Source organism: Taurulus bubalis (genome assembly GCF_910589615.1).
Source record: "Taurulus bubalis genome assembly, chromosome: 7".
Lineage (NCBI taxonomy): Eukaryota > Metazoa > Chordata > Actinopteri > Perciformes > Cottidae > Taurulus > Taurulus bubalis.
Genome location: NC_136595.1, coordinates 17,637,917 through 17,710,005, shown reverse-complemented (window position 1 = coordinate 17,710,005; position 72,089 = coordinate 17,637,917). Strand labels below are relative to the sequence as shown.

The 72,089-nt window shown below is 40.8% G+C and overlaps 2 protein-coding genes across 2 annotated transcripts in view; both read left to right on the top strand.

The window, feature by feature from the left end:
• atp13a3 (ATPase 13A3) overlaps positions 1–11,914 on the top strand; it is a gene marked incomplete at both ends in the record, with an annotated part of 16,605 nt that extends 4,691 nt beyond the window's left edge. The window contains 24 exons of the mRNA XM_079221258.1: positions 1–64; positions 222–404; positions 941–1,098; positions 1,806–1,994; positions 2,210–2,271; positions 2,866–3,016; positions 3,239–3,358; positions 3,673–3,690; positions 4,221–4,374; positions 4,618–4,738; positions 5,850–5,974; positions 6,458–6,618; positions 6,982–7,110; positions 7,252–7,331; positions 7,538–7,580; positions 7,682–7,791; positions 8,104–8,200; positions 8,300–8,372; positions 8,508–8,685; positions 9,301–9,479; positions 9,582–9,670; positions 9,874–9,954; positions 10,609–10,701; positions 11,717–11,914. The exon at positions 1–64 is cut by the window's left edge and continues 68 nt beyond it. Of these exons, the coding sequence (XP_079077384.1) occupies positions 1–64; positions 222–404; positions 941–1,098; positions 1,806–1,994; positions 2,210–2,271; positions 2,866–3,016; positions 3,239–3,358; positions 3,673–3,690; positions 4,221–4,374; positions 4,618–4,738; positions 5,850–5,974; positions 6,458–6,618; positions 6,982–7,110; positions 7,252–7,331; positions 7,538–7,580; positions 7,682–7,791; positions 8,104–8,200; positions 8,300–8,372; positions 8,508–8,685; positions 9,301–9,479; positions 9,582–9,670; positions 9,874–9,954; positions 10,609–10,701; positions 11,717–11,914 (2,856 nt within the window). The remainder of the gene's footprint in view (positions 65–221; positions 405–940; positions 1,099–1,805; positions 1,995–2,209; positions 2,272–2,865; positions 3,017–3,238; positions 3,359–3,672; positions 3,691–4,220; positions 4,375–4,617; positions 4,739–5,849; positions 5,975–6,457; positions 6,619–6,981; positions 7,111–7,251; positions 7,332–7,537; positions 7,581–7,681; positions 7,792–8,103; positions 8,201–8,299; positions 8,373–8,507; positions 8,686–9,300; positions 9,480–9,581; positions 9,671–9,873; positions 9,955–10,608; positions 10,702–11,716) is intronic.
• An 8,792-nt stretch (positions 11,915–20,706) lies between these two features.
• On the top strand, positions 20,707–56,745 carry opa1 (OPA1 mitochondrial dynamin like GTPase). Its single transcript, XM_079221179.1, has 29 exons — positions 20,707–20,797; positions 20,987–21,094; positions 22,097–22,150; positions 23,739–23,821; positions 25,566–25,727; positions 27,423–27,476; positions 27,799–27,903; positions 28,072–28,158; positions 28,493–28,606; positions 28,823–28,903; positions 29,013–29,087; positions 29,191–29,262; positions 29,460–29,559; positions 29,769–29,899; positions 31,225–31,297; positions 31,461–31,533; positions 31,611–31,726; positions 32,709–32,773; positions 33,005–33,081; positions 34,284–34,449; positions 34,850–35,002; positions 35,262–35,370; positions 35,790–35,869; positions 36,093–36,233; positions 36,400–36,516; positions 36,630–36,723; positions 37,267–37,377; positions 54,274–54,347; positions 54,513–56,745. Exons 1-28 carry the CDS (start codon positions 20,722–20,724, stop codon positions 54,336–54,338), a joined length of 2,742 nt encoding a protein of 913 aa, XP_079077305.1. The 5' UTR covers positions 20,707–20,721; the 3' UTR covers positions 54,339–54,347; positions 54,513–56,745.
• Positions 56,746–72,089: the final 15,344 nt, after the last annotated feature.

Below are 72,089 nucleotides of genomic sequence, written 5' to 3'. Positions count from 1 at the left end.
ATCATGCCATGTGACGCCGTGCTGGTCAGCGGCACCTGCATTGTCAATGAAAGCATGCTCACAGGTTAGAGGCGACATCTGGAAATTTAAGTAACTCAAGAGTTAGAATGAATATTTGTACATAAACCTAACAAACGACCACAAGAGACTCTAAAGCGGCAAAATGCTTTACTTGTTAATTCCACAGCAGCCATTCCTAATATCAATTTAACCCCCATCAGGTGAGAGCGTTCCTGTGACGAAGACCAATCTCCCCAACCCATTGCCTGGGGAGATGGGGGATGAGGCTGACGATGCCTACAACACGGAAGAACATAAGAGACACACACTCTTCTGTGGCACTAACGTCATTCAGACCCGCTTCTATACAGGAGAGCTGGTCAAGGCTGTGGTGGTCAGCACAGGTGTGTGTGTCTGTGTCTTGGGATACATATTCAGAACTGTTATTGTTGGATGATTTGTAAATTGGTGGACGTTTCCTTGATGTCTGCTGTAGAAATGTGGGAACTAAAACCTAAAATGTTGTGAACTGACATATTCAAGATTATGTGACTATATTTGAGAGATGCGACTCTCTTTATGAGAATTGCATCTCATTATTTCCTACATACATGCTGACCCATGTGTAAGGACCTCAGTCTCTTGCTCAAGATGCTACTTCCATATAGTGTGCTGCAATTCACTAAGATGATGGAAATAGTCAAGAGGGTTTGTTTCAGACTAACTATTGACCAACAGTTGTCTAAAATCTCAGTTTGTATTGCTGCACATTATGAGAGCAATGCTGCCTTTCAGAGGTCAGAAATATTACTTTTATTCAGGAAGCTTTCCTATTATGTGCTCCCCAGTTTAATTCCTTGTTTATTACAGTTCAGAGACCTTGGACTCTGTCTGAAAAATTTTCATCCAAAACTTCTCATAACAAACCCTTTTCACGCAGGTTTTAGCACAGCCAAAGGCCAGCTGGTGCGCTCCATCCTTTACCCAAAACCCACCGACTTCAAGCTGTACCGTGATGCCTACCTCTTCCTGTTGTGTCTGGTGGCTGTGGCTGGAATTGGCTTTGTCTACTCCATTGTCCTCAGCGTCATGAACAAGGTAATTTTGCAAGTGACGAGCAGATTAAATAAATGCCAATGTTCTGAGTTTTGTGTTACATGGGTTCAGAGTTTCAGAAGTAAAAGGGGCGGAAATAAGAGTGCAAGAAAGTCAAATATTGTACTGACCCTGTAGAACATTGACTGGCTCGGTCTGTTGATTTGCTTACTTGTCAGCGGCCCAATACAACCGCCGCTTACTGTGGCTGAAGCTTGAAACTGAAATCCTTCCAAAACAAACTCTTAGTTACTAGAGTCCTTTTTCTTGTCATCTGATACTAACTGACTGGTGTTTTAGCCTTTCCCTCTCTTGGTGCAACTTTGTGCAAAGGTTTTCCCAACAAAAAACTGCAAGGAAATACATTTTTACTGTTTTTTTCCCTTCTCTGTAACCCCCGTTGTATGATTGTAGGGATGTTGTAGGATTATAGGGTTGTTGTAGGATAAGCATCAGGCTTGGAGGATCAGTTCGTTTGAGTCCTTGCTTTAGATTTGCTGTGGAAATGAGCAGTCAGAGGAAAGACTTTGCTGTACGACATTTATCAGTTATAAACTGACTGTCACATATTTTACTCTCAAGGCATGATTTTAGTAGCCTCTTCAATTCAGTGTGAACTAAGAAATCCCTACCAGTTTTAGGAGTGCTGAAAAGAAGTGGTTTTCAAATATGCAAACATTACCTGACCTTTTCCTTTCTATCTGCTCTAGGTGCCAGCTAAGACCATCATCATTGAGTCCCTGGACATCATCACCATCACTGTGCCACCGGCGCTGCCAGCGGCCATGACAGCTGGCATTGTGTACGCCCAACGACGCCTCAAACGCCTTGGCATTTTCTGCATCAGTCCACAGAGAATCAATATCTGCGGTCAAATCAATCTGGTCTGCTTTGACAAGGCAAGTACTAGTGGTTTTATTACTGCTGTTTTTGCTCTTCAAGTAGTCAGACATAACTTAAGATATTGCTAAGATTGTCCAAAAAAGTAGACACCTAAAATTATACAAAATGTGAAGACGTATACAACACTGTTATGAACAGTAGTAGCAGTAGAACATTTTGAGTAATTGAGAAATTCGATTCTATTTGTTTAAATCAAAATTGACTTTTACAGACTGGTACTCTGACAGAAGATGGATTAGACCTATGGGGAGTCCAGAGGGTTGAGAATGGCAGGTAAGCTTGTCTATACTCTCTCTATTTCGGCTGCATCCCTAAGAAATCTCAAGTCATTGTCTTAGTTAAGCTAGTACTGAGCTGGTATTGCTTTGCTGGTTACCTGGTGGAAAGGATTTGGAATGTCTCATTTCAAATTCTTGTAAATGCTGAAATCTGGGATGGTTGTGTCAAATGGCTTATGTGAAATAATTTAGATATCAGAAGAGATCAACAAAACCTTCAACCAGCCAGTATCCACTTGTGAAATGTGTTATTCAGCTGCACAGGAATGCAGTTGTTTGTCACATATTATAATATGCATAAATAAGTGATGATTATTGATGTATCTTCATTTCAAATAGTAGTTTAAATAGTTTCAAATAGTATGTGGTTATGATGTTTAGAAATAAATGGTGGCAAGAATCAGCGATATTAATAATCATGCACTGTTACTATACTATTCTTTTATACATGTAATTCAAATCCATTGTTTCTGGAAGTATTTTATTTTCCATGAAATATGTTTTCACATCGTACAAATACAAGCCAGTTCTTACTTGAGCCTCTCCCAATCATTAAACTTCTTTCCCCATTCACCTGCTGTTTCTTCAGTTTCCATCTGTCAGAGGAAAACGCATATAAGGAAAATCTTGTCAAGTCCCAGTTTGTGGCTTGTATGGCCACCTGCCACTCTCTTACCAAAATAGAAGGCCAGCTGTCTGGAGATCCGCTGGACCTCAAAATGTTTGAGGCTATTGGCTGGGTGAGTTGTTCTGTGTCTATCCAAACGCATAATGTTGGTCAAAGCAGCATAGTGGAAATTATGTGCAGGCAAGCCTTGAGAGACAGGAAGAGAGGGAGGGGGTATCTAAAATATATTTACTGTCTTATAATGTCTAATGTGTTCACACATTCTTTATCACTTACTGTATTTGCATCAAAACAATTTCAGAACCTTATTTTCTCTAAACCTTTGTCTGCCCAGATCCTAGAGGAGGCTACTGAGGAGGAAACATCTCTCCACAACCGTATCATGCCCACTGTAGTTCGACCCCCAAAACAGCTGCTGCCCCCACAGCCTGCTGCATCACCAGAGCAGGACATGGTATGAAGAGCAACCCAGTCGTTCCTCAAAATCACTGCAGGTCCTCAAAGTCTGGGAAATGTCCCAAACCCTGTCTTTTCTGTATAAACATTAGATTTATAGATCTGGATATATTTCAATGTTATTAATACAATATTAGATTTGATAGATTGTTAGATTATTGTGCAATAGTTGTGCAGTAGTTTATTGGCTATATTACAAACAAAGTAATACTCTTGTACCAGCAACATTATTAATGGTGTGAATGATTATTTTTTTGTTTGGACATTTTGTTTTCTCAGACTCATCCCACTCTGCTCTTTTTCTCATTCTAGGAACTCTATGAGCTCTCGGTAAGTAGGCCGCTTTTTTTTACTAAATAACTAAATAAATAAATTAATAGTAATAATGCTATCAATCCAATAATCTTTGTTTTGTCTCTTTTTGTCAAATAAATCATACTTATAATACCAGTGTAGGGAGGTGGTGAGGGACTCTGTAATCACTAAAAACAATGTGATTTACTACAAGAGAAAAGTTTTGATTTTAAATGGTGGTAAAATAGTAGCCTTCTATTTACTAATCTTGGCCAGTTAATAGAAGTCGGTTTAAGATGAGAAATTTTGATATTATTTTTAAGTTGACAAACCGTTGTCTTCGTTTTGTTTATTATACAGTATTAAAAAAGAGCATCTAATCTATATAGGTTAACTATTTTGCTAACCAACATTAAAGTAAGCCAATATGCCAGAATTCTGTAGTTGGTCATTTACGAGCATTGTCGGTGATGGAATTTATTTACAATTTTTCATCTTTTCTATGACAAAAACAAATTACAGAATTCATTATTTATATGTGTCTCTGCGTGGGTGTGCATATATAGGCAGCGCATGAGGTAGGAATCGTGCGCCAGTTTCCCTTTTCTTCAGCACTCCAGAGGATGTGTGTGGTGGCCCGTCTGCTGGGGGAGAAACGTATGGATGCCTACATGAAGGGAGCGCCAGAAGTGGTGGCTAGTCTCTGCAAGAAAGACACTGGTGAGCAGTCTAATTACTGTCACTGCTATGGTGCTGTTTAGCACTAAAAATATTATTATTAGGAATTTCACCCAGTAATTGTTTCCAGCAGCATTCTAGAAAAGGATTAAAAACCCAGTAACCCTGAATAGGGATTTCTGTCTCTGTTCCACTGCTTCCACAGACGTTTGATCATCTTTATTTGCTCGCTTTCCCTAAATGTACTTGTACTAATTTCTTCAATGTCTCGCTGTCTCTTTGCAGTGCCAGAAAACTTTCCAGAGGTTTTGGAGGGCTACACCAAACAGGGTTTTAGGGTCATCGCTCTGGCTCATCGTCGACTTGAATCCAAACTCACCTGGCACAAAGTGCAGAATATCAGCAGGTAGTGTTCTATATATTATTGGTATTGTTGCAGTTGCCCATCATTTTAAACCTATTCCTCTAATCCAGACCTGGGCATTTTACGGCCCGCAGGCTCTCCCAGTCTGGCCCGCGTTAGGTCAATCAAAAATGAAAAATATATAAATAAGATGCACGCAATGAATGCAATACAAACGACACTGCTTTTACTTTGAAGGCGATTTATTTATGTGTGCGCTCCCGCTTACGCAGCCTCAGCGACAGGCAGTGTTGCTAACTTGACGACTTGCAGACTGAAGTGAAAGCATATTGTTATGTAGTTTCTGTCCTAACGAGCAGCGGGTGCTGCCGCGAGCCCTTCCGCCTCCCAATATCTCACAGATGGTCAGTCTCACAGGAGCCTTGCGCCGCAGTCTCTGCCTCCAGATTGAACATTAATCGCGCAAAGCCGCCGCTGCTCTACCTGCGGTCTGATACACTATGGCAGAGCACTTTAAGTCAGTATCTCTTCTGGATTTGTATTCTTCTCTCAAAGAGGAGAACTTTCCACACATGAGGAGGCATGCTCAGAAGAAGTTAGTTCTCTTTGGATCTACCTACACATGAGAACAAATATTCTCAGTGATGAAATTCAACAAATCCAGATCCTCTCTCTGATACCAGTCAGCTGTCCTTCACATCTCCACCTCATTCAACTAGACTTCCATGCACTTGTTCAAGCCAACACAGACTGGACTTTTCTCACTGAGTAAGGAAAAACTGAACTGAACTGGAAAACATCAAAAGCACTGATTGCTTTTGTATAAAGTTAATACATTGCTGGTCTTTAACATACATATTTAAGGTAAGGATTAAAAAAATCTTAAAAAATTCAATTACATTTTTTACATAGTTTCATAGCCTTATTGTAACATGTATTCTTACCAGTAGCAGCTCAAAACCATATAATTTACAGTTTTTTAATAAAGTAATAACATTAATATTGAGTTTATTGAATTAAGTTCAGCCTATGGGTTCGGCCCTCCACAACGGTCCAAATTTCTCATGTGGCCCCTTAGGAAAATGAATTGCCCACCCCTGATCTAATTTATGAAATTTGGTTACAAACGTGTTCGTATTTTCTCTTAAATTAGGGATCACATTGAGGCAAACATGGAGTTCCTTGGTCTGATCATCATGCAGAACAAGCTGAAGGCAGAAACCCCAGCAGTGCTGCAGGACCTCCACCAAGCCAGCATCCGCACAGTCATGGTTACTGGTGAGAGCATGCACCCTTAAATATACCACTAATGCCATGAACACTAAAGAGGACACACAAACACAGATATGTAAATTAATGCATACAGAGTGAACATTACTCACAATCTTTCATGTCTTTCTGTCTTTATTTGCTTATTAAAAATCTTGTACTGACACAGGCAGCATAATTAGTTTGGTAATCTGTGTATTGGCACTTTCTGTGTATTTAATCTCTCTGGAATTTACTCAACTGTACCTGTAATCTCAACTAAAAACCTTTCTAGGCTGCTCATTGTAACAGGCACAAACTAACTCAGAAGATTTTATTTTACCTCCTTGCATATCTTTGATTTTATAATCTGTATTTTTAAGGTTGCTTCACAGGTTTTAAAAGGAAAACTATATTTAGTATAAAGCTCACATTGAGACTAGAAATTAATTTGGTCATTCATGGAAAAAAAGAAAAGCAAAATACTAAATGTGTGCTGTATTCACAATCCAGGTGACAACATGTTGACAGCCATCTCTGTGGCCCGGGACTGTGGAATGATCCCTCCCCAAGACACTGTCATTATTGCTGATGCCTTCCCTCCCCATGATGGACAAGCTGCGAAGATCACCTGGAGATACGCTGACAAGCCGAGCAAGAAATCTTGCATGGAGGTGAGGCGATGGGGCTAATGCTAACATGAATGCTCGCACAAAACACACACGGAGAGAAAAAGCCAATGATAGATAGGCTTGCACGATCAGACATACAATAAAAGGCTACATGTGGGCATATATTCTTGTGTCTCAACTGTCTCTGAAACTCACAAAGTGATTGTTTGTCAGTTGGCTGCTCTTCATGACAAGGATGTAGGGAATCCTATTTCGCTGCCATTTCCTCTCATTGTCTGTCAAAGAAAACTAAATAACAACTAAATACATTTGTTTTCATAAAATCAATGAGTTGTTAATGACACAGTCTGAGTAAGTATCTTATAATGGATTGGCTCTAATCCACTCTTATCATTACTTTCACAGGCCATAAACATCAGTCTGGAGGATGTGTGTCACGTAGATGAGCCCAAAACACAAGAGCTGTACCACTTTGCTATGAACGGAAAATCATTTGCCATCATCTCGGAGCATTTCCCTGACATGCTTCAAAAGGTATGAGGTCATCTTGTGTGGAACATCCCTCCAACCTTTTCTGTAACTGAAGAGGAAATGTTAAAGTTGCTCCTCCTGTTCTTTGGGTACAACTATCGCCATGATGCCTAAAGTTTCTGTTGTTATTGTATGTATGTTCAGCTGGTGCTGCAAGGCACAGTGTTTGCCAGAATGGCCCCGGACCAGAAAACTCAACTCATTGAGGCGTTGCAAGGCGTAGAGTGAGTATTAATGTCGAAACCACCATGTAGTCCAAAGTCCGAAGTGTTAAATCCACAGTATTTGCTGCTTGTCACGAAGTCTGTTGAAAAATCATCATCATCAGCAGCAGAATCAGCCTTCAGTCAGAACTGAGAAAAATACATACAGTATATATTTCATGGTAACATTGAGCACAGAGTCACTGATCTTTTTCATTTGCTCACAGTTACTTTGTGGGAATGTGCGGAGACGGAGCAAACGACTGTGGGGTATGTACAGGCACTTCAAAAGTAACTACCAATATGAGAATATCATATGGACATTGATTGTAAATGAGACTTACTTTATATTTCTTACTTTCCTCACCCAGGCTCTGAAGAGGGCACATGGTGGCATCTCTCTGTCGGAGCTCGAGGCCTCTGTCGCCTCTCCCTTCACCTCCAAGACCCCCAACATCTCCTGTGTCCCCAGCCTCATCAGGTAAGTCTTAATTTATTTTTATTTGTGTACCACACAGTTAATAAATAAATGGCAGAGAAAATATGAATGGTGAAAGTGATCAACTCTAAAAGAAGCATCTCACCTCAAAAGCACCAGGATAGAAAACTTGTTGTTTTAATATTTTTAGTGACGTTATTGACTTTTGAGCTTTAAAATTGGTAAATTTTCACACTTAAATATAATTAAATCATCATGCTTTTTAAATTCACCTACAAACTCATAGTGCTTAAATGTCAAGTTGTGTTTGTATCGCTACATGACATAATGTTACTTTATGTGTTGCTTTTACAGGGAGGGGCGTGCTGCTCTCATCACCTCCTTCTGTGTGTTCAAGTTCATGGCGCTCTACAGCATCATCCAGTACATCAGTGTCACTCTCCTCTATTCTGTATGTAACGCTGCTTCCAAAAACAATGGGAGCTGAGCAATTAATGAGAAATCCAGATTGTAATCTGTGCTGTTTGTTGTCTGTGTTTTTTTTTTTTAGATCCTCAGTAACCTCGGAGACTTCCAGTTCCTCTTCATCGATATTGCCATCATTCTCCTTATTGTCTTTACTAGTAAGTAGGCATGGATAAAGGGATGTGGTTTGGTTTTTTTAATCATGGTGATTTGTCAAGCTTTTATGTTAATTTCAGGTCTCTTCTCCTCACCCATAATGTCTATTTTCTCCCTTTCCCACTGCTCCTCCTCAGTGAGTCTGAATCCAGCTTGGAAAGAACTGGTGTCACGTCGTCCCCCATCAGGTCTGATCTCAGGGCCTCTATTGTTCTCTGTGCTGACCCAGATCCTCATCTGCTTAAGCTTCCAGACCATTACGTTCCTTTGGGTCCGACAGCAGTCCTGGTACACAGTCTGGACACCACTTTCAGAGTGGGTACCTGCTATCATTGTCAATGTACCTCAACTAAACAAAAATAACATCACAACATAATTGTGCAAAATACAGTTATGAAATTATTCTCAAATAATTTCTACCACAGCTTATTAGGGCATTATAGTTTTTGTCAAGGAAGCACAACACTTTACTTTGCAAGGTTGAATCAACCTCATGATTTATTAATACAATTATTTAAGTTAAAACAGAACCCCCAAAAAACATTAAAGAAAACTGGGTTACGAATCTTTCAGGCCCTGCCTCGCTCAGAAGCATTAGAATTGGCTATCTTTAGGATTTATCTGATAATCCACTGGCATAATAAAACAGGTCTAACATGAGGAAAATGTACATGCATACCGATGTCAGCAATATGTTCATGAAAGAAAACGGAAAATCTTCTAATTTCAGATTTAATTGTTATTTTTTTATCTCAAGTTTGTGGCTTTTATCTCAAAGAATAGTTGGGTTTATTTCTCGTGAATGTTGTGTCTTTTAATCTGAGACAAAATAAAGTTTGCAATGGCCCCAATACGCTGTTATAGATATCTGTATTTTGACCACAGACTGAAATTTGTTATTTGATTGTTCTTGAAACTCCTCTCACCTAGTGTCTGCAACCATTCATCACATATTAATGTGTCTGACCACAATGACACAGAAGTGGACGACCACAACATCCAAAACTACGAGAACACCAGCCTCTTCTATGTCTCCTCCTTCCAGTATCTTGTTGTTGCTATTGTTTTCTCAAAGGGAAAACCTTTCAGGCAGCCCAGCTACAAGAATTGTAAGACACTTTCTTCCTAATAAATCTGTCCTAAAATAGTTATAAAGTTACTTTTAAATGTTAATAATTTTGTGTTTTTGTGCTTGCTTGTTTTCTCTCCAGGGCCTTTTGTGCTGTCTGCCTTGAGTTTGTATGTTTTCCTGCTGTTCATCATGTTCCACCCTGTTAAAAGCATTGATGAGTTTCTTGAGGTAAGGAGACGTCAACACTAGTCTGGTGTAGACTGTAGCTTGTGCTCATGCCGAGGTATATTTTGATATAATATAAAGTCTGAGTCTGTAATTTAAATGGGCATAACTCAAGTGTTGCAGGCAGATAAAGCCTTACAACAAGGCTGTCTTTCAAATAATCTCTAAAGGTCAGCATTGGAGTATCTCTTTCTCTCTCTGTACAGATTGTTTGTGTGCCGTTTGAATGGAGGATAAAACTCTTCATCATCATCTTAGTCAATGCTGCTGTGTCTGTTTTCGCGGAGGTAAGACACACACTTGACCACATGGTAACAGTATATGTTTTTTTCATGTGCAGTTTTTTGTTTTTTCATGCAGTGTGCTCATTTTGTCTCATTTAGCTGGACAGCAGGATCAATCTTGGGTTGTGAGACAAATGTATTTTATGAAGTGACATTTTTTTCTTTTAATTAAACAAGACAAACTTCAGTATTTGTAATAGTTAACACTTTAAGCTGTGTTTTTTTCAGGAATGTTAACATTTGTTGGGCTTTGGAAAATCATCAAAACAACATACGTTTGTCTTGTTCTAATTCATAGAGGGAAAGGAGTTGTTTTTTTATTGCAGTACGCCACTCTCAGTGGAGCAGTATGATAATGCCTCGGCACTGCGTGGCAACCTATATGTGGATATTTACAAAACTCAAAGATTTCAGCATTTTGTTCAATATTTTGAAACACGAGGGTCCATGCACTTTCTTTTGATTGATTGGTTCACTTTAACATTAATCTCACATGTAATGATTAATGCAACTTGATGGTAGAAAGTCACCACACATGATTACTAAAAGCTTTGATACATTGTGGCTCTGCTAAAAAGTATATGCAATGCAGACGCTATGATAAATCAAATTAGACACTCTGTAATTCTTTCCCATGCCCACTGCACTATTCCCTAGACCTTCATCCTTGACATCATCTTATGGAAGCTTGTGTTCAGCCGAGACAAACAGAGCAGCCTCGGCAGCACTCCTGTTGCCCCGACACCACAGGTTGGAAAAATCTGCAAGGTTCTTCTTTCGCCCGTTCATTTTCCTCTTGTGGTGTTCCCTCTTTCTGTCCCCACTTCTTTCTCTAACGTTTCAGAGCCATTTTTCTATTGTAATTTCTAACCAAGAAATGGATGAGTCATTCTTAGTCGTCCTCTCCTTCTTGTGTCCATCTGATGGGCCTTCTGTTCAGGGCTTGATAACGGTCTCAGTTTAACTTCAAACCATTCTGTTCTGCGGCTCTGTTTTGAGAACTGCTCCAGTATTTTACTTAATAACATTCTTATAACTGAAATCTATTTCCAAATTTAGAGTTACTGGTGGTCACTGTTAAACATTTAAATTGAGATGAACATGTTTATGACTGGAAAGTAATTGGTTTACTTTGAAGATTAAGTGAATGAGTACTGTTTCCACTGCCTTTTAGAAACCACCATAGACCCACCTTGCTGTAGGCCCTACTAATCTCTTATTTGCTGCACTTAGTTTCCCTATTAGCTATTCCCTATCGTAGATAACTGTCAGCCAATGCTATCATGGTTCCAATCAAGCACAGTATATCTATTATCACAGCATGGCTAAGGAGAGAATTTGACTCGTTTTTACATTTTTAAAGATCTGCTGTGGAATCCTTTGTTTGTTTGATCTTTGACTCCATGGGCTTGTCTTTAGGGAGTGGATTTAGTCTTTAAGCTTTCTATTGCCAACTCCCTGAAACTATTGTTGTGCTGAATTTTGTTTTAAACGTCTTGCATGCACAGGCCATTGTTACAACGCACTCGTGTAAAGAAATGTGCCTGTGTTTAAATATCTCCTCTCCATTTTTATACTTTGCATGCAACAGTTATATCCGCATGCCACTTTCAGATATGCATTGGTCAGTAGAAGTGTTTCAGAAACCCCTCCAAAAATATGACACTAGTTAATGGAAACTTTTCTACCTTTCCCTCCCTTTCCTCCTGTCGCTGGTATTTGTATTAAATTTATTTGTTTATTTTTGCGATTGTGGTATTTTCAGAGGCCCAGTGACCTGCAAGCGTACAAGTGTCTGTCCCGGCTGTGCTGCCCAGGCAAGATTACACCCAAGGCTCGCTACATGCATCTGGCCCAAGAGCTCAGTGTGGACCCCGACTGGCCTCCAAAGCCAACCACCACCACAGAAGCCAAGTCTCGCCCAGAAAATGGCTCGACCTATCAAATCATGATCAACTCCTAGCACCCCCCCACAGCATCTCATACTAACTAATCTATCCCTCCGATACAGGAGACATGTATGCATATGACGCGTGTTCAGTGAACGCACCTTCAACCTATTCAAATTAAATTGTCATAGGATAATTGCCTGTCGTTATGGTTCACACAGACTTGCGGTTAATACTGTAGTTCCAGAGAGGTTGCTGCAAAGACCTTAAGATTACACAGGAGTACCAAATATAGTCGAGTTTAATTTCTCTCAGCATTATTGCTCTCTCTGACTCAACCACTCACGCGGTCTCAGGTCTCTCTTGCTTGTCTTTTTAAATGTAATTTATCAGTAACATTTATTGTGATTCCTATTCGTTATTGCAATGTCTGTTCACCAAAGGTGAGGAGCATTCAACCCTGTCTGGGAGGTGAGGTAATTAGCCAGGTTGAATATATGTGCATTCACCTCTTCAAATTGACTACCAACGCAGTTTCAATATCCTCTCACTTGGTCTGTGTAAAAGGGGTATAAAAGAGCCGAAGTCTCACTCCGCTACAGAGCTAGCTTCTGACATGCATGTGCTATCAGAAATGTCATATAACAGCGCCTTCAGATTTCATTACCAACTACAGTGCTGGACATTCCACGTAAAATAGCCTCATATGTTGCAGGCTTTTAGACTGGTCACTGAGGAAATAGAATAAGGAGAAAAATAGGATGAAACGATGGTAGTTTAGAAGAAGGGTTGTGCTTTGGCCCTCAAAAGTATGACCCACTCTTAAACGGAGAGTAAGGTAATTGGTCGATAGAGAAAGATTTTGGACTGTTTGATTAAAAAGGAAGAAGAAAAAGGTTTTATTGACCAACACTGTACGAGCTGATCATATCATATACAGTTTTTAATAGCAGCAAGTCCTGTTTTTAATTCTGAGCATTCTACACCTCACTGGAGTTTGTTTACACAGTAACCTGTTTCACAAGTCCAGCTGGTTGCAGGCGGTGCAGGCTCCGATTGCTACTATGTAGTGATCTTATACAGTTAATGTAAATGTATAGTCATTTTAATGAGCTAGCATTACCACCTGGCAAGCACTCGTTAGAGAGAATCATAACCAAAAAGAAAAGCTTTAAAGCTTTTCATGGATCCCCAGGAATGAATCATGAATAACCATTTGAGACCAGTATTCAAATAATCTTTAAAGCACACTGCGTTGTAGAGGATTAATTGCACACCTCCGGCAGCATTTCTATTTGCAATTAAACACAAATATACTGATTGGCTGTCGAGAGCAAATGATATGTTAGAGTGTGGAAAAGTATAGACCATGAAATGGGGCATTGCCCAATTTTTTGATTTGGAAACTTTACAACGAGTCTAAAAATATTCATGTTTTTTCAGAGTTTACAGGACTAAATCTGCTGTCGTCTGCCATAATGTGACATGGCCTCTCTGAAAATCTTACTGTTGTCCCCCGGGCTACATTTAATTCAAGCCCTCGAAATTTTTTTAAATGTTATATATATTTATATCTTACGTTATAAGTAGGCTAGTTGGGTTAAGGGAAAGTGTTTTTAAAATGAATCACAAAATACAGTACATTATACATCAGATTGATGATTGAAGCTACAAAGTGATGAACCACCTAAACTTTTGGCCAAATTATGAGGAAAATGCAACCTTAAATGACTTCCTTATAGTCCAAACATTACTGTGTAGAAAGTAAAGGACAGTGAGGGAGACAAATATGCTCATCCTCTCTCAACCACAAGCTGGGACCTCTGGCAGGATCTCCATTGTGATTGTCAGTTTACCTTTAGGTTTTTTTTTTTAAAGATATGTAGAAAAAGAAAGAAACAAACAAAAAAACTACATTTCATCTAAATGTTTTTGGCATGCTAGTTGATCCGTTGGCCTGTCGGTCCACCAACTGTTCAATAACACTTATGGATACCTCGGAAACTACTGACTGAATTCTCTTCAACTTCCGTTGTACTTTGATATTAATCCTTACATAGCATGTGCTAACATGTTAAATGTTAGCATGCTACCCTTACATGATGTATTACCATGCCACGCTAACGAGTCTGACGGGGAATAACATGGCCAAACATTTGCCCCATTTAGTGGTAAAGATCAAACAGCAAATGTGTCTCTACTTTTCATCCAGCAATAGATTATTTTTTCCTAGTGTGTAATACATTTCACACTATATGTTATAAATTATAACCTTATGTTTTTGCATCCATGAGCCATCTGAAAACCTCCCAAGACTTGCATGAAGCCAGCTCCCTAGTGTCACGTTCTGAAGACTTGATGGCTGCAATACCAGACATATTACTACAAATAATGCATTACTGTAGAGTGAAGGAGTGTTTAGATTAACATCTCTGTATTAGGAATAGTCTGCACAAGAAAAGGCATTATTCTGTCTGTTTAGCGTGGACAGTTAATCGCATGCATGAGACCATACAAGTCAAAGCCTTCTACATATACAAACTCATGTCAGATTGGCTTTCAAGAGCCCTCAGTACTACTTAAATGTATTTTCTAAAAACAAAATGTCTTCCTATGGAAGACTGATTAAAAGCGTGATAGTAGATTTAAGGCAAGGCATTGTGCATCTCATCAGCTAGCTGCACATTTCAAAATATCCATGCTGCATATGATGGATGCTGATTACCTTATACACTTGTATTAATCATAGGCTACCTTCATAGAGGGTTAAGGGCTATATTTTATGTTTGCTGCTTTTTTTTTTGACGTTGAAAGTGGTGCTCCACAAGAATCAATTATTTAAGTATCAAACACTCGCTGTAAATGTTGAAGGTGGCTGTAAGTGTGTTGTGTTTTCCTCAACAAAATCTTGAACTGGATATCCCAAATCAAACTTGATTACAATAATACCTAAGCTAACTGGTGGTCAGCAAGGAAGCAATTTACACTGCAGGAATGGATTGCAGAGTTCTTGGTTAAATTTTTCTACGCTGACCATCAACCATTGGTAGGAGAAGTATACAAACGTTTTACAGCCACAAGTGATTGCTCCTCAAAGGAAGATTTGGGGTGGAGTATCACACAAATGCAGCCGGTTCTCAATGTCAGTATAACTGCTTAATCTGCCCAGTAGCCTGTCTTTCAGGAATTATACGGTTTAATATTAATGATTTCAAATAGTGTGTGTTTGTGTGTGAGCGGTTATGAGTTACCGTGTCAAAAGAATGTCGAAACTAAATGTAATGTTACTCTTCCTCCCTGACAAAATTTAGCAAATTGTTTCCCAAACATCTGGTAGCAGTACTGTATTCAACACTTCATTCTGTTTGATACATGACATTGCATTTGGCTTGTATATTCATTATTTGATTCATATAGAAACAACATTGCAACAGATTTCCACTATCTGTTATAACAAGTCTAAAGTTGCTCAGTTCTTAAAAGTAATTGTATATTGCAATGCTTGTGATATTGCAAATGCAAATTAAACGTTTGATCCATACTGTTTTTATAAGGAGCTCAAATGTGATATGTGACTATAGTTTTCAAAGATATATTGTTTATTTGGGCAAAGTATAGTATTTTGTTATTGTATTTTGTGGGTAAATAGTCAGCGTGCGAAGAAGGAAATATATAGTACTATAGATATTTAAAAAAAAAAAAGAGATTCTGATATGTTGTCAAACATGGGCCACCTGGGTTTCTGTGCCTCTGAATACGTGGTGGCATCTTTTCATTTTGTATTTGCTTTCAGGGTAAAAAAAAGAATTTTGTTAATCTCTAGATTCCTACTGAGACTTAAACTGAATGTTGTGTAAAGAACAGAGTTTAACGCAATGCAATACAATGGTTGGTGATTATTTTATTTTTTTCCCAAAGACTTCTTATCACATTTTAATTGGTAATTTGAGAAAAAGAAGAAATGTTTGATTTTAGCCTTTGTTAGGTTCTCTCGAAACTGATTTGTCTCTACAGAATTTGACTTAAAGGTGATAATAATATTAAATGTTGGATTATGTCTGTATATATGAGATGTACATTACTAGTGTGTGCATTCAAGTAAAAAGATTTAGTATAACAAATTATGGGTTTTGGATGATCAAAGGGCTGGTGTGTCTTTTTCTACTATTTTGGTACTGTGTTACAATCAGCTGTCTGTCTACCTTTTGCTTTGTACTGTCTATTGACTTTATTTGTACTTTCACTTCTGTTATGGAGTTGCATTAGCTTGGAGCTTCCTAATTTGGGCATGAATCCTGGGCATTTATTTAACGGTTTGAATTGGTTATTGTGTCATGTGATTGGGGCACTTGGATCAATATGTGTTCTGTCTTTGGTGAACACAATGCAGTCTACTTAAAGAGTTTGAAGAAAGTTGAACTGAGTCCTGTGTGCAAACATTTGTCTCGGCAGGTTCCTAAAATTGGTTGACGTCTCAGCTTTTCTTTTGCTACTCTTTTGTCTCACTGCTTTGTATAATATCAAGGACCTTACACAAGAAGGGAATACAACTGGTATAGTATATGCTTTATGTCGCCTCCGCTTAGCAAATTCAGAATCTGAACAACAATCGTGTTGCGTTTCTGTTCAATCATCCAATGTGCATATTTTACTTTCTTTGTCTAGAATTGTTTTAAAGATCATTTGCATCCACGTAAAATTGTAATTCGCAAAAAGAATGTGCATTGCTGCTCAATATCAACGGTCTATTGTATAAGTGACTATACATGTAGCTGCTAAGGGCAAACCGATTCAGTCTCAGCGGTGTCATTACTGCGCTTTGATTAGGAAAGGTTATTAACGTAATGACGTGCAAAGTGTAAATACAACTATTGCTTGTCTTCTATGCTACAGTTTTGCCTTCTATTCAAACACAGCTATGTTACAACAATGGCTTTTATGCTGACACCTTCTATGCTCTTATACAGGTACAATATATACCAACTGTTGACAGTTAGCATTGGCCTGTTATTCACATGTATTTTAAACAAACCATCGAATGGCATTTAGATTGAGTCAGCCACTGAGTGTATCAAGTCTCATGTGGATGTTGTTTCCTCAGGGAAATGTGTCTATTTGTAATGAATAAAGAAAATAATAAAAGTTGACACCCAAACTTAATGAAAATACAATGTTGGTCAAACTTTTTATTACATTCAATCTGTATGTAACTCTTTCATTAAAGATATTGGGTGTGCTTTTCATTTGCAGCGCCAACACCTCAGCAAGAGGCACATCTGGGGTATAAGTGTTGTTTTTATTGGCAGAGATGTACATTTTCGAATATTTTTTTGTACTCTATAATTACTACTATAATTTATTTTGTATTTATTTTCATTTATTTCTTGCTGAGGATTGTATTTCAGATTTCTCTTTCTTTCTTTTCAATAAATGTTCTCAAAATGGTCTGCTGCAAGTCTGAGTAATGTGTGTCCATTGAGCATGAATGGGATGCCATATTGCTGCACGGGAAAATAGAAACAATGTTTAACAACAATCAAATATGTGAGATGCAAAAATCTTGCCGAAACAAGTACTTCCTGTACAGCATTTAGCTAAAAGGCTCGTTCGAGATGAGCCAGTTCTGCGCAGAATCGATCGGCGCGCAATGCATGCCGGTTAGATTTGTGTCCGACTTGGTCCCGACTTGCTCTGACGTCATGCACACGTGGTCAACGATACTCTCACGAGACCAAGCCGGCTGTCGATTTCAGAGTCAGTCGCCGCAGTTGCTCTCAAACGGCTACTTGGCCCAGTGCATGATGGGAAACGCCTGGCTCTCGCTACATCAGAGAGCTGATTGGCTCTTAGATCTGACAGCAAACACCATGTGTTGTAGAAAATCCTTATTTTATGTGTAGTTGTAATACTTAACCCTCGATTATTGACTATTCGTCTCGTGTTTAATCTAAAAACACATCTTGTGTGGTTGATAATACAAAATCGTATTTTCATAACACATATTTAAACCAGTAGTAATGTATTTCACAGGCAGACATAAAAATACCAAAGGATGCAGCTACACAGTAATTTCTACACAAATAAATATATATATATATATATATATATATATATATATATATATATATATATATATATATATAATAAATCAAAACGTGATCTGTAAACTACAAGTAAACAAAAGTTCGGAACTAACAGGAAGTACTTTTTTCTGTGACTTCCTGTGTATACTTTGAAGGCAGCTGACAACGCTTCCTGCTGCGGCCGCCTGCTCTCGTCTGGATTCCAGGCGAGGCGCAGCTCTAACGAACGAGCCTATTGTCACACAACTAACTGCAGACACATCTGTGAAATGCTTTAATCTAGAATGCACCCTTTTTATTCAAATGACACCTTTAACAATCATGTTATCATTACTGTCCATGTAAATGTCCTAACAGTTGGCCCTCAAAGTGCTGTCTACTTTTGACATACATGCTTTGCATATGGGCTTTGCTTGAGAGAATGACTCACAAGTTACAGAATGACAGAGAAAGTCATTTTTTAATTTACATATTTATTGAAGCAAGTACTGTCTAGTGGTTAAATATGATTATTTGATTACCACCGGATGGCATGACGATGATCCCACTGTCATTTAACAAAGCGATGTCCCTCCTACATGTAGGAACTATTTCACCGATGCATTTTCTGTCCTATTTGATAGTAGCACAGCTCACCGGAAGTGGACTGTCAGTCTGCGCTGTGTCCTTGTTAGCAAACGAGCTAGTTAGCTGCCATAACAGGCAAGCAAATGTGTACCATCTGGAAGGATGAATTAACCGTGCTTAAAGAGTGATTTTGAGAGATTTGTGTGAACCCGCTGTTGACAACGGCACCATGTTGCGTGTCGGGAGTAAAGCTGCCTGGTAAGTTTCCATTCGATAAAGGTAACGACACCAGAAGCCCGTTGTGTTATGTTTGGTAAAAGGAAAGCACACTGCTCTCTGGCCAGTTTGACAGCTGAGGACAACGAAGCTAGCTAACGTTGCTTATTACGTGTAAATAGCAGTCGTCCTATTACTTATATCGCTAATTAGACTTAGTAAACTCTCTGCACAAACTGCCAGTGACAGTTACTACAATCTTCAAATCGACATGTGACGCTGTGGTGGATTTTGACGTTAGCCAGGTAACGGAGCTAGCTAGCTAGCTAACGAGGAGTTAGGTGAATGTGGTTTATCTTATATGGTTTGAGTTGACATGCCTTTTCTGCTCCAATATTGTTTGCTCAGCTAAGCATGTGATAGTAATATATCTTAACATTGATGAATTTACTTACAGGATTTACAGTTTGAACGTATATCGCTGTCAGGCAACGTCAACGTCGTTAGCATTCGATGACGTTACCTTTCAGATCTTCTCTTCGCCCGCATCTTGCAGTGTTGTGTGGTCCGACCCGGGACTAAACGGACCACTAACAGAATCGATTGAATATCCCGTAGGCTCAATTAACTACTCCAAGGCCTTCACCTGATGATGGAGCCACAGGCTGGATATAACGACATTTTAGTTCGATTTACATTGTCTTACTTCTACGGCTACCACTATTTTTTTATAACAACCTCCGATGCAAGCTATAGATTCCTAAGTGTCCCAATTTTATCTCTACAAACAAATGTTGTTCCTCTTTGTACGGATCAAGTACCAGCATCATCAGTGATAGAACTGGTGGGACAGGGACTGACCAGAAGCTTCTACTGAGATTATATATTCCGGGGTTATGGTGTTTAATGGTAAAAGAGGGAGGTGAGCTTGTGTAATTAATTGTTCAATGTCTCTGTCTTCTCAGCATGGCCTGCAGGAATCTGGTCTCCACCAACATGGGCATGAGATTTCGGGTACCGCTGCAGAAGCTGCACCCTTTGTCACGAGCCATCCACCACCGCTACTCTGGAAACACCAACCCCCAGCGACCCCCTCACCGCACGGCAGCCCGCTACTTTACCTCCATGTCACGGTTGCCCATGCGGCCTCCCAAGCCTCCCCCAGGGTCGGGGGGACGTGGCCACCAGCAGCAGCGCAATTTCTGGGTGGCCCAACTCGCTGCCCGGCTGCTAAAGCTTCGATACATTCTGCTGGGGTCAGCAGTGGGAGGAGGGTACACCGCTAAAAAGGTCTGCATTAAGTGTCTCTCATTCAGGACTACTCCAGCCCATGAACTAGTTAGTTTTTAGTTGTCAGTTAGGTATGAGACGATATAGGATTTTATCCTGCATCGTAATAAAAACACTCTCAATCAGATGATCAAGGTGTATTTCCATTATCGAAATAATTATGAGTATCCTCACATGAGTGACTTGGACAAAGCTGTCTAGCTCGCTGTCAAGATGGAGAAAAAATAGAGCCTGATTTATAATATACAAGTATTATGTTGTAAGAAAGAACAGAATCACACATTATTGCTATTTAAAATGAATTTATTTATGCCTTATGATTCATGATTTTCTCATTTAACATTGTTTTACAAAATGTAAGGTAAAGCTATTCCATGATGTTTTGGTGTAATTTTAAGAGTTTCAAGCATGTTGTTGTGATCAATGGCCAATATTTTGGCAAGGATGCCTAATGGCATCATCATCATCATCATCATCGAGTAAGAGAGCTGTAAACTGGTCCTATGAACTAAGAGGTAAACAGAAGATGTATAGATGCCTACATAAGTAGTCACCAACCATCTGAGTTTATAAACCTTTCTTGGGGACTTAACAGCTGTCCCCTGCCTCCCTTTTTCTTTCATTCTTTTTAAAGCTGTGATGGCACGCTATTAGTGACTAATTCTTCATGTGAAGATAACATAAACTTGTGATTTTGTCTGCAGACCTATGATGAGTGGAAGGAAATGCTGCCTGATTTTAGTGAATACAACTGGGTCATACCAGATTTTGTCTGGGAACTGAGTGAACAAATTGATCTGGGTAAGTGTTTTCATTTTAATATCATGATTAAAATTTGCTAATACTTACTGTTGTAAAGAAATTGATTTAAGTAAGCAGCCAATTATTCTTAGGTTATACTTGAAAATGTGGCTGCACCATTATGCATCATGAGATAAGACTCCTGACCTTTATGTCTTCTCCACTGGACCTGTTTTCTCGTATCCACAGAGAAACTGGCCAAAGCTTTACCAGAGATTGAGGAAATAGCCAAACTACTACCTGACCTCAACAAGATAGGCGAGAACTTCACTTTTCTCAAAAGCCTCCTGTCCTCTGGTGAGTGAACCAAACCTCAACTATGTTTTCATAAACTTACTGCATCATAACAAAAGAAAAAGTATTTGCAGACTGCCCAGTGTCTGGATTACAAATGAAGATAAAAAAGTATTGTCTTCTACATCGGCATTGGTCTCGGTTTTTATATAATATATCCAACAGTTCAGTTGAGTGTCCTACCATACATAAAGTGGGGAATGTTTTGAAAAGATGAGATAACATAACAAAATCTGAGGAAATGGCCTGCTTCCTGCTCTAAATTGCTGCTTTTTCTGCAACTAAATGATTCTACAAAGAACCCTTCTTTACACCATGTGTTTTGGATCACTGGTTTTGTAGGCAATGCTAAAACACCTCTGGAAACACCCTGGAAACATTATTTTATTCAGATGGTACCAGGTGCACATTGCTGTGCAGTCCTGGTAGACTGTTGCCTAACATGTATTCATATACTTGTGTGTGTACATATATAAATAGTTCTCTTTTCCCCAGACAGTCTGCTTGTTAAGAGTTCTTAAAAACATCAAATATCTGAAGCTAATCTCAGCTTCGATCATTGAATTCCTCCAATACCCTGTGTAGTCTTTAGTGCAGGTGTTTTAAATCCAGCACATTAAATCAAAAATGATTCATTCCACCAAGTCACAAGTTAAAAGAAGTGATGATTTTTATGTCATAATTTAATATTTTCAAAGAAATCCTATTCTGGCTAAAAATCAGTAACCATTCAGAAGAAAACCTTTAAATAGAGTAACCTCTCGATTGGGATCAGGCCCAGTTTGATGTGTGCTTATCTCTTTTAACAGTTTCTCATTAAGTGGCTACTTCACTCAAAGCTCGAGCACAGCAGCAACTTTGTTGTAATGCTCATCATTTAGCTGTGTCCCTGCTTTGAAGACCATCCCTCTGCTTCTGTCTGTTTATGATTTTTTTTTTTATCTTGTGTTGTTCTTCCTTTCTCTTCCTCCCCATCCCTCCTGTCCTCCTCCACATTCTTCACAGGTGTGAGTTTGGGTAGTGAAGTCAAAGGAGCTTCTGGTCTGCATCTGTTGTTAGGTGTGTAAACCCCACACTCAGTAGCGCTGCCTCCTCCCCTCTATCCCACTGCCGCTGTTTGACTATGATAGCCACAATGTCGGTATGGTTGTGGTTCCCTGCTTGCCATCGTTCGGCTCTAAAGGCAGTAGCAGGGCACCTTCCCAGGACTTTGGCTCCCGAGTTGCTGACCAGTGACGCTGTAAAACAATGACACAATGCAGGGTCTGTATTCAGTGAAATGTATGGCCTATGACTAGGCTGGTGACTAAGTGTAGTCTTGGACTGGATATTCAGAAGACTATGCCCTATGCTTATGTATGCAGACATCCAATGTTACCCTGTAGCTGGCATCTGTTCACTGGAGTAAACGCCAACCTCATTCTTTAAGTTTCTCTTTTTCAATTAAAAAAAATCCTTTGAGAACTTAAATGGTTACTATTCCCTAGTTCATATATATATATATATATATATATATATATATATATATATGTATATATATATATATATATATACATATATATATATATATGTGTATATATATATATATATATATACACACACACACACAAGCTCAAGTCAATGAAAAAAAAAGTGTTACATATTGGCAATAACCGGACATGATTTAAAATGTTTTGTTCCTGATCTGAAATACAGATACAGTGTGTTCGCCTTTAGTTTGTCCTCTTCCCCTTTTGAGTCTCTTTAACCCTGACTTTGTTTGTGTGGTTTTTGCCTCCTTTGACTTCCACCTTTTCTCTCCCCTGGCCTGTATGGGCTGCTTTCTTTAATTATACTCGCATTCACTAATGTCTGGGGTGATCTCAGTCTGCTTTTAGTTATTTTCAATCAAATGTTTGAAAAACGCACAGAAAATACATTTTAGTTACAAATGTACACTAAATATTTGACTCTTGAAATTCTGTGGTAAAATAATTGATAAATAATAATATAACTCTAATATGCATTAGGGTCAATCACACTGGTACATGGAAAGACCATAGCTTTTTTAAAATAATTTATACAGAGCCAGACAGGACCACACCTCTCCTGCGAGTCATGGAACCAGCAAAGGAGTGTGTCTGGCTCTTAACGTCACACCCTTTTATGGCTTTCATGGCCTAGGAAAATATGTTTTCCGTGTTTTTTTTATTTAGTGTCCTTAGATACTACATTTTACCATCCACATTGCAGTGGGGTGCCTTTGTAAACATTGATGGTCAATGCGTTTACGGCGTGTATATATATATATGTGTGTGTGTGTGTGTATATATATATATATATATATATATATATATATATATATATATATATATATATATATATATATATATATATATATATATATATATATATATATATAATATGTACCTGTTTGTACTGTATATGTATATACGTTCAAGACGGTGCAAGATTTTCCAAACATTTGACATTTTTATCATTCACCTAATTTCTCTAATCGTATGCATGCTTTAAATGTTGGTTATCTGGCATTATTTTCGCTATCCCCATCACTGTCTTCCTAAGGTTGTTAATATTCAGTACTCAATAGTCAAAGATGCAGTATGACAAGGAATGCCCTTCTCTGTCCGTGTGTTTCCACTGCTAGAAACATCAGGCGATCCTCCACTAAAAGCCTCAGATTCTTCGACCTCAGCAACACAAGATGGCAGCGACAAGCAATACAAAAAGGTAAGTTGGTAAAACCGGCTGACACTTCTCAGCTTTTGTCCTCTGCAGCTTGGCTACCTTTCACTTCAGCAGCAAGAACTGGGTTGAATCAAAAATCTACTCAAAGAAACATAGACATGACTTTGTATGACTTTGTATTGCTCAAGGCTTTAAACCATAGCATTTAAGGGCCCTGAGTCACCACCGAGACCTCACAGACTGAGGATTGACTGATGCGTCTCCTCTTCTGATCACACATAAGTTGATCTTAAACAATTACTTATTCACTCACAAAGCACCTTGAATAAAAGTGGCCCATGAATGCCATATACTTTGTAATATGGAGAAATGTAATATTTTTGAGTGCATTTTGATTCAATCAGTTCATGTGAATGTTAAGTTTCACGTGCTGGCGCCTACAGTATGTTCAAGCTCAGCTTTTGAGGCCATGTGGCAATGTTACAGTAACAAATATCTTATCCCGTTTTATGACCGTAACAGTATGATAAAAATGTGTACGGTTTTCCCATTACCATGTATGTACCTCATTCTGTGGCGTGTAAGCTTAGTTAATGCACACTGCCTTAAGTACTTGTCATGCTTCTTAACTGTTCCAGAAATCTAATTCATGGAGACATTCATTGTGCTAGCTTTACATTATACAGCAGTCCCTGGCAATATTTCATATCCACGTTTCTTTTCATTACTGTTGTCCTCTCTGTTACATGTTCATTTTCCAGTTCTGTTCTTTTTTGCAAAGGGACCCATTTTAGTGTCTCTTCTCTTCTATTTGTGTGTGTTTTTATTACTGTACAGAGTTAAAGTTTGAAACAATGATAAAATGATGTGAAGGTTCGACAACAAATATTAAGAGCGGCATTTAAACAATAATGGTGTTGGCTTTCCTCTCCTGTTTCCTGCTTTTTTTATTCTGCAATCATGGTTTCCAACATGAGCACAGGAAACACAACTCTTATATGTTGATGTTTCACTATATTTAAACAAATATTGTATGTGCATTTCACAGAGCAGAAATAATCAAAAGAACATCACAAAGTTAAATGATGTCATGTTGGGGACCCCTGAACTAAAGCAGAATTCACCTGCAATAGTGTATGCTTTGTGCTTTGCCTCTGATAGAGAAATATCCCAGTGCTGGCTTTGCTTATTTTAATTTTTTTTTAAATTATTTTCATTTTAAACATCATCAAACCGAAGATGTTCAAAATTGCTGAACATTATTGTGTTTCCGCACATTGTCGTCTTTACTTGTTTTTATTTTACATTTACATTAATAACTGTATTTTATACTGCTAGGTTTAAGTATGAAAATCAGTTATGGCATTGTCTGAACACAAGAGTCATTAATCCACAGTGGTGGATGATGACGAGGAAAGAGAACCCAGTCCCTGTGGTTGCCACTTGCTGAGAGGTGCTGGTTGTGGTATTAGTCACCTCCTCTGCCTTCAGGCTGGCAAAGTTTGGCATCTCCCTTTTATGTTTGAGAGAGACTGACTTTGTTGGGTGATAATGGTGGCAAGATAAACAAAGCCAAAGACCTTGATTCTGTCAAACTTGAGCCTTGGCTGAATCATCCTTCTCGAGCCTGAACAGCTCCTTTGCCAGTGAATGAGACACAGGTCATGTTTCCTCTGTTGTAGCCCTGTGTACGGATGCAGCGTTTGCCTGTATGGCTGAGCCCAGTGGCTGGTCGATGTCTTTGTTGCTGCTCCTACCTGTCTCTCATTATGACGTACCCCAGCAGGGTCTGCTTGGCGAGCTCATTCTTATTCAGCAGCAGATCCAGCAGCACGAGGAGGAGGTCCGGCGGGCCGCAGCGGCCAATAGTGCGCGTCCCCCACCGCCAGAGCCTGCTCCCAGTCCGCCTCCGCCTCCGAAACCCAGTCCCCCTCAACAGAAACGCAAGGTGAAGGTCCCACCCCACTTAGATCCGCCCTATCCCACCAAAGTCTCTTCAAAGGTCACAGCTGCAGAGAAGAAACAGTTATAGACATGGAGTATATTTATATTCTAGGGCAAATACGTTTCTACCAGCCACCTTGTCAAATAATAGAGAAATTTAACACCAGGCTGAAAAGCAGTGTTTTACTGCCCTCCGTGGTGAATTTAGTTTTTTGTTGCACATATGACCACAACCTGCATCACCGATGGGTGTGGTTGGATGTGCTCAGTGCTCCATTGTGCTCGTTTGCAACTGTAACACACCCGACAGTGACGTCACAGTGGACTGACGGACCCAACATTGTGTCACTTAGAAGATTAGAAACCACCACTGGAGGTCAGCCAAAACATGATTTCCACCTACTGTTAAGTTGTTCTTTAACTAAGTTAATTTGTAAGAAGCAATTTAATATGTCACTTCAAAAGCAGTTTTAGAAGCAGTGCTTTTTGTTACTCCCTAATACACAGGGCTTGGTGGACACAACAACATGAACAGCTGCAAAATAATTAAATTTCACAATAATACATTAGAGTGCTGTGGCCATGCAGTATATGCAATGTTGCAAAACATGCAATGCAAAACATAAATTCAACAACTTTCCTCTGACTGAATGTATTTATTGCATTGCTCATGCATTGGATGGCAATATATTTTACAGGTGTTTGTGTCTAGCCCTCTACATTAAGGCAACATGTTAAGCTGCTTTTATAATATGTGGAAAAACATACAAATTAGTAAATACTTTAGTATGTCCCCGAGGATATCCAACAGTAGCCTCCATGTATCACCCCATAGTCTGTCAGGCTCAGCTTCGGTTGTGGAGAAGGCATGCATGGACCTTCATAGCCTGGTTCCAGAAGCACGTAGCTCAGTCTCACACTCTCATGCAACTGGATGGATCATCATCATCATCAGCAGCAGCTCTCCAGTAATGTACGGGAACACTGCATGGAGTGGAGTGGCAAACAGCTGCATGGTGTGAGCTGCACTTTTTGAAGTTACCTTGAATGGACCCAGCTATATAATAATTGTGGAGTTGACCGTTTTGGCTACAACAAAGTAGAAGCCTTAAAGAAGTGATGTAATTATGGTAATACAAAACATTTGAATACACTGTTGGAGCACATCGCTAGAACATTACTTACAGGACACTGCTTGTTTTATTCTGTAGTTTTTGATAAAGTACTTTGGAGTGTCTTGTTAAATTACCTTTCCTCTGCTGCCAATCCCATTTGTTCATGTCTGCTCTGTCTCCTGCTTTCTGTCCTGTCCCTCATCCTGACAAACTAATTGTACAAAATATTTAATCAAATGAGGTTTGCCCAATCATGAAAAATTATTTGCAATTCTATGAAGCTGTGATTTTCAGGGCTCACTCTGTGATTTGTGCCTGTTAATGAATTATAGCTTGTTGATCCAAGCGGAGTCATACCAGAATGTGTGGCGTCTGTCTGACATTTGATTTTTGTTCCTCTCTTTTATGCATTAACTTATCTGTCAACTCAAGTTCTCTCTGTAATACAGTGTGCACGTAATGAACCTTGGTGGTGCTGCTGGGATTTCGTGCTTGTTACAAGAAGCCCTTATTTTCAAAACAGAAAGGAAGCATCGACTAAATTTGCTGCTGTTCTTTTTCTATTTTTCTACTTCAACCTCTAGTCATCAGACAGAGAAAGGATTGACCAGCTTCAAGAAGAACTGCTCCGTACACAGGTACAGTAGATTGTGTTTCTTTTGATAAAAGCAGTTTCTAAGGTGAACAGGTGCTTCTTAGTATCATCCAAATCTTATTTAAGAGGTTTTATTGTCTAATATTTTTAAATAATCTATGCCTTTTATATAAACTACCCAAAAATATATTTGTTATGCCTGCATAAAGAATTAGTTGTACTACAAAAAAAAAGAAGGTAAATCCCACAATTTTACAACTAGATCAAATGCTGCCACCAGCTTTGGGGCAAAAACACTATATTAGATGTTAAGTCTTAATGATGCTGATTGATTGATTTTTGGATTATACTGTTTTATCCCACAGCTAAAATATCAGCGCATGCTGGAAAGAGTGGAGAAGGAGAATAAAGAGTTAAGGAAAGTAGTGCTGCAAAAAGATGATAAAGGGATTCACCAAAGGAAAGTCAAGGTGGGTTAAACACTTTAGCACATAGGGTCAATGAACACACTGATACACATAAGGCTTGGATTTTGCCTTTATATTAGTTATTCCTTGCTTTCATTGTAACTCTGGACTAATTACAATGTTAATATACATTATCATTAATATTCATTGCTGTTGTGTCATCCAATGTAGAAATCACTTATTGACTTGTATTCTGAAGTCCTGGACATCTTGTCAGACTATGATGCCAACTACAACACCCAGGACCACCTACCCAGGGTAAGGATCACTCAAATATAGCTCTACTACTCTTGGGAAATTAAGAAGGAGACAAACATTATAAATATTAACTATTTTTGTTCATATTTATTTTTGACCAGTTTTTTTTTTTTTCAGATACAAATGTTGCAAGAAACATGATACTATATGATTTATTGATTGAAATAAATCCTCTTAACTCCCAATTTGTAAACTTGTATGTTATATTGCTTGGATTCTGATCGCTTAGTGCCCTCTGTTTCATATTCTACGTTGTCCTCATGCCATTGTCCTTTTTGGTCTTCTGTCTGTATTTTGTCCAACTAACTCTCACCCTCCTCCTCTTCTGTTTCAGGTGGTTGTAGTTGGCGATCAGAGTGCAGGGAAGACTAGTGTGCTGGAGATGATCGCTCAGGCCAGGATCTTCCCCAGGGGCTCAGGAGAGATGATGACCCGTTCTCCTGTTAAGGTATGTGAGACCACACCGACTGGGATTTGCGTAATCTTTCCTTTTTTAAAAGGACCACATATATTCTCAGAATTTGTCATGAAATGATCGCTTTGGCAGACATTGTTAGCCAGAATCAACAAGGAATTATGTATTTTGTGAGAGGTAAATGTGTAGGAACCCAGTGCTGATGTATTTCTGTTTGGGCCCTTGACAATACTCATCTTCTCTCTGCAGGTAACACTAAGCGAAGGCCCCCACCACGTGGCCATGTTTAAGGACAGTGGCCGAGAGTTTGACCTTACCAAGGAGGATGACGTAAGTCACGCACTCATCGACCTAAGATGAATTTGAGCCCTCGCTTGTTTTTTTTTTTTTTTTTAAACCAGCTAACATTATATCTGTCATCTCATCCTTTGTCCTGCAGCTCGCTGCTCTGAGGCATGAGATTGAGCTGAGGATGAGGAAGAGCGTGAAGGCGGGACAGACCGTCAGCTGTGAGGTTGGACATAGTGCTTCAATTCAGATTGTTAACAAAGCAGCTACTTGTTGATTTACATCTGTAACGTTTTATAGAATAATAATGTTTTATTTTTGCTTGTCAGACAATATCCTTGAGTGTCAAAGGCCCCGGCATCCAGAGGATGGTGCTTGTTGACTTACCAGGAGTCATCAGTGTAAGTATACATTCTTAAATTAAACAGGGTGGACATGTTTACAAACATATTTGACTGTATACTGGATACTAAACTTGCGAAGAGTTTTGTATTATTGTTTGCAGGATATTTGTTTCAGATGATGATATTTTTTTTTTTACTATTTGAGCATTGTACAAATACAGGAATTAAAAGTTGTTTAAATGTGTGTCTCTCAGACTGTGACTGCAGGCATGGCAGCAGATACGAAGGAAACTATCTTCAGCATCAGCAAAGCTTACATGCAGAACCCCAATGCAATCATCCTCTGTATTCAGGGTGAGGCGTGAGTTTACTTTCGGCAGTTGCAACAGTCTGCTGCATTTGTCTTTGTGAGTAGGGAGATGGTCTGTCAGAGGACTTAAAGACCCCTCCCGCCATTTCAGGAAAACACCAATCTCACATGATTTTCATACTCCTTACCATCCTCCTTGTTATGATATCTACACCATTGTCATATCTCCTGTGCCCTCCGTATCTTCCTTCAGATGGCAGTGTGGATGCAGAGAGGAGCATTGTAACAGACTTGGTTAGCCAGATGGACCCCCAGGGGAAGAGGACCATCTTTGTCCTGACCAAGGTGGACTTGGCTGAGAAAAACCTGGCCAGCCCAAACAGAGTAAGATAACTTAAATGTCCCAAAAATCCAATAGAACAAAATGTTACTTTATATGTAAAGGATTATACTGACTATTAATGCCTCGGCACTTATTCACATATTTCATCAAAATGATCAAAACATAAGCAAGATCTCTGTCTGTGCGTATGTCCTTTCCATATCTGGAGAACTGTTCATCCAATCTACTTCAGACTTGGCGGGTGTATTGCTTGGGACACAAGAGAGTGCCTTGTCAAATGTTTTGCAATTTGCACATGTATAATATGAATAAACTAAATGAACAAGAGAGCTGCACTCTGTGACAGCAAGTTAAGCGTGTCGTCTGCAGCCGGCAGACTGCGGTTCATTCACTGCAGTTCCCTTTTGCTGCTGGATATAGTAACGTTGCAATCGATCTCTTTTTCACTTCCCCGGAGTCGACATAAACGGATAGCTGACTGGAAGCAGAGTTTAGTGTATTTCAATGTGTAGCAGTTAATGGTAGTGTTTTGCTACCTGGTGTGTTTCTCCCCCTTGAGTAGAACAGTATTTTCCCAGTGTGTGACTTGCAACACTAAAAATGTTACCCTGCAAAATACCTCCGCTTATTAAATCCATGCCTAACTTTATAACCAAGCGATTAATATGCATTTATGGAAATTACCTCAGAAAATTGTATTTCATTGATGTTCCTGACTGCGAGGAACAGCAACTTGGGTGTGTTTTTCAAGGATAGATTTATTGATTTTGTGGCCCAAAGGCAAACACGTTCTTGCTTTACGTTTCAATTTTTCTCTAACCAGGAATGTTGGTATTCAATTAAATGCTGATGCCTCCATATGACTTTTATTAGTAAACGAAACTATCAGGGATAAGATTGGCGATTAGTTATTGTTAATGCTCGTCATTGGTGCCACCGGGTCGGATCAGATTTCATCTGGACTAGTTGTAATGAAAGCATGGATCGCTCCACAGGCTCTTTATTGTCGATCATCAAAAGCGACAGCAATGCCACAGTTGAAATTTGGATTGTTAGTCCAAATGTTCTTGACTATCAATTCAGGCAATTCTTAAAAGTGATGAAGTCGATCATAATCATCACTAGTTCAATGACATTATTATCGCAGAAATAGTGAGCATAGATGGCCTAAAGCTGAATTTGATTAATAAAACAGCTGCATTTGGATCTTTCAAAACGGTTGCAAACCATCGTCAGCCCCAGTGAGTGAGTGAAGCTATATGCAGCCGCTCCACAAGAGGGAGCTCAGCTCCTTTATCTAACTCAGTGGTCCCTCAATAACCTAATGCTGGGGAAGTTTACACAGTTTTTCTTTTTTGTCTTTCAGATCCAGCAAATAGTGGAAGGAAAGCTGTTTCCCATGAAGGCCCTAGGCTACTTTGCAGTGGTGACAGGAAAAGGTAACTAGATCTACTAGTAATCCTTTTTTTTTTTTTTTTTGGAAGGGAAGTTTTTGCTGAATTTCGCGATATCATTCTGTCATTAGAGACATATAGTTATTATTATGCATTTCATCTAACATTTACTGAACTTACTCACTCTTTTCTGTTGTCTTGTGTGCAGGGAGCAGTGGTGAAAGCATAGACTCAATTAAAGACTATGAGGAAGACTTTTTCCAGAACTCTAGATTACTAAGGCAAGTTCAACGTAATTCACCAAACAGTAATGCTTCATCAAATTAATTGATTTATAGCTGACTATGTATGTAACTAGGGACGGCATGCTGAAGGCCCACCAAGTGACAACAAAGAACTTGAGTCTGGCTGTCTCCGACTGCTTCTGGAAGATGGTTAGGGAGTCTGTTGAGCAGCAAGCGGATGTCTTCAAAGGTATGACTGCATATGTGGGACTAACTCTTATCCCAGGTATCATCCCACTGATTTATATGCCTTGTTATTTGTGTCATTGAGTGATTGTTTCTATCCAATGCCTTTACAGTCCAAGGTATGTTTTAATAGTGTGAATGAACATGGTAGGATTTGATTCGGTACAAGGAACAAGTGCTACTACTTCTCTTCTACTCTCCCACCTCCCTGTATTGGCGTTACTCAGCCAGCCCTGCCACACTTTCCACACTCTCAGCCCTGCTTTCCAACTGCAACTAGTCTAGACAATCTCAATCCCATTGCTAGCAGCACAGGAGATTTATGGCCATGAGACTGTAGTTCCCATAGGCCCATTGTGTAGCGTATCGATCCATTTCCCATCAAACCACACACAGCTGGCCTCCATCCTCCATGCTTGGCGCCGCTGTGGCCCCACAAACCAGCAATTAGCCTAATCTCCGCTGTGGATAGGGAGCTGTGGAAAGGGACGGCAGGCTTGATGTGTGCGTGCATGCGTGCATATATAAGACCTAAAACTATGACTATTGATAAAGAGTGTGTGATTGGCTCCATCCCCTCTCCTCCTAAGGGACCAGTTAGGAGAGTCTGTGCCTCACCAATACTTATTCAAGGAGAGGCACCATTTGTAGTCTGGAAGCTGCATTTATATCATATCAAGTTAAAATAAAGCAGTCCCTGTATGGTCATTGACTGTTTACTCCAGATCATTATTGTTTGATGGAGCGTAACATCAAAGGTAAAAAACGAGATGGAAACATGCAGGAGATAAGTTTCCTCCAGGCATGAGTGAGCACACGACACATTTTAAAGTTGATTTATTTCGACATTTTATGGGGCCAAGTTTAGTTGGAGGCTATATGATGAAATCATTAATATTCACTTATGTAAAATAAAAAGTTTGATTTTTTTTTTTTTTCATTCAGATGTTCAAAAACTAATTTTTCACTGTCCCTACTCACCACAGCATCTCGCTTCAACCTGGAGACGGAGTGGAAGAACAACTACCCTCGCCTGAGAGAGCTGGACAGGGTGAGAAACACAAACAGAAAGTGCACATACATGAAACATTTACATTGTTCTTTAACAAATGCTTGCCAAAAAAAATGCAAAATGTATGAAGGAAAATGATTGGAAGCCCTGTTTTGAAATTCAAAGGATTTGTGTCAAGATAAACACAAGAGTTTATAAAACAACAGTTATACACCATTTAAGTTTTCCAAAGACATTAAGTTACAATACAGATGTTGTGTTTTTTTGCAGAATGAACTCTTTGAAAAAGCCAAAAACGAAATCTTGGATGAAGTCATTAGTTTGAGTCAAGTGACCCCACAACACTGGTAAGTTAACGAGCCAATTTCCATTATTCTTATTCATATTATTTCTTAATGCAGGCAAAACTCAAAATTATACAGACATTTAGGTCGTGATCTTCAATTTTTCTATCAAATATATACATTTAAATACCATTAGCAGTACAACCATTTTAAACTGTAGTTAAAACCACTTACGTTTTAGTTTTTTTTTATGTTTTGTTGGTTTTTACTTTTGGAGTGAAGATGTGTCCTGTTCTCCAAATGCACAATACTTCCACCTGTAGTTCGGTCAAATGTCAGTTTTGGCATTGCAAATAAAAATTATAATTTTGTATCCACTCTATGTAGAGTGTTGGTCTTATTGAGATGCCACCTTGTAAGGACTGAACTGTGTTGTCTTTGCCTTTTTAAATGTATTTGATCAAGTGTGTGCACCGCTCCAGCACTCAACCAGTGAGTTGAAAGCTATTTTTAGAGCCAACTCCAGGTCTATGTCTTGCTGTATTTATCTGTGAATGAATGTAAAGTTAGACCTCGCCCCCAATGAGGAAAACCTTGCTAAATGAGATGTATGCACGGTGTCGTGGCCAATCCCCAGTGTGCGTGCCGTCATTTCTCCCAGATCAATATTTTGATGAATGGCCCATGGATGGTAACAGGGGTGGCCCTGTTAGCCAGCGAGCAGCCAGCCAGCCAGCAATATTGGAGATGGCGCTTATTGGCAGTGAGGAGTACTTCCCTGAACAAAAGGGAAGCCTAATGAAATATGAGTGCATTTATGATAAATGAGGAAGGCACAACACCGGTCTGGTCTTAGGGGGACTTGGGTATGGTTTTGTTCCATTGTCACACTGCCCTGGAGAGATGGAGCGATAGTGTGGAGGCTGTTAGCTGCTAACAGGGTCAGACTGAAGCTGCAATGGAATCTACAGCCAAGTGCAATTGCAGCACTGACTACAAAAGTGAAAGAAGCTCAGCCAAGAACGATCCCTCTTCACTCATTGCTTGTTAAATTTATCTTAAATATGAATCTAAAAATAATTATCAGAATCTAAAAAAATATAAAGGTACATTCATCTACGATATGGTCGAAGCACCTTCTGCAAGTTATTAGAAGTCAGAACATGGAAAACCAAAATCGCAACGGCCAGAGGTGCCAATCAAAAGATATCATATTCTCTGTTGCTAATGAGGAAATTGGCATGACTTATATGTTACTCTTCCAGGGAGGCCATCTTGCAGAAAAAGCTCTGGGAGCGTGTTTCCACCCATGTGATTGAAAACATCTACCTGCCTGCTGCCCAAACAATGGACTCTGGTACCTTTAACACCACCGTAGACATCAAGCTCAAGCAGTGGACCGACAAGCAGCTTCCACACAAAGCACTGGAGGTAACGCTCAACGTTAACATCTTTATACAACTGCTCATTATGTTATATAGATTGTTTAAAGGGAGATGTTGACTAGTACTTGATATCCAATCAAACTTTGGTTAAATCAGATCTTATAAATTGATCATGTGTCGATGTGAGGAAATTTTATGAATATGTATTGGTCTATGAGTTTGTCCCTGTTTAATTTATTTTAGAAATACATTATATTGATATTAATAAATATGTACTACAAAATTATTTGGCATATTACTGATATTTAAATGATATACTACTTTTACTACTATTTAGTTAAACTTTTGTGCCACAAACTGTAGAAATGTAACACATATTCAATCAGGAAATGGCCTTGTGGTAATATGAGTCTCCTCTTTCCCCACTATTCTTGGCCACCCGTTAGGTTGCCTGGGAGACACTGCAGGAAGAGTTTGCCCGCTTCATGGCTGAATACAAAGGCAAAGACCAGGACGACATTTTTGACAAGTTGAAGGAGGCTGTGAAGGACGAGAGCATCAAGAGGCACAAGTGGAATGAGAGGGCCATGGACAGCCTGGTAAACACACAGTAAATCCACTCGCCCTGTGTGCAAGGGTCCAGAGAGCGCACAAACTAGTTGATTTAACACTTCCTGTAGCAGACACACTTTCGTGATCATGTGCACTGAATCTAAAGAAACTGGTCTTGCTAACTAACTTGCTAATTGATGCAAATACCCCTTGATGCTAACTTGATGTTGCACATCTGGGAGAAGATTTAATATGTATTGCAATTACTTTGCCTCACAACTAAGTTTTTTCTTGTGTGTGTCTCAGAGGGTGATCCAGCACAATGCCCTAGAAGACCGCTCCATTACAGACAAGTCCCAGTGGGATGCAGCCATCCATTTCATGGAGGAAACCCTGCAGTCACGCCTCAAAGACAGTACGTTAGCCAAAATGACCTCATGCAGGGTCACTTAGCCTGTGCTAGACTCACTTCCCAACTTAACGATGTGATGATTTTACCTGTTGAAATGTGTCAAAGTCCTATGTAGATGTGTAGATCAGACTAAGTACCACAGTAACAAAGATTCCACATCACCTGGCCTTATATTCCCTCCACATTGTGATGGTGTTCAAACATAGTTTTGTCAGACCTATTTCACAGAATTTTACAAAAGAAATTATTATATTTTTATTGGCAAATTTGCCACATTTTGATTTAAATTGGTAAACCAGTCACGGACACATATTAGGAAGAGGACAATTTGTGAGGAATGGTCTTGCTATCTTGTAGTCATTTACAGCTCTGTTTCTGTGGTGCCATGAATGCTCATGAATTTTTCTCTTCTCTCCTTGTAGCTGAGTCAGTCATCAGTGATATGGTGGGCCCAGGCTGGAGGCAGAGATGGCTGAGCTGGATGAATCGCACACCAGATCAGGTAAGAGTTCAAGGGATCTCTCCAAATAACTGTGCTGGTTTTAAGAGGAACCTCAAAATGTTTTAAAGTGGAAGGATTATTCGTTGGACTGTTCTTATATCAGTTGCTCCATTAGTTCCGATCCCCATGTACCGTACTGTGCAATACATGAAATAACAATCTACTGTACATCTCAACACCCACCACGAGGACAGTGCTAACTTCCTTTTCTTTGACCTTGTAGCACATTCGTAATGAAACAAAAAATGAGCTGGAGCGCTTGCTGAAGCTACACGATGAGCACACGGCCTACTTGGCGAATGACGAGGTCACCACAGTCAGGAAGAATCTGGAAGGACGGGGGGTTGAAGTTGACCCTGTGCTGGTGAGATTAAAATACCTGCGTGTCTGATTCATTACTTTTTTGGGAGGGTCGGTTCGAATCGTCTGGGTCTTGGCTAACATAAAACAAAGGCTTGCTATATTTTCAGTTTGTTACAGTGCTTCATTATGCTGCCATCCAATAACTACTGATCTCCTTACATGGTCAGATCAAGGACACTTGGCATCAGCTGTATCGCCGACACTTCTTGCAGAAGGCGCTGTCTCACTGTAACCTCTGCAAGAGAGGCTTCTACTACTACCAGAGGCACTTTGTTGACTCTGAGGTAAAGACAGAGGATGAGCAATTCTGAGTTGTCTTTCATTTACAACTTATTTTTCTTCTATATTTAAAGTCTGTGTGTGAAAAGCTAAGATGTGTGCCTGCATGTATTTCTAGTTGGAGTGCAACGATGTGGTACTGTTCTGGAGGATCCAGAGGATGCAGGTCATCACAGCTAACACTCTCCGACAGCAGCTCACCAACACCGAGGGTAAGGATAGGGGATACGAAATACGATATCCATTTAAATCGAACAAAATGGACGCTTCACATAAAATCACATTTTGATTATATATCAAACTCTCTGCCTTGCATTGCTTTTCAAGTTTGGATTATTTGTGTAGTTATCATGTTGTTTGGTTGTTTTGTACCAGTACTTGTCTTGTGAGCTGTTGTGTTATGTTGACAAGTTATCGCTGCAATTTTTGTCACACAACACATGCACAACTGTAGCCCTTTTGGTGATTTAGCAGGGAGATTCAACTCTGAGTTCGAAGGACACAGCATTGTTTTTCCCGAAACCATAAAGTTCAAAGTGTTCCAAATATGGTCAACTGGTAAATATTGATAACTGATATATTTTACCCAAGATCCATAGCCAGTCACCGATAACAATTGAAATGGAGATTGGTCCTTCTATCAGTACTTTTATAAATCAGTCACCTAAAGCGACAATAGACGATTCCACTCGCAACCAATTCAACAATAAAGAGAAAAATTAAATTGTGTATGTGCCTCCTATTTGTCTTCTCAGTGCGCCGACTGGAGAAAAATGTAAAGGAGGTGCTGGATGACTTTGGGGAAGACCAGGAGAAGAAGACCCACCTCATCACTGGCCGCCGAGTGCAGCTGGCCGAGGATCTCAGTAAGATGCACAAAGACTTACAGCAGAATAATATGACTCTTAACTACAATACCCCAATGCAAGTCATACACTTGCTTCCATAACTAAACTTGTGGTATGTTAGGTACACGGTTTGTTATTGGAAATCTTGGAAATGTCAGTAGGTGGCAGTAGTGCTAAAGGAAATGGTGTTGACCAGTTTGATACAGCACTATTTAGTTGAAGCGTCAAACTGATACAGTGCTGGAAGGTTAGAATATGTCAACTGGCAATTTAAGCTTCTTTTTGAGACAGATTGACTGTTGCTTTTCTCTCAGACATATATGAAATTCTTCATATATTGGGCAGTAGTGCTGCCACATTGTAAGAGGGTTGTGTGCACTGGGTATGCACTAGTCTTGTGAGGCTTTGGATTGGCTTCTAAATTTGAAACTACGGACATTTTTTAATGGTCTCTACCTACTTTTAGGTCTAAACCCACCAGATTCACCCCCATTTGTGTGTACAGTGCATGTATTATTGGTCCAATGAGACTAACACTACACATATATTTGACATACCTGTTCATGATGAAATCCCTCATACATTAGTTTTTTACTTTATATTTTGAGTCTTTGCTGTGTGTCTGTCTGATCAGCAGCAGCAGCGTGCTGGCTGTCTATCTGTCAGTTCTCGCCACCAGCCCAGCTCTTTGCAGAGTGCCCACATGCCTAAAAGACAAACCCAGACTTGCGCTCTGTCTCTGTGTTCATCAGACTCTCTTTCTGACACACACAGACACACATCAGAATAAGGGGACTAGTAGTTACTCAGCGACAAACGCACATATTACAATCACACCCACTGGGATTTTGCCAAAGGGCATTTCTCTGAACTTAATAAAGTGTTTTCAGTCACTTAAATTGGGAAAACGGCATCTGAAATGCTCTAGAAGCCTGAGGTGTTCCTGCATACTCGTGAAAAATCTTGTTCCAAAATCGGATATCATTTTCAATCAAGAAAAGGAGCCTGCTGGCCACCTTTTGTATTAGTCACATCAACAGTTATGTTAGATATATATGTTCGTATTAAGGTTTTAGGAACTAAATAGAAGAGTAAAATCATTGGGGGGGGGGGTATTTTTCTCAGGAACATATTGTAGCGCAGTTGTTTAAAGAAACTGAATCATCATTTGGAACATCCAAAGGTCATTAAACAGACCCATGCCCCATGCCTGCCGTGCTCATTTGTTGTGTGTTTGGGTTGGAAGAGGCTTTTATGAGTCACTACCAGTATGTCTCTGGTCTCAGTTTGAGCCTGGCCTTAATGGTAACCAGAGACGGATGGAGAAAATGTCTTTGTTTTTGGCACCACCACGACCCCTCTGGTTGTTGACAGTTAGTCATGTCTTGGACTGTTCCGCCAGAGACATGACCGGACATGTAGATATTGTCTGGTGTTTCCATGGATATGGCAATTTATTTATCTACAGGGGGTAGATTGACCCACACTGCTGGTTAGCACCCCCTGACAGTAGTTGTTGGGAGTGCATTACTTGAGAATTCCTTGCCTAATTTTTTCTGGCCTGCGCAGGATTCAATCCATAAACCATCTGTAGAGAGGCTGTGAAAGCAGAAGACCAATCTTCTCTGTGGGGGAGCTTGTATTTCTTGCCTATGTGCAAATACACGTTTGCATAATAGATAAAGAATCAGTAAGGAATTTCTCTCATTTACATTGATTGAAAAGCATTTAGGTGTGGAATGTGAGGCACAATGACACTGTGCACATGTAATATTTCTGCACTGTTGGAAGTTTTGAAAGAAGTTTCTTGGGGGTGGGTCCTACATATCTGCTAATTTTTACCTGTCTCCTTGCTGAAGGCTCCTATTTACAGAGAGTACAATAAGGGTTGTGTCGTCTACTGCTTTGGTCTTATTCAGCAAAACTCTGCTTGCTAAGCAAAGTCTGTATTCACAAAGCAGAATGCAAGGCGTGCTGCCATATCTGAACTCTGACACACACACACACACACACACACACACACACACACACACACACACACACACACACACACACACACACACACACACACTTCTAATCATAGTTCCTGTCACCACAAAGGCACACACACAGGCAAGCATAATTTACACACACCTACCTCAAAGTATATGTTGCACACACACCACCATTCTCTCATTTACACCAACAAATGCTAAAACATAAAAATTATTGCATGATCTAAATTGTAGGGATTAAAAAAAACATAAAAATGTCTGGGATACACTAATTAGAAGTAATTAAAAATATGATTCACGAATGTGTAAAGTTTTATACACCCTTTGACTACAAAAACACTTTTTTTTTTTTAAGGAGACGAGACAGATTTTTGCTTGTAATGTTTGATCATGCAATTTTTATTGCTTAAAATAAATTTACATAAATGAGTGAGTACCTTGAAAAAAGACAATGCAGATCTGTGCTGTCTTTTTGAACAAGAATGACCCTTGATTCTCGAAAAATACACTCAAGTCTGTCTGGACTGGAATTGCCTTCAGTAATCTTGTATTTATGTTTTTCATGAATGCCATTTCATAAACTTTCAAAAAGACTGAAGGGCTTTTCATTGGTTGTTCTCAAACTCCAATAGTTACGTAATTTTTATCTAAAATCCATTTTCACATAAAATGTTAAGGGCTTTTAAAGGTGTTTTTAAATTAGATAACCTGACCTAATTATTATTTGATACTTTATTATTAGCCATGTTTCCGGCTATCTACTGATGGCATTTAGTTGCCGCTGCTTTGCCCTCTGGCAGCAGGAAAAAAGACAACAAGATGACATTTTTCAGGGCCAGATATTCTTGGCTTCTATATACAGAATCCAATTGAACGTTTGCGGCCACAGCAACACCAATCACACATTAACCCTGAAAGAGTTTTCTACATTTATCTAAGCTCTTACAGGCGCACACAGTCTCTATTGTTTCCAGTCTACATATGGACTTCCTGACTGCTGATAGGGGACTCGTGTTGTAAAGGCCCACAAATGAATGACGCAAGACTTTTAGTGGTTGGTCTATCTGTGTATGTTTGATTGTCGCCTTGGGAAAATACACACGCACACATACACACACACACAGACTTTTCTCCTCTGTTACTACCATTGGAAACACTTATGTATACAAATCATCATACAGGAACAGGATACATACTGCGTTGTGCATTCAAGTAGACAAACATGAGCACAGACAGACAGACAGACGGACGTTGTTTCACAGAAAATACCTATACAGTACATATAGGTACAGTCGAGCATAGAGCAACAAATAGAAAAAAAGATACACATACTCAGTCGTTTTTGTAGGGGACTGTTTTCGTTCCCTCTGCAGTGGAATCGGCTTTTCTGTGACACCAGCCGAGAGAGAGAGAGAGAGCGCGCACACACACACACACACACACACACACACACACACACACCTACACCTACACCCCGTACCTGCTCCATTAGACACTGTCTGGAATGCCCAGACCTGCCTGGCCTTGCAAAGCCTACAAGGCAAGTAAATCCCAAAACTTAACCCAAACAGGCATGTCGTTTCCACTTCCCACCACCAAAGACTCCACTCACTGATAGGTGTGGGAATGTTGGAATCTGTCATGGAATCTAGAAGGTAGAAACACACCTGTGCATGCACACATACCCTCTCACAGGCTCATGGGGTCCAGCAAGGGAACCTGTAAAGTTTGTTCCCCAGTAAATCACATTTTTCAGTCATTTTCACTTTCACACCTGCTGAGTAGTTGTTGGTTTTTTTAGAATGGGATGCAAGAAATTTTACCAATTATATTATTTGTGTCACATGGAAAGCTGCAGCATCGACACAGGCAGCCAACAGTTGGAGGGTACACAGGACAGAACCACAGCACTCAGATTTTTGAGGTTGGAATGTAAACTTTTTCAGAAAAAGAGCTTAAGAAAAATATGTTAATAAATATCTGGTACCATGGTGCGTTTGGGGATTACGGTGACCATTAAGCCACAAAGTTCCTGCTTCATGTCTGGCTGGAGTCATTTGTTGCATGATATTCCCTTTTTGTTTCTCTCGCTTCGTTTCCTGTCTCTAAAGTCGTCCTCACCAATGCATGAAAAAGGCCCCAAAAAGTACTGAAATTAATCTAACACTAGTAATTTTGTTAAACTCATACCTATCTCTGCATGGTTATATCACTAAGCCCTAATTTTACAGTATATGGCAGATTTTCTTGTCCTCCAACCAAGAAAATGTATGTATCAGAGTTTAAACTTTGTCAATCTGTCTGGTTGAGTTAGTGGGTAAGTGGAGGATCTGGGTCATTAGATGTCTGACACTTTGCACAGACCTTTCTATGTAATGCAGCCTAGATCCGTATGCGTGGGCGTAAGTATGTGGGTCCATCCGTCTAAAGTCAGTCTAAACTGAACTGCATTGGCTGATGGGCTGATTCTGTGACACGCCTCAAAGCACAAAGTGAGCGAGCTTTTGAGGGCAAAAAGTATTTTAAACAAAAGTTCATACTATCAAGTTGGATCTGCAAGCACTAAATTATCTTTGAAAGTCTTGCTTTAATCCTAAATTAATCATGCATTGGCCAACTCAGTTACTTTTCGGTCGAGCTTTATTGACTCGGGGGTATTACCAGGAATTTAGATCAGTCCAATTTATTGGATAAATGCATCACTTTAGTCATTGTGTTTTACTTGCATATTACACAGCGCAGGCAATTTCAAAAAATAGTTTGCAGGTTATTGGATGAGCCATCTGTCAATCAAACTTTACGCCAGTCTGGAGAAGAGCGAAAGCATATTTTCCAAAAGACTTCAGTGCAGTTTTTTTGCTCTTCTTTCATTGAAAAAATACTTTTTCTACTAGTTCTGATATAACTTATGCTCTTGAAGCACCTACGCTAACCTCTTCAGTGACGGCCAGCTTTGTTTTGAACAAACCTAAAACATGCCTGAAGCTGCGTGATCCCGTGTCATCGCAACACTAACCTTCTAAAACTGTAAATGTTAGTGTAGCAGCCACTCGACTCAGAGGTTTAGGGCACTCGATATGGAAGCCACACACCTGTTTCAAGCCATGCAATGTTATACAAGAAAAGAGACTTGTATATGTGCCTGTCTAGGAAGCAAACTTTCTCAATGCATGATGAAATCTTCAATCCTCATTTCATCACTCCTTCCCCCCTCATTCTTCAGCCTGTTAAAAGACAGAAGGTCAGATCGCCTCAAACCCAAACTATGACCTGACCCCACAGGTCAGCCATCTAATACCACAGGGTACTTGATCCAGCTAGCTTTCGTTTCCATCGCTCTATCTCTCATGTCAAATTCGGCCCAGCTGACCCCATCTCTCTCTCCCTTTGCTCTCCCTTGACAGAGGGGGAGAGAAAAAGATTGAGAAACAAGAGTTGATACCTCACAACCTCTATTATGGGAAACGGAGGGAAGATGGGAGGGAAAAGAGGGATAGCAGGCAGGAGAAATGATGAACGCACTTAACAAAGGCAGAAATATGCTCCCAGGGGCAGTTTGTTGTTTTTGCCCCTACTTGCAGGCAGGCTAAGCATTGCTCAGGTTACAAATACGGGTCAGGTGTATGCCTCAGTGAGCAAGAGTGTGAAAGCACTGTTAATGAGTGGTACAATGTACACTACAAAGAGGTGTGTGTGTGTGTTTGTCAGCGTGTGCCAGACCAGCTGTATGGCACAGTGCCGTCTCTGGAGCACAGCCCAGGCCTAAATGTTCAAGCAAAGGCCTCTTAGGAGTCCACTGGGATGTTGCTTGGCTGCTTCGTTGCCCCCGTGTGTGTGTGTGTGTGTGTGTGTGTGTGTGTGTGTGTGTGTGTGTGTGTGTGTGTGTGTGATTGTGCGCGTGTGTGTGATTGTGCGCGTGTGTGTGATTGTGCGCGTGTGTGTGTGGTATTGTAAAAGGTACCACAGTGCCTGTTTTGAGAAAGTGCCCTTTCCAGAGTGTTCCCAGAATTACTACTTCATTATGATGTCATATTTAATATTGTGAGCTTCCAGACACTTAACACTCGTGAACATAAATTATAATTGCACCATTTTACTCATGTCATATGGTACATTTGTCATTCATAACATACAGACCACCTTTTCAAAGGAGCTCTTGGTCAAATCTAAGGCACAAGCTATTTTTTAAACTATTTTTGAATTTGCCTTTTATTACCTTGATTGTCCTTATTTCTCTGTCTCCCTGTGGCCTATAGCCTTTCTCTCCGCTTGCAGCTTTGGCAAATTGCGGTGTAAATTGCAGTTATAGTTCCTTTTTTATTTCCCTGCTCCACCTCCTCCTCTTTCACATTAATTGGCCGCCAGTGAAGGGAAAGAATCAGTGCCCGACTGTCCCTCCCCTAGTGGTGGCTTTTCATCCTCTGCTTGGTAAAGAGAATGTGTGTGCGCGCACACACACACACACACACACACACACACACACACACACACACTTCTTCAGTGTGATGTTGAGGTCAGTTGTTGAGTTTTAAACCTTAGTCATGGGAAAGACTTTGCGAGACACCATTACTAGTCATGGGAAATACATTATATATTGTGTGTGTCATTTAGTTGTACTTGTATTATCATGGCAACATGTTTTTTTTTTACACTTTGCAAATGTCACATGTGTTGCCACTTTTGCAGTTTCTCAGTTTTTTAGAGGCCTACTTTAGTGTCGCCTGGCTCACAATGTGAGTGCCTATCCCTTCGAGTGGATGGCCCACAGGGCGGAGGCTTCATGTCGATTTTTCAGGCTGAGCCCCATGTGTTATGGCCCAGATGCTGGCCTGGCGAGCACCCTCCTAGGTCTGGCGACTTAACAGGGCCCTGGTTTCGCTTTTCCGGGCGGGGTGCTTCAACGGTTTCCTGGCAGGTTCATATTGGGTCAATAAATTGTTCTTGCTCTGGCCCCTCCTCTGGGACCACTTTGTCTTGGGAGACCCTACCAGGAGCTATTGCCCCGACAACATGGCTCCCAGCGTCACTGGGGCACGTCAACCACGTTAAATTGGGGATTCATTGGGGATTAAATACATTTTAGCAGATTATTTGGGTTTTTTCTCTTGCACTTTAATTGAGCCAGAAGTCATATTCCACAATCCTCAATAAATACATCTGTCACCGTGGAGGTTGCCGTCATTACTGGGATCGATGTCTTTAATGGAGAACGAGACAAGTTTTTAAAAATATTTTGATTGCCTCTTAATGGCTCTCAACTTCTCGGCCACTCATAGTTAACGGTGGCTAACAGGTGAGCACTGTTGTCTCTGTCACTGAGGAACCGGAGGGCTCACGTGCACTCACGTGCATTAACGTGCACGTGAGCTAGCCAGTGGGGTTTGCTCGCATGCACTAACGTGCACATGATCTAGCCAGTGGGCAATGTTCCCTCTAATTTATTTCAGCACTGAGCAAATTTTGTTCTTTTCTGAGCGCACATTTCAGCACTGTGAGCAATTCGCAACCACGCGACCTGCCGAAAATGACCACAAGCCTGCGTTAGCCATAGGGGATTCAAAGAGATGACAGCAAATGCATCAATATGTATACAAGGTTGATATTTATTCAATATCCTTTATGATGGCTGGACTTTGGAAACATTTTAATGATGGTGTTTTACCAGTCAGTTTAGTTGAACTTAAAGGATCTTTGTTGAACTTCAATAAGGGGAGGTTATGACTGGTTCACTGGTTATGACTGATAATGATGTATATAAACAATAAAAGTATCAAAGGTGTTTAGTCATTTCTCAGCAGGTACAACATTTAAGTGGAACTTCATTGAAAGAAAAATGCTAATACAGTGCTTAACAATAATTATAGGCCTATTAACTTGACATGGTGTCATTATTCCTAAAGGTAGCCTATATAAACACGCGCGCAGCTTAGAGGGAACACTGCCAGTGGGGTATGCTCACATGCACTAACGGAATGTGCGGCCAGTCCGGCTATGTCAACAAAGCACACAGAAACTTGGTTAATAACAACACATAGAGAGATAGTGACTGTATCCTCCTCAGGTAGACATTACTCCACTATATTTCTACATTGATAATACTTGTTTGCTGATATATTAATCTTCAGAAGGTTAAATATAGCTCCATTTTAAGATAGTTGTATCTCTATATTTATATCTTTAAAGTTAAGTCATTGGCTAGTTGAAAATCAAAAACATGAATAGTAGCATCCATTCAAAGACTTGTTTGACAGTCAGCCGAGGATAAGTGATGACGAGTGAGTGAGTTTTCTTGTTTTATAATTAATAATTTGCAATGAACGCATTGCCACCACACTGCCTTTTGCATTACGTTTGCCATCTTCACTGTACGTTTATTGCAACTGATGAATGGGAAGACTGTGCAGAAGATTAGGGATTTATTAGGAATTAAAGGTGTCAACAGAAGGGGCTCTTAAGAACAGTGATAATGTGTGAAGTGTTTTCATGTTTGCACATGCAGTCACTTTCTCCTTTTCCTTTCTCTTGTGTGGAAGCAGAATACAATAAAGCGCTGGTTGTCTGAGCTTGCTCCCCGGAATGCCTGCTCAGCCTCACGCTCACTTTGTTTCCTTTCATCTCATCCCCCTCCTTCTCTTTTGAGCAGCTTCCTCCAGAGTGATTAGCGAGCGCTCCTCTGTAAGGGATGATGTATCTTTCTAAGGTGTTGTGTGCACATGTGCCTGCATGATCACGGTGTGCAAATGTTTTACCGAAGTCGGTACCACTTATTTTTAGCCTGCTGCATTGACACCACCGATCGAATCATATGTTATGCCAGTGTACGTACAGTGTTCAGACAGCTGTTTTGCTCTATTGACATGAACTGAGAGTGAATACAGATATTTAAGTTTTTACTTCTGCTGCAAAATATTAGTACCTGATGTAACGCCCCATTTTGGAGGAAGAAAAATGTTCATGCCCGACCACAAAGAAATTGCCTATTGTGGCTGCAATTAACCTGTTTTGCACTGAATATCATTTTAAGATAATAACAATAATGTGCAACCTGTGCAAAACAAAATGAGTGCAGATATGTGAGCCATCATGTTGTATTAGTTGCTGCAATGAGCTGCTTTCCTCTACAAATCTTTTTAAAACAGGGTTGTAGATTTGATACGGCCGCTCTCAATTCATGCTCAATGTTGAGCTTCATCTGTATTCTGTTTTGAGAGAGATTGTCTCTCTCAAAACAGCTGTTGTAGTAGAAAAGCCGACCTCACGGAGATCGGCTTTTGGCAAAATAATTTCTCCACTGTGGGATCAATAAAGGATTTCAAAATGTTTTATTAAATAAATAAAACTGCATCCCCGCGCCCCACAGTTTGAGAACCACTGGTGTAACTGAAGGTTGACACACACACACATGTACTTTTCTTTCTACATGCACACACTACAACACATTCCTACATATTCCCTTTTTCACAAGTATCCTCATTATTGTAAACATGGCCCGAGTCAACTGGTCTGCTTTTTGGAACATGGGGATGGTTTTGTGCTGTGAGACTGTGGGCAGACTGGATGCTCTTTGGCACGTTGAGGGTTATTGCCCTCACATACACTTTAACTTCAGTATGACCTTCATGAATTTGAAGTACTTCCTCTTTTTACAGTTCTATCTGTTGATTCAACTCTCCACATCACTCCCTCTAACACACTGCCTGGCTTCGATGTCTCTCGCTCCTTTTTATTTTTGTCTTTTGCTCTCTTTGTAACTCTCAATCCCACTCTTCCTGCCACGATTTTGTTTCGTCTCTGAATAGACTCTCTGTTAGACAACAGTGTCGCTTCGTAAAGTAAGGAGGCTTAGTGGTGATACAATATAAGTTAGTATTTTCCCATGGAGGAGGAAACCTCAGGCTGCAGAGTTGCTGCCAAATGATGAATTTTCTCCCCGGGAGCTTCAAGTACACAAACAGTAGATCCACAGTTGTCATAACACTGGCACAGTTGAAGCTGCCCCTCCTGCATTTGATCTAATCGTATCTTGTTAGTGATGTAGGAAAACAACTTCCAAAGTGAATTGACTTTTCTATCACAAGACACCCTAAAACATCTGTAAATATCTTGAATATTTTATTCCACATCTTATGACTGTTTTATTTGCACCCTGATGTCAACTGCTAGATAAGTAATTCATAATTAATTTATGGTTTACTACATTAGGCTTCATTTCTGTATCATAGCTGATTTCCTGCTGACCTTGTTCTTATACTTTATATAGTTTAAATAGTTTAAAACAATTTGATCGAGTTGCGTTTTCTTTGCAACACTATATTCACTTTTCCGTCTGTTATACTCTGATCTGCAACAATTAATCATTTAGTTGTCAACAAAATAATCACCAGCTAATTTGATAATAAACAGTTTAAGTAATAAGTCAAACTTCTCTGATTCCTGCTTCTTAAATGTGAACAGTTCCTAGTTTATTTACTCCTCTATTACCGTAAACTAAATATCTTTGAGGTGTGAACAGAAAAAAAGACATTTGATGATGTAATCTTCGGCTTTGAGAAACAATGTTCAATATTTTTTTTCCTGATATTCTATAGACCAAGCAACTAAGTTATTCATCAAGAAAATTAGCAACAGATAAATCGACAATGAAAATTATTGTTAGTTGCAGCCCAAAGAAACCATCAATATCTTTTTAACTACTGTAAAACACAGGAGTCTCTCTTCACTCACCTTCCTCTCCCTCATACAAGACTTCCACTTGCCCCCATTCACAAAGTCGTGATCTGCGTCTCTTTCCACTTTCCCATTATTCATCACTTCCCCCTTATTCCCTCCCCGTCACCGTCTCACTTCCTCTCTTCACTCCTATACATCCATCCTTCCTCTCATGTCAACAACCAGGGATGTCTATCTAAGGCATTTTGCACAGATACATTGACAGCTGTTGGTGGCCAGGGTGATCAGTTGTGAAAACGGGCTTAGATGAACCAATAAATGATAACAACAAGTTACACATAAAACACACAAAGTACAGTGCTATAACAGTGGGTTTCACACAGCCTAAGTGTTTGTACTTAATGGCCAAGTGTGCTGATAAACCATCTGCAGGTTGGCTGCTTCTGAATATCCTCCCTAGATAGAAATAAATTCACTGGACTAAGGAAACGAGAGAAAAGAGCTGTGTGTTTTAGATGACAACCAATCAAGTGGCATTATGATAATGTAAGTGGTGAGAAAGAAGTAAAACTACGAAGGAGAATGTGAAGCCATCGTTCATTCTCCTCCAGAGGGGAGACGGAGCAAGTGTGGGAAAATAGGAAGAGAAGGAGGTGTGTGTGCTTCTGTTCCCATGTTTCCAGCACAGTGTAGCCACCGGGGACCCATTCTCAATGATCCTCCTGTCACTCACACACATGCAAAGCTCTGACATCAGATGCAGGTTAAGATGAGGTAATAGGAAAACCATATACTTCCTCTCTGTGATAGGTGGAAAATATGCTACCTTTTGGTTGGAATTTTCTCATGTCAGGAGGTTAGCCTTACCCTGTTTTTGATTTACTGTTGTCTAGTTAACAGAGAGACATTTGGGGTCTTGTTTATTGGACAGTTGAGAATATCTAGGACGAACCCCGTTTCCAATAATAATACATTTTATTTGTATAGTGCTTTAAAAGGTACTTAAGGCACCAATAGACTCATTTTGTTTGCAGGTAATGCAGAGTCTCACTCTAGCTTGCTTTGTCCAGTCATACTAGGCAAGCACATATGAAATCATCAGTTGGCCAGACCATCTTTCAAAATATGATGTCTGTAGATGTATTTCATGTGTAGGCTATTTTAGGAGTATGAATTTTGTTTAAACTTGTGTTCAAGAAAGAGACGAACTGATGGCCCTTTCTGAGGCTCCAGTACTACTTTGTTGGCCTTTGCAAGTACAACAGCTGCAGTCCAGCTTCCCCAGCATATGAGCCTGAACAGGCCTTTGCTAAAGGCTCAAAGGAATTCCAGGTGCGTTTGCTGTCTCTCTGTGTTACATGGATGTGACGGTGTGTGGGGTCCTGAGCAGCTGGAAACGTGTATTTACCTGAGGGCAGCGGAGAGAAGAGGCGACCCGGCCCGTCTTATCTCTCTCTGTTGTCTTGTTTGATTGGCTGGTTTAGGGTCAGTGCCATGTCAAGAAGGGTCTGAGAGAAGGTGATTAACAACGAATCCTTTACATTTAAGCCCAGGTACCGACTGGGCTGAAAGTATGCACCCCTTTTTTCAAACTTGAGTGTTTGTTTTGTGTGCTCAATCACTGGGAGTTCAGCATTAGTTAACTTGGTCAACGCACCTGTGGCCGATGCAGCACAGGGGAGTTTCTCTGCGGGATTATGACAGGATCTCCGTTTAAACCAGACTTGTTAGACAGGTCCATGTGGCTACTCAAGATTGATTGCCACTTAGCCTCAGCACAGGGCTCCATTTGACTGTAAAAATGTGAGTCTTAGAAAAAGCCAGGAGTCTGAAGTTTTCTGATTTACACCATAAGTCATAAGTAGACTTCCTGTCTCAGACCTGTTCATTGAATGAGTTTGGAAAGTGATGGTGACTGTTTCCTGCTTTATCTGGATGATGCATTTTAGTTGATCTGCGTTCATAATCATTTACATTTACTCTTTGTAGCGCTTCCCTCAGTTAAACCCATCAGGCCTGGAGCTAAACCCACCATCTTCCAAACGTTGTCACCACTATCTTCATCTTTATAACCCCCTGTACTAAAATCAACTCAAATCTCCGGCCCTTCAAAGGCTCAAGCAATGCTTGACAATAAAACCTGCGCCACGCAGCCCAACGACAGTCGTCACTTGGCTCTTTCCAAGGATTTCTCTGCATTCTGCCGTTTTGGTTTAGTCTGCCCCCGAGCTGACCCCACGCTTTGACCTGTTCAGCCCTATGCATGTCTTTCCCTAGGTTGGGCTGGTCTTCTCCAGGCATCTGTTTTCTAGATGAGAGCTATGACTGCGAGGGGTGATTCATGGCTCTGTCACTGCCATGGCGTTTGGGCCGTCGACATCCCCGCTCTCCCTGTGTCCATGTCTCCTATGGGCCCGGGGTTTTATAGCGTGACGATCCAGATTTAGTGACAAATCAAGCAGCATGCTGAGGAGAAAAAAGGGGGTTTTCTGTTTGTTACATTAAGAGATCAGCTTTCAAAGAAAGCAATGGCAGAGCGTTAAAATGTGCCGTGTCCCCACCAACACTGTGACCCTGGCAGTCATATGTCATAAAAAAATGTAAAAAAGGTTTCTTCATGAATGATGACGGGTTGGGACAGGAACCAAACCTTCCGCCCCACTCTCTCTAGTGACCGTACTGTGAATTGCTGCTTGGTTGTCAGTGGAAAACTTTAAGAGTGGCATACTAAAGTATAGCCTCAACCTTGGCACCAAACTTTACCCGCTGAAATCTCTTTTTCACAACAACCACCCTTTCTATACAGGAGAGTGGCCATCTCCCACAGTAAGAGGATTATTTTTTTTTTTTTTATATCTCACAGCAAGTTGCAGGCCTCCGTGTCCTCTCTCTTTCTCATCTTTTTCTTTCCTCTGTTCTCCCTCTCTTCTGTGTTGGCTACTTGTCCAGCAGGGCCACGCAGTTTCACACTCTAATTACAGGTCAATTAAAGCCTTTGTGGCTCGGCTCTCCTTCTGCCAGCGCTTCGGCTGTGGCAGGCTTATGGGACTCGACAGAGTGAGAGTGAATGAGATATCATTTCATGTGGAGATCAGCCGAGAGAAGGTCTTGAAAGAGGGAATTTGGGGGGAAAGGCTCCCCTCTCTTTCTCTCAATGGGCGAGAGTCCCTCCATCCTCACCAACCCGCGCACACACACCCAGCATCTTAAAGAAGGGGCCTCTGGGATAGAGGCCAGAGGATTATGGGAATATTCATGACCAGATAAAGGAGTGAGCGGTTGAATGACTGTGTTTTGGGGCTCATCTCTTAGGTAAACAGGAGCCTAAATGGAGTTTTAGATCGCTACTCCCACTGCTCAGCGAGGAACCGGCAATGGTGACTCTGTCCACTGTTTTTTTTTTTTTTTTTGTCGCATTTCCACAGGACGGAGAAAAGAAAGCCTTGTTGCAGCCTTTTCTTCCTCTTGCTGCTGTCTTTTGGTGGCAAACAGATGGTGTGGGGGAAATAAATATCTGTTTCTCACAGTTTTTATCCACAGAATATTGGCTTTTTTTGAAAGGCGCCATTCACATTCACCAGTGGCCTCCTGGGCTGCTGAAAGCTGCTGAGGGCTCATTTTAAAGTCATTAATCATCCCGCTGTAAGGGAATCGTTGATGTGTTTTGTGCTATAGGACCTGGAAGTTGCTGCACATCTTGTGACTGAACTGATTAAAATTACTGTCACATTTACTTGAATAAAGGCGATGTGGTAGCTGAGACATAAAACAGCCCTGCGTTCAATGTATCTAATGAATGAGGGAGCTGCATTTTTTTCCATGCGGTACCATAATGCGGCCTGAGAATAAGGGGAGTCATATCTTGTAGAAGGGTAAAGCCTTCTGAAGCCAATGAGTGCCTTGTAATTGTGAGTGTATACAATTGTGTTTTTGAGCTGCCCAGTACAACCCCAGTGTTGTGCTCAACTGAAGCACTGGATCAATAGAGTGTGTAGGAAGGTGTGTAAAGATGGTAAAGCCCTCTGAGACAGATTTGTGATTTTGGGCTGTCAAAATATATTGACTTTAATTGAATAATGGGTTTCAGATGCGTCAGCACGGCAGAGAGATTTTTGACTTTCCATGGGAAACTTTTCCAGACAATCTGGGCAAACGAACCTGTGTCTTTTCTTATCACAAGCCCTCTAATCTAACCGCTGCTGACCCCGGTGATTTAGACGCGCATGGTATCTTTGCCCAACAGTTGGCAGGATCCTTAAAGTTTGACCCGTGTGAAACGGTCTGCATGTGAAGCATCCCAGTCTCCATAGAGCACCTTATCATCAGCCACATCTAAACCCACTTAGAAGCTTTGAAGCTTGAGCTGGGGGATTTCCCATGTTTTGATGATCTGACAGTCAGTAACCTCCTTTCCTCACACCAACTAAAACTCCACACCCCCGTACCTCACATCTCCTCTTCTTCAGGTCGAACAGATGTTGGTAATCCTACTCTGATTGGGTTGGATTGAGCTGTGTTGTTCTGTGGTCAGGGCACGCAGCCCACACGGCTGAACTCTGTCAGTTGCCTTTGAGCCGTGCCCTGCGGTGGGCTGCGTGCTGGAATGGCGTACCGCAGGGTTATGTTTCATTCAACCCCACACCTGCTGCAGTGACTTGTCAGCGTGCCCCATCGACAGGCCCCCTTAATGCCTCCATTAGGTGTTGTAATCTCCACCTAACGCCCTGCCATTTTGCCTGAGTGTGTTAACAGAGTATCAAAGGCCAGGGATTTTTTTTTTTGCCACCTGCCAGCGTTGAGTGTGTAGGAAGGTGAATAAAAAGGTGGAGGTAGCATGACTGTGGTCTGTGTTGTCTTTCAGGGCTAAGCTTTTCTCTATCAGTTAATTTGCTCAGTTCTGCCTACCTTTGTGTTATCCAGAGCTCCTCAGCTCTGCTAGTATTTCAGGACGTGTGTGTGGGGGGGCGGGTGCCTGCATCTCTCCTAACAACCGTGTGCTTTTCATCCGTCCGGAAAAGGATACCTCGGCAGCCGTGCTCTCATCAAAAGGGGGCTGCACACAAGCCCTCTCCCCCCCCACCCCCCCTCCGAGTACAATATTTAGTTTCACTCCAAAGCACGCACACACTTATAATCACCTTTGTGCCGACCTGAAATGGACACTTACGACACTGTTGCTCTGAAGGTCCAAACCACAATGATTTATCTCCCTGAAAACGGGACACTTCTTTTTTTTGAAGTTGTTTTCATTGGGCCGTCTTTTGGAAAAATAATCGACAATAGGTCGCCTATGGATCTTGTGCGGCTGATTGATCAAGACGGAGCAGTGCTAGTTTGTTTTGCAGAGCCGGTGTTTGAGTTTGTGCTTGGGGGAGATCCAGACAGATTAGCGAGGGTGACAGGGAAGCTGGAGAGCCAGCCAGGCCTGGAGGTGCAGCTGGCATTGCGAGCCACGGCTTCCTTTTCTGTGTTGGCCCACAAACTTCCCTCAGCAACTGTTTAATCAGTGATTAAGACTGCTTTAGATGGCTCGCTCATCTCGTGTGACAGTACATGTTGGGTGGAAGGATTGCTCGTCTAATGCGGTCACCGCACAATAGGAGAGTAATCATGAAAAGAAGTGACTGATTGTTTTCCAGTTGATTCCCCCCTTTCATGTGAAATGTTGTTGTTATGGTATCTCCCTGTGTCCTTTAGCAATGTGCCCGTGAGGTACATACCACAAAAAAGGGAGGGGAAGAGCTTTGATGTGTTCTTTACTAACCGGGAAAGGGTACACAAGTCTTCATCATCAGATGGGAGAAGGAGGTCTGCCTTGAGGTTTGGCTGTCACTGTCAGGCGGCCATCTGGTGTTTTGGTGAAAAATGTTTCTACCTGCAGAAGTATTGGTAGGGATGGGAATATTGTTTAATATTTCCTCTATTTAAAAAGGAGAGTTAAGCTGCAACTAACACTTTTATCAATCATATCTAATTAAATTAGAAAATAGTATGTTGACGGACAAACGGTCCAAAAGCTGAAAACATTCAGCACACTTGTGCTGGTACAAACAGTCCAAAAGATATTTTGTTTACAATGATTTTAAAACACGAAAGATCCGCTAGTCCTCACATTTAAGAAGTTTGGTTTTTCTTAAAAAATAATAATAATAATCTAAGATTTTTTCTGTTCTACAACTGTTTTTGTATTTGTTTTGTGTTTTTATCAGGGTTTTGACTAACCAACCTACTTGTTGTGCTTTTTCCGTAGAAAAAGTTCGAGAGATTCAGGAGAAACTTGAAGCCTTCATAGAAGCTCTTCACAAGGAAAAATAAGACACCCAGGTATTTGTCTCTGTGCTGTATTGTAAAATTTACCAGATGCCTGAATTGAACAATTGTTGAATGATAGTAAATGTTCAAATTGTTTGAAATTGTAAAATCCTAAATGGTCATTGTGCACTGTATGTAAATATGATATATTGTTCCTCCTTCCCTTTTTCTTTATAGAACGATTGAAAGTACATTTATGGATCACAGAGAAATGCACTGAAAAAAAAAAAGAAGACAAATCTGTAAATGACCGTCATCACATCCTGACCTTGGCCTCACCACTCACTCATCTGATTTTAATATCCACGGCTTGGATACCTGTCCCCCTTTGATGCTCATGAAAAGATGGACCTGAAATGAAGGACACAGTTTTCAAGCTTTGAGTTTCCGTTTTTCTTTTTTCTCTCTTGCAAACAGTCCTGGGTAAAGAGGGAGACTTCTGCACAGGAGCCCAAACAGTCAGATCACAAGGAAAATGAGAAGCATGCACAGTTTCTAACCTCTCATTTTCAATAAATGAGGATTGTGTACATGTTAATCTCCCCAGTTTTCTTTTTCTTTTCCAGCTGCTAGTGTTTGTGTACATGTGATTAGAAGAGTGTGTGTCTTCACTGATGTCACCTTTGCCGCTCTTCCTGATGGGTGAAACAGCCTTGAATTCCATACCTTTATCTCGCCTGGCACTCCTAAAATGCGCCATGACACACACAGAATACACAAGAATTTGCCTATATTTAACATTTACCAGTTCCTTTTAGTTGCACTTAGGATCCAAAGCACTTAAGTCATCCCTCCAAGCAGCAGCTAAACTCTACATATGTGCTCCATGTACCCCTGAAAAGGAGCAACAGATGCCCTACCTAAAAACTATAAGAGTAGAAAGTAGCTGCCTACTTCAATATTCAGCTTCCTTCTCTTCAACGCTCCCCATTGTAACTCCACAACAACCCCTCATTAACAGGATATGACCAGCTCTGAAGGTCTCGGCAACGATAGCATGTATAGATTTATTTCTTTATTTTTGATCTAATGGGGTTTTATTTGACAATGGTTTGTTAATATCTGCCAAATGCACACGCTGTCCTGGTCATGCCACCTTTTTGTTTCTGTCTTCGTCTAGTGTTTGTGATGTTTGCACTTCCATCATTGTACTTTAACATTTCATCTATACGCTCCCCATGTTGTAACTAAGAGATAATAATACTGCTTCCAAACAAAAGAAAAATCTGACACCCTCTTGACAGATTAATAAATGTAATTCAACATAAATTCAGGATGCTTCTAGATTAATTAGACACATTATTAAATTTAGAGCTGCAGTTTTTGAACTGACTATGTAAGGATATATTTTAATATACAACATTATTATATATTTTCTAAGGTTAAAGACATCTCTCAATAGCCATATTGCATTATCAGTTAAAGATGTCATCATTATTTATTCAGTAAATTATCAACCAGTTTGCATGTACATTTCATTTAATTTTCAAAAGCTATGACGCCGTCAGATGTCTCCACTTTGGACCTGGGGTTTAGTCTTTAGCACTAATATCCAGTCCATCTTGATCAGTTGGTCTAGTTACGCAGGGGAAGGTGAGTTATTCCGATGTTTCCAATCTGCACCAGATTTGATGGTTTGGCAGAACAGTTTTGTCTATGTTCACGTACACAGCACAGGTGCACGTGCACATATCACCCTTTCTTTCTTTGTGATGATAATGGTCATTAAGATCATATGCCTGTTGCTGCTTGGATGGGGGGGGATAAGATCAAACACCTGAAAACCAAGGGAATGGTAATCTCCCTTTGTAAATGAACAGAAATTATCCTCAAAATTAAGAAAAGGGAAAATATCTAACATGCTGTTGGGTAATTTTAAACTGAAAGCGTATACTTTTGTCAGCTCACTGATTCTGCTCACTGGCTGGATGTTTCTGCACTTGCCCCAATATTGTGCTTTTTACTCATTCTTATCTTGAACTCCTTATTTCACATCCACCTCCATCGTTTGGACTATTCTGACTCTTTCAATCATCCACCTAGACAACCTATCACTCTTCCAGAGCTTAGAATACTGTCTGATGTTTGAATGAAAGTGTGGTAATAGACTGCGTAAAACCTATCCACCCATTCATGTGTATATGGTTGTGTACATACATACAAACAATAGACGGTGCATTTTGTACAGGTTTAGTTAAAGCAAAGTCATGGAGCTACTATAATGTACAGCACATGTATGCAGTGAACAACTTGTGTAACAAAATCTGTGAGTTTGTTCAAAGAAATGTTTTATGTTGTAGAAAGTAATGTTTGCATGGTGTACCCCATCAGATGTGCTTTATTTATTAAATTTGTGTTTAAAAGAGAAAAATACAAAAATAAAATTGACATAAATAAAGATTACCTTTTTCATGTTGTGTCATCTTGTCCCGTCAGTGTTAAACCTTTTTGAAGTCACTTTCAGTAAAGTGCATGCAGCAGAGTTTAATTGAACAATGTCCATTTACTGAAACCTTTAGCCAATGAGAACACTCAAATATTATGAAGAACGTTGACAAAACAATCTTATCTCAAACTCTATTTAGTAGCTTTCGACCATCTAAGATCCGAGTTTGCTCAGCTATCATGGACATGTTTTCAAATTTCCTTTTGACCTCATGATGCCGATAGAAGAACGCTGAAGTGAAGTCAACATGTGGACAGTGAATGTCTGCAACATTTCATGGCAATCCCTCCAATTAATTTTGTTCCTTACATTTTTGTTCAATAAAATCCTGGCGAGTTAAAGGGCAATCACCTTTGATGCATTGTTTCACTCATCCGTGGAGAGTTGTGTTGCTTGAATGTGTTTCCATAATATGGTGTGCTGTTGTCCTACAGCTGGTTGCATCTGGATGCAGTGACCTGTGTGCTGATGTGATGAGGCCTCTGGTTCAGGTCTGGGCAAACCTTCAGAGTATTTAACTCTGCAGGCGGTTATCTCAACCCTTAGCAGGCTGAAGACACGTCGCAGCCTGCGGCAGCAGCTAGAGAGAGGCAGCTGAGGGCCTGACTGATTAATAAGTCAGAGTCCAGAGGTCCTCCACTCCTGGGCATCCACTCTTCTTTCACAAGAGCCCGGTTGTTACTTCATCTCCACATTGCTCAAAGGGAAGCGCAGTGGGGAGGGGTGGATGCAGAGGGGGAAGGCCTCATCCTCACCATCACCTGAGGCTTTACACATGGAGATAACTGCCTCACGTCAACTTTCTATTTTCTGTGTGGCTATTATATTCCCCTGTTTTCTCAAAAACAAGGGAAAAGGATTAAAAAAAAAGCCTAATGACTTTGTAGCAGCCGTGAAAAGAAAGGGGGAAAAGTCAACCTCCAGCAAAAGGCCTTTGTGCTATCAGATAGCCACGTTCTGGGAGGAGGGAGGCCGGCCGGGACACACTATACACCATTAGCATCTGCAAAGGCCGTCACGTTGACTAATAGCCAGTGCCACAACGGCACAGTGGTTCAGTTTGTGTTTTCCCTCAATCCCCATTATGTTGGTGACACAAAAGCAGCCGGGCCAGACTTTTCAAATGTGCCACAGCAGCGGACGTGCACAAAGCTTCATTTCTAGTCTTTCTTCAGAAAAAGAAAGGGCCGATCTTGTTGCTTCGTTTTTTTTAATCCTTCACCTCATCACACAGACACATTCTGGGTCTTTTGGCAGGGGGTGTGGCGGGTCGGTATATGATGAAAACGTTGAATAAGTCTTAGAAAAGGGCAATAAATTGTGGGGATGGGCGTTTTTTGGCAGTAGCAGAAGTGTTAGCATTTGTTTGCCTTCTTGTTGGCGACACTGGCTTTGTTATCGTCTTTCTGTCCCCTCTGTTATCGAGCTGTTTGTTGAGGTTGTGGGAGAAGCAGAGATTCTGGCAACCAGGTTAACGTACGTGGCGGTCAGCTGACAGACAAATAGGCTGGTTGGCACTGCACGGCAGCTAAAGCATCCTCAGGTGGACATTTACCAAAGTACAGTGGTTTAAGGATATATTGAAGAAAGTTGAGTGATGTACCAACTTTATGAACATCTGAATCTATTAAGCTCTAAAAGCAGATCATCCAATGTGGCTAATTGTTTGTGAATACAGATTTTGATGGAAATGATTTATTAAAAACACATTTGCGTCCTACATTTCCGAATTTTTTCTTTTCTTTTTTTTTCTGTTTTGTCTGAGGTTTTATAATATATTTCAAGTTGGCGGGACTCAGGTGGATAAAGGTGATGTCACGGATTTCTGTACACTAGTCATTCATCAGTTTAGCACAGTAGCTGAAACAGCTAGAATTTTTGTGTTTTTCCAATTGAATTGTTATCGCTGCATATTTTGTATATGTCAAGGACCAATGTGTAGGATTGTGTTGCAACCAACTGAATATGTCTCTGCTCACTCCTCTCTTTTTAAGGTCTTTAGGTAATATAGAAACACAAAAGGCCCTTTTAGAAAGGAGCCAAATCAATTGCTATTCAGAAAGAAATAGATATGATATAAATTAATAATGCTTAATAATGCTTCCTACACAGCTTTTAAGGCAATATTATAATGCCATTCATATCACGTGGTATCTCCATGTTTCAGGAGCGTTTGTCCTGCTTTCCTTTCCAAGTATTGTTTTTGGTGCTACCTAAGGTAATGTTTTAATTGTTGGTGTGTATGACTATTAAAGCTCCATAATGCACTTTGTTTGTATAAAAAAATAATAATACAATAGTACTTATATAAAGCCCAGTTTTGTCCACTGCACTGACAATAACAAATATTTAGAGTACATGAGAGACTTGAGGACACACTACATGTACAAGACAGTGATTTGGCCTAAGAGAGTCACTTATCAGCACTTCAGTCAACAAGTGCAGATAAATACAGTGGATGTAAATCTAACACTTAGTGCCCCGGGAGACAAACTGCCACTGTTGAGTCACCACTGATGAATCTTATCAGAGGCTTGTTGGAGCAACAGGCTTCCTTCTCCGTTTCAGCCAACAAAACATTCTACTGTCCCCGGGGCCCGCTGCTTTCTGCCCCGCAGAGAATAGTGTCACAATTGGCCTTTGTGTTCATTATGTTAGAGGCATCTTCCCATTGCGCTGTGGGGTCCATTCCAATGCAGAATTAGGCCCATGGGGATTTTAGCCAAGTCACAGAGGTCAGTGACCTTTCTTGTCACACCCCCAACACACACACACACACACACACACACACACACACACACACATACACACACACACAGAGAGAAGAGAGCCCTGTTCTTATTCTGTGTGAGCTATAAATTATGGCAGCACTCAGTGCTTCAAATTTAGGAATTGAAGGAGGCTCAACCGTGTGAATCCGGTGGTGGTCCTGTATCTGTGTGTGTGTGTGTGTGTGTGTGTGTGTGTGTGTGTGTGTGTGTGTGTGTGTGTTTCCACAGGGGTGGCCGTGCAGAGGACTACTGCATGTTCTCACCATTCAAGTCTGACGTCCACCCTGAAAGAATCCATAAAATTACCTCATCGTCGTCTCGTGGCACGGGACGTCATAAATGAATCAGTCCATTGTGGAGGGAAACAGCCTCCATCAAACATCCTTGATGGTGGATCTAGATCTTCCTATTAATCCCACAATATGCAGGGTGTCCACTCACACACGGGGTCACCCGCCACGCAACAGAAGAAGAAAAAAACACAAGAGCTGGCCTGTCGTCAAACCGCTGCTTAAAATATTAGACCAAATCTGAATCACTCTTTGGCTATTTATGTGAACAGCCAAAATGTGGAAGAAGAAGCTATTCTTTCCCCAAATACCATCCTGGACCACTACATTGGATCCCAATCCTAGAAAACATCCTATTATTTTAATACATTTATAAAGAATTTTGCATACTGACTATAAATTACGACTATAACATTTTATTGACGAAATAGACAAGGTTTCATTCTGATGCAGATCTTCCTCAAGCAGAAATATTGTCTGGTATCAGTAAAATGTTGTAGCAGACATAAACAGTGTGCATGATCATTCCTATGTCGTTTGTCCCATTGGCTCCTCCAACCGAAACCTCTCCCTCTATAGGGTCATACCAAAGAGAAGGAAATCTTTATTTTTATTGCTCAATCAGAATCAGTGATGCCACAACCATAACTAAATGTGGCAACATTCACCTGCAACAGCAGTTATTTATGCAGCTCACGCCCGATTATTTAAACTGGTTTTAGCATACAAAACTAAGCTCAAATGTAAAAACAAAGCCAAATCGCTGATTTAATTATAATTTGCTTGAACACTTCAATGTCGTCCAAGATACTGTTGCTGAAATGTGCTGGAGACAAGCAAGAAAAATGTAGGTACTAAAAGAATTGAGCTTGCGGTGTGAACGCTTAAATAAAGACTGTGAAACTTAGAGGAATTAAATTTAAGCCACGACGGACTCCCCAAGAAGACAAGTAAAGAAAGTGTGACTTGAGTGATATGATGCTGAAACATATGGGTGAAGAAATGAAAGGGATGTGTGTGTAACAACAGAGGGGTGGGAACTGTCCTCTGCAGAATGGAGATATGCAAAGTTGCCATGGAAAAACTGATCGTTGCACAAACTGTTTCTTAATCGAGTGGAGGTCTTAGTGAGTGGGAGGGACTCTGAGTTTTTAGCACAAGAAGCGGCTCTGGGTTTGCATGGACTTAGTGGGATTATGTGAGCATTCATGGCAACCAGTGAGGCCAGCAGGTGAGGTCTGGGCTCAGCTGCCTTAGCCTTTAGGTAAACACAGAGAAGGGTTGCCAGATCTGGCTGTGTTGCCAGGCTGAAATTGTATCTGTCCACACTACTTACGTCAGTCAGGCTGATCTGTCTCCTCCTGCGGAGTGGCGCTGACAGGGGGCTGCACTTGTTGCCGGATGGGGGACGATGAGGACCGGCTTTCATCGTCTAAGTGCCACAGTGCGGTCGGACCAAAAACGGTCTGGTGACATTACTTGACTGGCCATCAATAGTATCTTAGCAGGCGCTAAAACCAAAAGCAAACACACAGTGAGCCTGAGTGTGAATGTTCGAGGCGAGGCTCTGTCACGTTAGGAGCATCGTGTGTTGAAGCAGAGCAGAAATGACAACAGGCCTGGAAAGTGATCAAGTTGTGAGCTTTTGTCTTCTTTCAGGAAGTCCTGATCTGATTTTCTCTGAGCTTATACTTTTAATTAGATTAGCATTTTCTAGCACGTCTGTTTTACATGTGTATTTGGACTTAAACAGTAAAACAGGCTTATCTAAATGAATAGATGGATGTTTTCCCAGAATCCTTCGATTTCAAACTGCCTGACATCACATCAGATTAAGACAAGGGCATTGCCATGTTACATATTCAGTGTGGTTAGGAATTCTCGCCCATTTGCCTGACACACAAAAACTGTTATTCTTTCACACGACCTGTGCTCAAATTAGAGGGGAAAATAAGAGAAGAGATTTAAGATGATGTTGAACTGAATGAGCTTCAGCTCTGAAATGTTGTGGAAAATGAACACAATGCATGTTTCCTAGTGAACATCTAGTCCTGAAATTGAACCAAAATGTTTTTTTCTGTCTCTGTGTCTTCATTCAAAAAGCAGTTTGACTACCACTGGTCACACACTTTCGTCAGCTGCATTTCTTAAATGTGAGCCGTTTTTTAATCCGTACATACTTACATACAAAACTAAACTTTTTGAGTTGAATCCTCCTCTGTGGCATCCTATCATGTCATCATTATGCTCCTCCTCCTCCCCCGCAGCCTCTGTTTGTTCACCTGCCGGTCAGTCGTGCCCAGCCTGAAAGGCCACCGCTTTGCCACGCTGACCTCCTGACCCCCTGCAGCCTCCACACGCCTCTTTGCTGGACCAGCAAATATTGAACCAGTCAGTCTGGGTTTCTCTGCTGCCCACTGGGTGTTTGACTGTTGCTGGAGAACAGCGTTACCACCATTGGACAACAGCAACAGCAGGCCAGGGCACATCCCTGTGTGTGTGTGTGTGTGTGTGTGTGTGTGTGTGTGTGTGTGTGTGTGTGTGTGTGTGTGTGTGTGTGTGTGTGTGTGTGTGTGTGTGTGTGTGTGTGTGTGTGTGTGTGTGTGTGTGTGTGTGTGTGTGTGTGTGTGTGTGTGTGCGTGCGTGCGTGCGTGCGTGCGTGTGTGTGCACGCGCGTGCGCGTCTGGGAGTTTAAGTGTGGGCTGCACCAACTAGAATGAACTAGTATCTGAATAAAATTGGGGTTTATTTTGTCATTCTATTACATCTTAACTTTAAACTTAGTATTGAAGTACCTGTAACAATTGCAACTGAAAGGATCTAATTATTTTTCAAAACTGAGTTTAAATTCGAATGTGGATGTATTGTTTTTGGACCACTTCAAGAAAACTATGTTCAACATAGTATATAACAGCAATAAATGATTAGCCGTGTCCCAAATCCATTCTACTAATTTAATCACTTTTCCAGATTGTTTTCAGGTGTTCACGCTGAAAACAGTCAGCATTTGTTCTAAATCTACTTGATTTGTGCTATTGAAGTGAGATTGTAATTGTCCCACACAAAAGAAACAGAAGAGGTACTCAAATTACAAAAATGTAAAATATATTGTGAATGGTGGTGAGACAACTCCAGAAGGATTGCTGAAAAACACCAAAGACATTTCCATCTTTTTGTCACTTTGTTTGTGTAAGGTTAATTTGACAGTTTGATTGGCGTCCTTCAGCGCATGTATCGCATCATTTCCTCCAACAAAATAATGAAGGGCATTGATTTTTTGTTCACCAACTGAAAAAAAAAGTTATCTGTGACAATTAGTACAGAGGACATACTGAATAATTGTATATGGTGTGGAATTGGCACATGGGTATCAGTTAATCTCCGCTATCAGTTAATATATTTGTTTCCCCGTCAAGTGCAACAAGGCTGTGCATGTGTATGTTTAAATAGCTTTGCATTTTGTGTGTCCTCTTTAGATCAAAAGATTGTTTCTCCAAGCTATTGCCTGGCTGTATGTGTGTGTCCTTCCTCTGCATTGTGTGTGTGTGTGTGTGTGTGTGTGTGTGTGTGTGTGTGTGTGTGTGTGTGTGTGTGTGTGTGTGTGTGTGTGTGTGTGTGTGTGTCAGATCCTGGGTGCTCAGGAATGTTTGCTCTGCCAACACTCAGTGACTGTAGTCGTCATCCAGCCTCGAGTGAAACAGACACTCTGCAGCCTTTTATCAGCCGGACACGGCCCGTCCCTTTGAGAGGAGGAAGGTAAATAATGGCAGGACTTTAATAGGTGGATAATGTGGTCGCAGGGCACAAGACTGACTCTCCCTGAGCAAACAGGACCATGGCAGCCTCCACACATACAGACACACACTCCCAAAGAGAAGATATAAAGAACGTAAAGAAGAATTGTCCACGTTTAGCTGTCAGTGCTCTGTGATCATTTAAGGAGTTCAAACACGTTGACTCTTTCAAGAACCACAAATAGTTTAAATGAATAACCTTACTTTCATGTTGTTTTATTCTTTTTTTTATTTTAACAGGAATTCTGTGTCAACAATTCACAAACAGTTTCTTATTATATTCTTTCTGTTCTTCTGATTTATCTGGTTTCTTTATTTTTAGTTTCTTCTTGTTCATCTGTTTCACATTTGTTGAGAGGACATTGATGTTTAATGCCCGCCTGGCCACTAAATACAAACAACATTGTATGAAATATAAATGATCAATTAAAAGAAGCTGTCATAAGTGATGCATCTGAAAACCAAGAAAACAGGCCCTAAATACATGTATGAAACAAAGCCTTTAATGTTTAGGAAGATAAAATTGGAGAAGAATACGCTAGATTTTGAAATCTAGATCATCATCATGATCATCATCATGATCATCATCATCATCATCATCATCATCATCATCATCATCATCATCACATCCATAAAGATACGGCTTATCTTCCCACCCATATACATTTAAACACCCGTGGTACTCACACACGTTCCCTGAAGTCTCTAGAGGCCAATTAAGATAGTCTACCTACCTTGGGGGCATTTAACCCCCCCCCCCCCCACACACACACACACACCCCTCCCGCTCAGAGACCCTTTGACCCCTGACACACGACCTCTGTGCTGAATGAGTACACACAGGGGCGTCAGAGCGAGACCCCTGGCCATTCCTGCTCCACCACGACACACATACACACACATATAGTACCATACACATTCACAAACCCTCTGGCTGTGCACACTGAACAGTAAAAATGGTATGGACCACTGGTTATACACAAGGCGTCTCACGCACACACACACATGCACACGCACACACAGCTAGGAGGTGAGAGGTTAGTTGTGGGTCGCAGGTTAATACAGTCCAAATGGGCAGGACAGCTGCAGGATGAGGAGCAACTCTGTTCCTTTAGTTCCTAAAAATGTTATTGTTTTATGGTGGGAGACAGGTAATGTAAAAAAAAGAAGATAAAACACTCTTTTAAAGCACACCTTAATACCTACCTTAATACTAACAAAATGAGGTGGGAAGGAAGAAGAGCGGTAAGAAGGGAGGAGAGGAGGGAAGAACGAGTGCTAAAGGGAATGATGAGAACTGAATCATACAAATGAAAAACTTACATTTCATAATTTATCATCAAATTAAATAATCAAACAAGGGGCAGAAAATGAAGGAATAAAGCAAGCAAGCAATTATACACACCTCTAAGTCATTATGCAGGATTACATACTGTAAACCAGAAAAATATATGGCCTGATGACATGGGACATACGCACACATACTTTTTTTTCGTTTTTTACAATATTATTCTCAGGATATAAAAATAATTAAATAGAATCCTGTCTACTGACCCCATATAAAAAAATCACACATATGTAATGCACAAATAGGTTACTATAGTTTTCTGGAAAATATAAGACTCAAAATAAAATACATCTCTCTTAGACTTTCTTCTTGTCTTAATCGGTCTCTATAATATGTCACCGATATCACAAAAAAACTGATTATCTCTTGTAGTATTTAGCTTACCTGACAACTTGGTGTTTATATGTCGACTCACCCTAAAACAATGGAGGTGAATGTAACCAGTTTAACACTCGCATCACTGACAAATTACATTGAGAAAAATCCAACATGTGTTGGCAGAATCAATGTCCCAGTTGAATCCTTCCCTTGCAGTCAACAGTTTTATTTGGAGCTACTTTATTCACATTAAACAGTTGATAATGTGTTCTGTGGATTATTGTAAATTATGCAATCCACCTTAATTTTTTAAATGAACTTCATTTGTTTTGACGTGAGTGGTTCTATCCATCTTTTCAGATGTCAGTTTTTGTGGATGTCGAAATGGAATCCCTCAGTTTTTTCATCCTGTGTTTCATATTACATTTGCACCAAATGCAACACTTTGCCTTCAGAGGGGGCAGAATGCGAATGGTTGCGATGTGGTGGTCAGTGTCTGAGGACTTCAAAGGGATCAGTTCAATAGTGGCAACACTGGGAGGAGGATAAAACCAGACCCAGCCAACAAAACTAAGCTCAACCTGAAAGGCAGGCAGGCCCAGTAATACGGGATCATCCTTGGTGTAATTCCTCCCTCCTGGTCTCAAACAAAGAGACGTGAGACAAGAGCAGCACATCTGGGGGAGGGCAGAAGGTTTGAGTGAAGGTCCGGTGGTCCGACGGTCACTGACCAGGTCGCCATGCCAACAACATACATGCACACACACACGCACATGTATAAACACACTCCCAAACAACTGCCTGCAACAGTCCGGAGCCCTCTTGCCCTCTTTCATCCCCTCCGTATTCTAATCAGTTGCCTTGGGCCTCGCATTGTGTGTGGACGTGTCCAAACATGGCGGGAGATCAGAGGTCAGCTTGGCCGCTGACCTTGGCAACTGGCGGCCCCTTCGGAGGCCCAGTAAAGGGGGGTTGGATGTGGGTGGTGTCAGGCCATGACTCTGTCTCTCCGTGGCAGGTCCGGTTCCTAATCGGCTCATAGGCCAGTTGAAGGCCGGAGAGCAAGTCAGTATTGTCCAGTGGCGTCTGAAAGGACCGGCGCTGAAAGGCCGGGGCAGGACGGGGTCAGACTGGCTGCAGCGCTCTGCTGCCTTTCAAATACCATCGATGCCCTCCTTCAGTCTGGTCTACTCTGCATGGCGAGCACACAGCCATGAACAACGTCTGATATGATCACCAGAGGATGACACGGCTCTGGACCGGAGCATCAGCTAATCTTTAGGAATGCAAGATGCCAAATAGATAAGGCCAATTTGATTTAGAAAACTAGCACCAATCTGAAGATAAGATGAGCCTTAAATTGTTGCCAATCATAGTCTGTGAATATAAAGGCGCATTCTTTCTTCCTCTTTTCTTTTGTGACCCCAAAAACTATTTGATGCTGCCATTTGGCGAGCTGTCCCAGTAGAGTCCAAAATTAACTGAGAATCTTCTTCATTTGGGAAACTTTGACTGAAGAAAAACAAGAGCATCTTAACTTAATATTTCATATTCAGATGCTGTTCAAGTAAAGAAAATGATGATTGACTATTGGACTATTGTTTGTCATTCGGCTCTTTCATTTGTAATTTAGTGGATTTGACAATATAAATAAAGACAACTTATGTGTTTCCTTTTCTCATTCATTTTCCTTACTTCCTTACTTTGTGTCTTCTAAGTCATTCTATTTCCTTGCAAGATTGAAGAAAATATTTCCATGATAAAGTGAGACAGCAGCTTAAAGCAGTGGGTACTTTTGTTGTGATGCATCTAGCAACAGAAGAAAACACATGACGTTCATATTCATATCTATCTGCCAAGACTGTTAAAAGCTCATTTTCATGGTCTGTCGGGAATGTCCCAAAAATCTATGGGTGGAGATCAAAAGATTTCAGACGTATTTCAGGAGTCCAACAAGCTCTCCAGGTTAATGATCTCTCATGGCACCACACACACACACACACACACACACACACACACACACACACACACACACACACACACACACACGCACACACACACAAACACACTTCACACAGACCCCACTTGTTGACTCAGGACTCAATTAGCGACTGATAAAAAGACATTACCAGACTCCTGATTCACTTGGACTTTCAAAGCTGCTAATGTCTTCAGGGTGCCCTTAGAGACTGACCCACACACGGTAATTCTATTACAACCGTGCCAGGATAATTTCATCAAGCTTCCCTTGCTAACCATCATGCACTAATCACATGTTCAGCCAAACTAATACTGATCAATGAGGTGGGCAGGAAGATGAAGTAGTATAAGAGCACGCAGGGCCACTGAAGTAGCACAAGCCTCTCTTTCAGACACATTAATAAGGATCATCATCTTACTGACAAGCGCTAAATTCTTTGTTGAGTCAGAACTCGGATTATTTACATTTTTTTAAGAATGTTTGGTGATCCATATGGGACAAAGGGAAACTGATTGAGTGGTTTGGTACAGGAATATGTTTTTTCATTTTTAGAGATAAACTTAATGGATGTTGTGTTTTAATAAATTGAACCAAAAGCACATTCACGATCTTTACCAAACATGCTCAAGGCACTGCAGAAATTGAGCGAGCAATCAGATAATCAGACAGGTTGTAAACAACAGTATAGCCAGATTATCCTAGACACTTTAATTAGGTTGTAAAAAGTGATTTGAAATGCTCTCATAGGCTCACATTGCAGGAGCAGTGTGCGCTCAGCTATGGTAGACTATAAATGTCGGTTTATAAACTGTGTTGGATGTTTACAACGGACAGTTTGGGTAATAATGTGACAAAGAATGTTAGTCTTTGTGTTCTATTCCAAGTACGTTTGGTTAACGTTGGTGTTTGTTTAAAACATGTAGTATCTTCTGACTGCTTGTATTTCTTGCCCTGTTGGACTTCTTGTTCATATTCCCACATGTTAGCAAATTAACATGCATAACAGTGTCATTATTATCAATAGAAACAATGGCCAAAAAAAGAGACCCAAGTTATATGAAACTGGAATTCCCCTTTAATAAGACACCCTCCCTCTCTACTACTGTAACTCATTGCAGGTTGTTAAGTCTTTGATAAAAGACAGGAGCCACTGCAGTGAGTCTAAGAAAAGTCCAACTGCACCTAAGTGGGTAGGTTTTAATGAAGTGGATGACAAGTCCTCATCCAACATACACTCACAGGATGTGCGACATCCCAGACTCCTCAGCTCTTGTCGCCTCACAGGCTAATAGGACCTGCCAATGGAGTTGTCTCTTTTTCTGCTCACAGCCAAGAGAAAGGAGAGCAATTAAATCCAATTGCCCACAGCCATGCTGGGACCTGGGCCCCAGGAGGCTGCGGCGGTCCGGACGTTTAATCATCATGTGACCTAGTGGCTGGTTCTGATAAATGGGCCTGGAGAGAGAAAGCGTTGGCCGGTCATTAATCTGCAGTCAGATGGGGACAAGCACACACGGTCGCCACCAAGTTAATTGGCCACTTATTTTAGCACGAGCAGGGGGCTAAGCGAGATGGAGATGGATGTTTCTTCGTTGATCCATAATTTGGTCCTCCGGGGTACTAATACAAGCTAAACAAACAGAATAGGAGGAGGAGGTGAAGAGGACGGGAGAACTAGAGTAAGGGATGGGGCTGTGTGTCTGAGGAGGCCTGAGGCTTTCCACACTTCCATGGGTCATGAAAATACCCTCAAAAGCGCCTTAAAGAGGCAGGATTGACTTGAACTCCAGAGGAGAATTAGCTTTCTGCTTCTATTTGACAGTCCTTTCCACTCTTTAGCTCTTTTATAGAGTAATAAGAAGTAATTATTATGTATGATGGAAAGAGCATGATAGACTTCCTTCTCATCACTATGTCACGAGGAAAAAATGCTGATTTATAAGAATGTGCTCAGGCTTGTTATCTGTCTTATCTCTTCCACTCCCATATGTCCTCGCTGCCTGGCTGTCCAATCAGCTTGTAGCGAGGGTCAGCAGTCGTCCAGGTGGCTGCCCGCCTGATGGATGATGGGAACAGGAGGGGTTGACCTAGTTGTGATAAGGACCCTATCTTGACAGGGGCTTCCTTTCCGAGTTTGAGCTCAGTCGCACACTGTCGACAGAGAGAGATGGATGTGCGGTTAGGTGGATGGATGGATGGATGAGGGGGAGACAGACATGGGGGGGTCTTATGAAACAAGGCACAATCTGTCCTTGTGTGTTATCAGTTCACCCCCTGACCTTTTTTAATCTCAATTCAGCCTGACAACCAGAGGTGCATGAGGTGGACATGGCTTGCTGGGGCCATTTGAAGTCTGGTCGTGTGGTTTGTTGTGTTCTCTAGGGACGGTTATGTCGGTCTGTCTGTAGGTCAGCGAACCATCTGGTCCAGACGGAAAGATCTTAACAACTGCCGGATGGATTGAAATTAAATGTTGTACAGACATTCCCATGGTTCCCAGGGAATTCATCCTAATGACTTTGAAGATCCCATGATTTTTCACCTATGCCACCAGCAGTTTGACATTTGTGGTTTTGAGTGAAATATCCTGACAACTGTTAGATGGAGTTCCATTAAATTTGATCAATAAATGCCCCCCTCTGGAATAATTTCAATCATTTAAAAAGGTTTGCATACGAATACCTTAGCTTAACATTAGCTGTATGTTAACATTGCCACTGTGAGCGTGTTAGCATGCTGATGTTAGCATTGAGTTCGAAGCACTTTAGTTGTGCCTAATATAGCCTCACAGCGTGGACTCTTGGTTATTAGTTACTGCATGAATGTTGATTGATGTTTGGTTTGGTGGTGATGTTTTCCGAGGCAGAAAATCACAAATTCCTCCACGGACAGAGGTGTTACTAAAGTGGAATGACATGAAGCAAAAAGTTGCATCACATTTTGGTTCACTTTCTGAACTGGGACATCTCTCGCTTGTGTACATAAAATTCCCACACTGCATGCGAAAACTCGATACACACTCACACAAACTGAGAGGCCAAGATGTGAGCTGTGATCTGAGACAACAAACAGGTAGAGGGGCCAACCAGCCTCATCCATCACCCTGAGAGATCACACCAGATCAGGGACCTGACCGTACATGCTCCCTCACTGGAGGTCCTGAGGGGGATCTCCACCCACTCACCTCCTCTCGTGGTGTGTGTGTGTGTGTGTGTGTGTGTGTGTGTGTGTGTGTGTGTGTGTGTGTGTGTGTGATACCGTTGCATGTGGAATCTGTAGGGGAATCACCATCTGGATTGGATCTAGGTGTTAGTTCCGCATCATGCCTTGGTGAATGTGCAGAATTGTGTTGAACACCAAGAGTCTGATCAATATGATAAATTGGGGGCGTCACTGCACTGTGCAACCTAATTCCAGCTAATTGGGACTTTTCACACATATCTCCAGAGCAGATTGCCTCCCCTAATGAGCGCGGCTGCTTTCACTCTCTGATCAGTGGCCAGCAGCAGGAGCCTGGCCCGGCTGACCTGCTCGGTCCCCGGTGGTCAGCACTGAGCCGGACACAGCTCCTGGTTCAGCTCCAGTGAGCTGCTCAGACCCTGTGCTCTGCAGGAGACCTCGGTCTTCTGAGCTCCAGGCCTGACCCCACGGGAGGGGAGCGGGCCAGGGTCAGGCTTCAGAGTCAACAACTCAGGACCAGCCTCCGCACCAGCACGGTGCCCTCTAACCACCAGCCTCTACTGCCCTGACCCGGCTCAGGCCGGGCTGGGTCCCCTGTGGTGAGTCAGGGGGTCAGTCTCCTGGAGGGTTATTGTAGCGGCCGCTGACCGACAATAAAAGGGCTTGTGGTCAAACCAAGGAGCCATGAAAGCGAGGGGATAGCAGCACCCCTGCCGCTGCAGTCTAATTTGGCAGGATGCTGGTACGTCAGCAACAGATGCCGGACCAACAATGGCTCTGCACTGGTAAACAATAATGTTTGTGCAAGGTCTCTTTCTTGGGGCCAATCTAGTGCTCACACAACCCATCTGGCATCAATAAGATGTCCTGAGATGCCATTCAGCACATCAGTCTTCATTTTACCCAGCTTTTCAGCAAAGGTCCTATCTGGATGCTCAATACTGTTGGCTAAGACTTATAAAGTGACAGATGCTATAGATCTAAAGTTTTGGAGGTGAAGTGAGCATAAGTTATTTCTGTCAGAAGATTCAAGATTTCATTTGTGTGAAAAAAATGATAACACAATATTCTTGATTTGTAAGTGTCATTCGTTAGCTTCAAGGTAATAGAAAGAGTAAAACATAGTAGGGATAACAACACATATATTATAAACTTTTCACAGAAATAAAGCAATTTAAAAAGCTCAACATCTCTGTGTTGCTTACAGAGAATTTGGCTGATGATTTGGCCTTTTTTACTCATCATAAGGAGTTCCTATATGAACAATTTGATATATTTGTATACAAATGTGTATATATTGTAAGAAAGAAATGACTATCAGCTAATTTATTGTATTCAAAATGTTCTCCAAAATACAGTATTGGTCTGACTCGGATAAGAAATAATATCTTCATGGATTATGATGTTTCCTTCTCCTTGATGAAATTGGTAGTTGTCCTAAGAAGGTCCGTTCACAGTGAAACAAAAGCTTTCGGTTCCTGTTTTCGGATGATTACGAGAAACCGCTATTAGCATAGGTTGCTATGGGTCCAACAATGTAGAAGAGCACCACGACTTTATTTCTGTCCACAGTTTATCATTTCCCCTCGATATGCTGAAAAAGTCCCAAAAAACACTTAATTCAAA

Bases quoted from the DNA above. Each gene is read 5' to 3' on its own strand.
- opa1 (XM_079221179.1), top strand. From the start codon at position 20,722: ATGCTGCCTGATTTTAGTGAATACAACTGGGTCATACCAGATTTTGTC. The intron at 21,095-22,096 runs GTGAGTGAACCA...CATTCTTCACAG, and splicing joins CAAAAGCCTCCTGTCCTCTG to GTGTGAGTTTGGGTAGTGAA. The intron at 27,904-28,071 runs GTGGGTTAAACA...CATCCAATGTAG, and splicing joins TTCACCAAAGGAAAGTCAAG to AAATCACTTATTGACTTGTA.